This window comes from Drosophila montana, unplaced genomic scaffold (genome assembly GCF_035044405.1).
Source record: "Drosophila montana isolate Dmon_TW-CO22-7 unplaced genomic scaffold, ASM3504440v1 contig_2438_1, whole genome shotgun sequence".
NCBI lineage: Eukaryota > Metazoa > Arthropoda > Insecta > Diptera > Drosophilidae > Drosophila > Drosophila montana.
Window position 1 is genome coordinate 1 of NW_026997315.1, and position 69,124 is coordinate 69,124.

At 40.2% G+C, this 69,124-nt stretch overlaps 9 protein-coding genes and 1 pseudogene across 16 annotated transcripts in view; 2 read left to right on the top strand and 8 right to left on the bottom strand.

Moving 5' to 3' along the window:
* Positions 1–114: 114 nt before the first annotated feature.
* Positions 115–6,603, bottom strand: pAbp (poly(A) binding protein). 2 transcript variants are annotated; one of them, XM_064681763.1, is made up of 6 exons: positions 6,427–6,603; positions 4,999–5,183; positions 2,506–2,978; positions 1,403–2,447; positions 1,033–1,341; positions 115–955 (listed from the first exon to the last, which is right to left on the bottom strand). In XM_064681763.1, exons 2-5 carry the CDS (start codon positions 5,162–5,164, stop codon positions 1,088–1,090), a joined length of 1,938 nt encoding a protein of 645 aa, XP_064537833.1. In that variant the 5' UTR covers positions 5,165–5,183; positions 6,427–6,603; the 3' UTR covers positions 115–955; positions 1,033–1,087. The 2 variants fall into 2 exon arrangements, with proteins under 2 accessions (XP_064537833.1, XP_064537832.1); XM_064681762.1 differs by lacking the exon at positions 6,427–6,603 and adding an exon at positions 5,749–5,925.
* Positions 6,604–6,938: 335 nt separating this feature from the next.
* On the bottom strand, positions 6,939–12,609 carry Pcl (polycomb protein Pcl). Of its 2 annotated transcripts, none has more exons than XM_064681755.1 (6): positions 12,448–12,609; positions 10,655–12,181; positions 10,418–10,590; positions 8,901–9,540; positions 8,279–8,830; positions 6,939–8,208 (listed from the first exon to the last, which is right to left on the bottom strand). In XM_064681755.1, exons 2-6 carry the CDS (start codon positions 12,137–12,139, stop codon positions 7,780–7,782), a joined length of 3,279 nt encoding a protein of 1,092 aa, XP_064537825.1. In that variant the 5' UTR covers positions 12,140–12,181; positions 12,448–12,609; the 3' UTR covers positions 6,939–7,779. The 2 variants fall into 2 exon arrangements, with proteins under 2 accessions (XP_064537825.1, XP_064537824.1); XM_064681754.1 differs by having other exon boundaries at positions 8,279–8,833.
* A 307-nt stretch (positions 12,610–12,916) lies between these two features.
* Hsf (Heat shock factor) lies at positions 12,917–17,648 on the top strand. Of its 6 annotated transcripts, none has more exons than XM_064681757.1 (9): positions 12,917–13,132; positions 13,260–13,493; positions 14,562–14,670; positions 14,736–15,877; positions 15,941–16,269; positions 16,354–16,459; positions 16,584–16,652; positions 16,775–16,850; positions 16,907–17,648. In XM_064681757.1, exons 2-9 carry the CDS (start codon positions 13,278–13,280, stop codon positions 17,065–17,067), a joined length of 2,208 nt encoding a protein of 735 aa, XP_064537827.1. In that variant the 5' UTR covers positions 12,917–13,132; positions 13,260–13,277; the 3' UTR covers positions 17,068–17,648. The 6 variants fall into 6 exon arrangements, with proteins under 6 accessions (XP_064537827.1, XP_064537826.1, XP_064537829.1 ...); XM_064681756.1 differs by having other exon boundaries at positions 12,918–13,132; positions 16,584–16,661; XM_064681758.1 differs by having other exon boundaries at positions 12,921–13,132; positions 15,941–16,257; positions 16,584–16,661.
* Positions 17,649–17,917: 269 nt separating this feature from the next.
* On the bottom strand, positions 17,918–19,885 carry Dlip3 (Dorsal interacting protein 3). The gene is made up of 3 exons (XM_064681765.1): positions 19,580–19,885; positions 19,229–19,354; positions 17,918–19,031 (listed from the first exon to the last, which is right to left on the bottom strand). Exons 1-3 carry the CDS (start codon positions 19,623–19,625, stop codon positions 18,163–18,165), a joined length of 1,041 nt encoding a protein of 346 aa, XP_064537835.1. The 5' UTR covers positions 19,626–19,885; the 3' UTR covers positions 17,918–18,162.
* A 196-nt stretch (positions 19,886–20,081) lies between these two features.
* Positions 20,082–25,113, bottom strand: LOC135428010 (probable cytochrome P450 4p2; annotated as a pseudogene).
* A 387-nt stretch (positions 25,114–25,500) lies between these two features.
* Positions 25,501–28,513, top strand: LOC135428087 (glycerol kinase 3). Its single transcript, XM_064681890.1, has 5 exons — positions 25,501–25,848; positions 25,973–26,101; positions 26,187–26,531; positions 26,588–27,608; positions 27,768–28,513. The coding sequence occupies exons 1-5, from the start codon at positions 25,771–25,773 to the stop codon at positions 27,983–27,985; spliced, it is 1,791 nt and encodes a 596-aa protein (XP_064537960.1). The 5' UTR covers positions 25,501–25,770; the 3' UTR covers positions 27,986–28,513.
* A 15,548-nt stretch (positions 28,514–44,061) lies between these two features.
* Positions 44,062–48,658, bottom strand: otk (off-track). Its single transcript, XM_064681970.1, has 4 exons — positions 47,747–48,658; positions 45,350–46,785; positions 44,646–44,982; positions 44,062–44,548 (listed from the first exon to the last, which is right to left on the bottom strand). The coding sequence occupies exons 1-4, from the start codon at positions 48,407–48,409 to the stop codon at positions 44,456–44,458; spliced, it is 2,529 nt and encodes an 842-aa protein (XP_064538040.1). The 5' UTR covers positions 48,410–48,658; the 3' UTR covers positions 44,062–44,455.
* A 4,510-nt stretch (positions 48,659–53,168) lies between these two features.
* On the bottom strand, positions 53,169–55,530 carry LOC135428181 (putative helicase mov-10-B.1). Its single transcript, XM_064682013.1, has 2 exons — positions 54,691–55,530; positions 53,169–54,629 (listed from the first exon to the last, which is right to left on the bottom strand). The coding sequence occupies exons 1-2, from the start codon at positions 55,424–55,426 to the stop codon at positions 53,290–53,292; spliced, it is 2,076 nt and encodes a 691-aa protein (XP_064538083.1). The 5' UTR covers positions 55,427–55,530; the 3' UTR covers positions 53,169–53,289.
* Positions 55,531–61,509: 5,979 nt separating this feature from the next.
* On the bottom strand, positions 61,510–63,348 carry LOC135428176 (putative helicase MOV-10). Its single transcript, XM_064682007.1, has 2 exons — positions 63,028–63,348; positions 61,510–62,969 (listed from the first exon to the last, which is right to left on the bottom strand). Exons 1-2 carry the CDS (start codon positions 63,248–63,250, stop codon positions 61,510–61,512), a joined length of 1,683 nt encoding a protein of 560 aa, XP_064538077.1. The 5' UTR covers positions 63,251–63,348.
* A 5,282-nt stretch (positions 63,349–68,630) lies between these two features.
* LOC135428011 (tyrosine-protein kinase-like otk) overlaps positions 68,631–69,124 on the bottom strand; it is an 8,935-nt gene continuing 8,441 nt past the window's right edge. The window contains exons 2-3 of the mRNA XM_064681798.1: positions 68,953–69,087; positions 68,631–68,878 (exon numbers count right to left, since the gene is read on the bottom strand). Coding sequence (XP_064537868.1) covers positions 68,631–68,878; positions 68,953–69,087 — 383 coding nt within the window. The remainder of the gene's footprint in view (positions 68,879–68,952; positions 69,088–69,124) is intronic.

A 69,124-nucleotide genomic window follows, 5' to 3' on the forward strand; every position in this document is an offset into this window, starting at 1 on the left:
AAATTGTATTTTTCTCAACACATTGATTTTTGTTGGTTTTCAAAGTAGCAAAAACTTGACTCTCATATTCTTGCGGTTGGTTGTTGGTATATTTCTTCTGCTCTATATCTCTCGTTTACTTTTACATTTTTTCGTTTTTATTTATTTTAACATTTTTGCAATTTTTTTGTATTCTTTTTTTCTTCTTTTTTAAAAGTAGCTTTTTCTTTTGAAATGACAGAAAAAATATTACATTGACTTTCATGTTTGTTGGATGTTGTTTGAAAGATGTGTAGTATAATAGCGTACGAAAGTATTTAAATTTGTTTTTGTTGTGTTGATGTAACAAGAAACTTGCCGACAGGCTTAACAATTTCAATTATTTGCCATTTGCATTTATAATTATTATTTATTCTGCATTTTTTTTACGCATACAAAATAAACATTTCAGTTCAAGCAAAAAAAAAAAATAAATATATATATATATATTTTATATATATATATATATACAGAGAAAAATATGTATATAAAATGTTTCTAAGCGTACATATTTTTCGTTTTTCGTTTTGCGTTTTGTTTTTTTTTTCTCTTTTCATTTTAGTTTGAAAATCCAAAAGAATGAAAAATATATATATATAAAAAACATCTGCGCCTGATGCATTTTGTTTCCTTTGTTGTAAGCAGGTAGCTAATTTCCTCTGCGTTGTGGTCTTGCGTAAATGCGTTCGAAATTAAATGATTGAAATTGTTTTTATGTTGTTGCCCTAACGGAAAAGAGTAAATAGTCGGCTATTTTGGAGTTTTCCTCTCATCTTCTTAAGCCATCAAGTTTGTTGTTCATCCTATTCTTGTTATATTTGTTGTGTCATTCGCTGCGTTTTTTCTTTGCTTGAGCATCAATGCGAATTCTTGTGTTCCTTTTAGTGTTTTCTTTTTTTTTGAATTTTTAAAATTGAAAGTGAATGTGGGAAAAAAACTAGAATATAAAATATATATAAATATAATATAAAACAAACTATAAGCAGATGGTTCACTGTATAATGTAATACGTACATTTTTGGGTGTCGAGTGATTTGTAAAAAATTTTAATCCGCTTTGTTGTTCGAGCTTAGTTTGCGGGCTCAGTGACGCGATGCACCTGGAGCACAGCGACTGCCTCCTCTACCTTGGCCTTGAGTGCCTCCTGATCTTCCAGCATGTGCAAAAGCTCTGAGTTCTCAATCTCCAGCAACATGCCAGTGATTTTTCCAGCCAGTGCAGCATGCATGCGCTCAATCATTGGATACAGACGCTCGCCCAAGATCTGTTTCGCCTCCTGTGGCTTGGCATTAGCCAGCAACGAGGCAATAAGCTTCTCTTGGTCTACAAAGTTAAATTATAGGCGTGAATTAAGATTGGGGATAAGTTTGATTTGTATACTTACTTTTTCCCTGCAGCTGCTGTGGCATCGGCTGGGCCTGCTGCATCTGTTGTACTGGCGGGTTACGCATGTTGGCGGTGTACTTGTAGCTTGCAGCACGTTGCTGAGCACCGCCGGCAATTTGAGCGCCAGCGATTTGCATGTTGGGTGCGGCCACCGATTGCTGGCCTGTGATAGCGCGTGCGCCAGAGCTGCGCATATTGTTGGCTGCAGCGGCGGCAGCAGCTGCAGCGTGGGTGCCCTGCACCTGCTGGGGCTGTGCACCGCGCGCTCCGGCTCCAGACTGACGGAACTGAGTTGGCACAACACCGGCTGCACCCTGGAAGCCACCAGCAGCGGCGGAGGCAGCAGCTGAAGCGGCACCGGCCTGTACACTCTGCACCGCTGTAGCGGGGCGCATCTGTTTTGCCCAGTGTGGCGTGCTGCGCATCTGTGTGGTCATTTGTGGGCCAAAGAAACGTTGGCTGGGTGCCATTGTGGGCACGAAGAAACCGCTAGCGGTATTAGGTTGGAATAACTGTCCCAACTGCTGCATACGCATGCCGGTCATGTGACGCATATACTGTGATGCAAGGTGCGCCTTGCGCTCCTCCTTACGCTGGGCCAGTGCTACATACAACGGCTTGCTGCCCACCACACGGCCGTTTAGTTCAGTCACGGCGCAAGTGGCCTCATTGGGTGAAATGAAGCAAACAAATCCAAAACCCTTGGAGCGTCCCTCCTCGTCGGTCATTACCTTAGCCGAGGTGATTGTTCCATATAGCGAGAACTCTTTACGCAGGCGCTCGTCGTCAATGGAATCGTCCAGATTCTTGACATACAAATTCACACCGAACACGGACTCGTGACGTTTCTTCTTGAGCTCCTCAAATTTGCGCTTCAACTCCTGTTGGCGCTCGGCCTTCTTTTGAGCACGGGCAACATAAAGAGATTTGCCCTCGCCCATATCTTTGCCATTGAGCGCTTGCACGGCGGCCTCAGCAGCCTCTGTTGTTTCGTAGGCAACAAAGCCGAAGCCCTTGCTCTTGCCATCTTCCTTGGACATCACCTATAAAGTAAAATGGGAATAAAATAACATATTATTTGTAGGCATTCCGGTAACTTACTTTGTAGCTGGTAATCTTGCCGTATGGCTCAAAGAATTCCTTCAGCTTCTCATCATCAAACTCCTCGGTAAAGTTTTTAACGTAGACATTTGTGAAGAGCTTGGCCTTCTCGCCGAGCTCCTTCTCGCGCTCCTTGCGAGGAATGAATTTGCCGACGTAGACCTTCTTGCCGTTAAGCAACATGCCGTTGACCTTATCAATGGACGTATTCGCTGCCTCCTCTGTTTCGAAATGGACAAATCCGTAGCCCTTGGAGTTGCCCTTTTCATCGGTAGCAACTTTACAGCTCAAAATGTTTCCAAACGCGGAGAAAGTGTCATAAATGGCCTTGTTATCAATGGCCTTATCCAGGTTCTTGATAAACACATTGCCAACTCCGGAGCGGCGCAGTGATGGATCGCGTTGCGACCACATAATGCGTATGGGCTTGTTGCGAATTAAATCAAAATTCATTGTATCCAAAGCACGCTCAGCTGATAAGGGAGAAATACAGACAAACATTTCAAAATACTAATTTATAATTTGTTAACAAAGAAGCAAAAAGCCCACTTTTGTTTAAATGCGAATTGCAGCAAGTGTTTTGCTTTGATTTTAATCCAAAATAAATGGCATATTTTTTTACAATATAATACTAGGTAAAAACCATCTAATATACATATTTGTATATTTTGTAACTTTTCTACTTCTGCGCTGGCTATTTATCGCCAAATATTTTTGATCAACCAATGGGTAGAAGTTACCTAAAGTTAGTTTGGAATTTATAATTATAAACTATTTCTATTTTGCAATCTGTAACGCTTCAATTTTTGTAAATGATAACTGTAGACTCATTGACATGGTAAGTTGCGGTGCTTAATCTGGCAACTTTGAATCTTAGTCAGCTCAAAATAAAAGACTTTTGACCAACCAATGGGTAGAAGTTGCCGCATTTAACTTGTTCTCAAAAATTTACTAAATTGTAACGCTTCTACTTCTGTAAATAAGAATCGGTTCCTCATCTACACGGTAAGTCACGTATTATTCTTGCAACTTTGAATCTTAGTCAGCTCAAAATATAAGACTTTTGACCAACCAATGGGTAGAAGTTGCGAACTTTTACTTATTCTTAACAATGTCTTAATTGTAACGCTTCTACTTCTGTAAATGATTACTGTTAACTCATTGACATGGTAAGTTACGCTATTTAATCTGGCAACTTTGAATCTTAGTCGGCTCAAAATGGTTGTAAATTTTTGACCAACCAATGGGTAGAAGTTGCCACATTTAACTTATTCCCGAAAATTTTCTAAATTGTAACGCTTCTACTTCTGTAAATAAGAATCGGTTCCTCATTTACACGGTAAGTCACGTATTATTCTTGCAACTTTGAATCTTAGTCAGCACAAAATATAAGACTTTTGACCAACCAATGGGTAGAAGTTGCTTGTATCACATTAACCTAAAAAAAAAAAAAAATAAAAAAAAAAAACTTCCAAAAACGTATCCAAATCATAACAGACGAGTTCAGTAAACTCAGCGGAATGTGACGATACAGTGACTACGCTTTCACACACCACGGACAGTGGTGCTTGCCTTAATTCAATAAAACCCAAAATGTAAACGACCTTTCGGTAGTAAACAACAACAAAAGCTGAGTGAAGCGCAGTTTGTAGTTGCTGCGGTGAAAGTTTAAGTTTGTTTTCGTTTAAAAACAAAAGAGAGAAACATCGTTTAAAGTCGTGTCGGATCTGCTGGACTTAGGTATGCCAAGAATTTACACGTGTTAATGAATGAGCGGCACATGAATGCACAGACATTATGGCGACTGGCCTTGCATTTTACATAAAAAGTGAAAGCAAAACAAAGTCATTTTACTCTTTGCTGACAGAGTGGAAGACGAAAATTTGCCAACGCGACACTCTAAAATAGATGTAAAAACGTGCAAATATTTGCTAATCGAATATAACCTATAAATAGAGAGAGAGAAAATCTCCAGCGAGTTTAATTATTAAAGGCGCGAGCGTAAACAATAAACACATGTTTATGACACATACACGCATACTCTCCCATATACAGCTGCGTTCACGACTGTGAGCGGCACTTGGATACAATGGTTGCAGGCAAAACTGACGCCATTGCGAGTCGTTGGGAGAGAGAGGCGCGGCGTGTGCGATAAGCCATTGTTGAAATTAAATATTATAGCATCACAATTGCACTTTGTATAGAAACTTCCAGTTGTCTGATGATGACTAGCAACAGCCAGCTGTTTTTCCTTCTCCTTTTAGTTCTCTCTTTCACTTTCAGAAACATAAACTGGAATATCAATGCTCACAAACACACACGCACGAAAGCCAGCGAGTGCTCCAATCGTGTCTGTGTGCGTGCAAAAAATTGCACACGTGTTTTCTTTACTTGTGTCACTGTGGGAGCTCCCAGTTGGCAATGTATGTATGAATGTATTGGTGTACCACATTGTAAATCTTACAATTACATTATTATGGAACTATTACTCACCATCGGCTGGCTGCTGGAAATTGACATAGGCATAGCCCAATGAGCGACGGGTAACAACGTCGCGGCAGACACGAATGGACAGAACTGGGCCAGCAGTGGAGAACTTCTCAAATAGTCCCGCTTCGTTAATGTCCTGGTGTAAATCACCCACGTATAAAGAAGCCATTTTTGGTGATTAGGTCCTCCTGTGAACAATAAACGTATATTTCGATATGCAAAGCTTCGCCGTCTCTTTGACAGGCAAACAAAAAAATTGCAAAACAAATTGACAAAAAAAAGAAGCGGCGTGGTTTTTGCTTTCAGAATGTTTGCTGCATGTGTGCGTGTCTCTGTGGCAATACTGACGCATGTGACAGTTGAACGGCGGTCGATTGGTCGACATGGCAACACTGCGCGGCATAGGCATGTGCTTTGTTGTTGCTGTGTTTCCTTCTTTCACACACCAATACGAACAGCCAGAACGCATGTTGGAAAATTTCCACATGCGCGCACACATACACATGTAAACGTTTGGCCCGTACTATAATCATTAATTTACTCTAATTTGTATACTAAATCCTTAGTAATATAAGTACAGAATTCAACTTGAAAGCCAATGGGCTGGGTCTTTGTTCGTTTTCTTTTCAATTTACTGCGCTCTTTTTGAACGACAGCAGCTTACGTCGCCATCTTGCGTGGCACACGAATCACATTTCACAAGAAAATTTCGACTTTGCTTTGAATTGTTTTTGTATTTGCAACCGTACTTACGTTTTTAGCACTTGCTCGAATTTTTTGCTACTTTTTACAATTTTTTTGGTTGCTTTTTATATTTTTAATTTTTTTTTTTATTTTTTTAAGGTTTTTTTCTTCACAAAAAATATGTGATAAGTCGTGTGCTAAGCGAAACCACGACCGCTCACTTAAACGGACTCTACTCGACTCGCCGATTATTACACTCGCCTACTTGACGAGGGAAGAAAATAACTCGCTACATTTTGCTCTCGCTAATGTAACATGAGTTTTGCTCGCTAGTTCTTGTCCTTATCTAACACTGTTTTAATGTTTCCCAACACTACTTTTACGACATTTACGTCAAACTTGCCTATATCCATGTTACCCGCAATAAACAATTTTAAAATATGGAAGATATAACAATTTTTTTTTTTTTAATTCTGAAGTCTTTAAAGTTTGCAGCCCACCGAACATTTTTGCCAAATGTAAATTTATGTTACCATTAATGTACAATTCTGCAGCATTTAATTTTTAAGTATTAAATTAAAATATATATATACACCTTAGAATAATTGACAGACTACAACTCCAAAGTCTTTTTAGGCCCCCTCTTCAAACTCTAACCATAGATGTTTCTGGAAGATTACATGGAATTTTCCAGAAACTTCTAAATGTCAGTGTGTGCATTTCTGGTTTTCCCCTGATTGAACTTACCGATGTCGGTGGGGCGCTGCAAGACTTTCGCAACGCGACGTACTTTATGCGCTGATTCACAAGTACACAACGTTTGTTGTTTAAATGCACTCGATTAGTTAATAAAATTTTTTTGGTTTTTTGTATTTTATACGAAATAAACAACACTCAAACAATCCAAACAAATGACTGCATCTAACCAATTGTTTAATATTTTTTTGAGTTTTTTTTCGGCTAATAAACCTATTTTTTAATTTCTTAGTGTGTCTCCTAATGAGGTGGCAGGAAGACTGACAACGAGCTAAATAAAAATGTCAACATTTTTCAATGCCTGCATCGCCTACTTGATGTTATCAAACTTTTGGAAAGGCATTTGCACAGTCGGTATTCGTTGAGCTTTCGGGTGAGTCATTTTCGTATGTATTGGGTTTATTTACTTATTGAAAATTGATACAGCCGTTTCTTGCTTTTATTCCATTTCCTGCTAAGAGTATACTAAGATATAAACACAATTGCAAGTTATATCAATGCACTTATGTATAAACATTTATTTAAAAGTTTATTGTACACATATAGAATAATGCTTAAATGTTTTTGTTTACTTTTGTAATGCAATTGCGAATGCTAATGCATGAGATTTTGTTTGCGTTCAACTCAATTTTGATTTCGTGTGGATTTTCATAATACTAATATTTAATTGTATTTATCCATTATTGAATTATGTCTAATCTATGGGTAAATTTAATTAGCCCTAATTTGTATTTTTCTTCTGTTTTACCTCGATTTTTTAATGTGTAGTATACCTCAAATATATTTTGTATGCATAACATGATTTGTAATTTGTATGTTTAATTTTATGTATTTAGCTCAAGTACAGTACATATATTTTTCAAAAATATATATAGTTATATGTATGTATGTAGTAATAGCTATAAAGTAGTTGGAACTGAAACTTCATTCTATACAGCAAACTGCTTTCAATTCTGGCGATTAAATGTATTTATTGATATACTTCAATACGTTTCCCCATATTCAGCAATAATTTTAAACAATAGCTTCAGTTTAATGTTGTAATACTTTTAAGTGCCAAATTGATATACAAAGAAAATAATGTTTCATTTACATTTTCCCTATTTCAACAAGAAACTGCCATTGCACAATTAAAACCTGTATTCAGTTGCGTACTTTTTTTTAATGCCAAAAACATTTCGTACTAAACATTTTTCCTATTTTGGCAGTGGCGTTTTTAAAGATTAACAAAACAATAATTGGGCTCAAAAACCTGGCAGCAAACTTTCGGCTTAAACAATAAATGAGAAATTACCATAAAATGAAAGTAATAAGTAATCAGTAGACGCATCAAGTGCCAAATTCTCAGTTGCCGCTGGGAGTTCCGCTTGTGACAGCAACAGCAGCATCGCTACCCCACTCCACCAAATACTGCACCTGTCCATTGCCCATGCGCCGTTTGGCGCGTATGGCAAAGGACTCGCCGGCATCGATGCGATTCATGGCGCCACCAAAGTATCTGTTCACCGATTGCTTTAAGTCAAGCATTGAATTTCCATTGGCGGGCGCGCCGCCGCTGCTGGCGCTGCTGCTGCCATTGGTTACCGTGGAGCTTGTGGAGTTGCGCCGACTGTTCGTTGGCGTGCCGCAGCGCGACTTTTGAGGTCGCTGGCGCAGCAAACGGCCATGGGTCGGCTTCTCTGGCGGCAGCAGCGGTGCCGGCGGCTGCAAATCTTTGGCATAAATGGGAAAGTAGTGGCTGGGTATAGGATTGATTGTTGTAGTGTTGATCACCTGTTTAAATAAACACATGGATTGAAATATCAATAATCTATAATCAAAAATTGAGCAACTGCAAACTTACCTCAATGGCCGTGGTCAGGCGTCGAGTGCGTCTTCTGCGCACCTCCTGATTGGGCCCAATGGTAATATCTTTGGCACTCAGTCTTCGCTTTATGGTGCGCACCATGCGCGGCTGTTGCGCGGCCGCCGTTGCCTTGGCTAGCTCAATGCTGCTCAACTGCTTTACGCTCTTAAGTTTAAAAATGCTGTTGATGATGCCGGCAACTCCAGCTGCGCCGGCGCCAACGCTTCCATTGCGCTGTTGTGCTGATTTCTTGGGTGTGGCCATCAAGAAGGGATTGTTGCGACCAAGAAAATTGGCCGGCGGCGGTATAATGAGATCCAGCGAGCTGGTGCCACGGCTGCTGCTCGAATTCTCATCTGAAGAGAGATCACAGTTGCGGCTGTTGTCGTAGCGTTTCGACAAACGGAATGCCTTGCGTTTGCGGCTATTGCTGTTGCCGTTGACGGTTGCATCGAGCTGAGGGGGAACGGGTGCCAACAGTTTGCCAGGTTCACCATCGTTGGCATTGTCATCGGCCAAATCGGGCGTGCCTTTCTGGGCATTGATTATCTGCTGGCATATTTGAAAAATAAATTAGTAACTTTTCTAAAAACAAAAATGTCTTTGTTTTAAATTCTACCTGTTGCTCTTCGTTTGTTATCGCAGGCTGCTGCTTGTTTTGTTGTTTGGCCTTCTCCATAATCTGCTTGATGGGTATTTCATCTTCGCTGGTATCGACTTCACCCTCTGCTTCGGCCGCCTCCTCGTCGTCCTCATCCGTATGAAACTCGTACACATCCTTGGAAGCCACAGTTTTGGTCGCGTCCTCTTGCAGTGCCTTCGGCTCCAGCTCCTGTTCTTCTTCTGGCATCAGCAGCAATTTAAACTTGTTCACTAACAGCTCATCGCAGAGCACCTCTTCCGGCTGCAGGAACACACGCGGTGTCAGTGGTGGTCCACTGTGACGCAGCGCGTAGTAAGCGGGCGCACGCTTAAATTCCCGTCCACAGACAAAACGATCCGAATACTCTTTCAGCGTTTGCTTTATACGCTCCATTAGTGCCGTCTCCGGCAACTGGCGCCACTCCTCGCAAATGGGCAGCTGATGCCGCTGCTCCAGTATAAACGGCCAAATATCCTTCAGCAAATGATGATACTTCTGATGCTGATGCTTGCGTAAATTGTAAAGCGTTATGTGCAGCATGTCCACCCAATCAATTTGCAGGCGACGCACAAACTCAACACCATCGTTGCACACAGTGCAGCAGAACACAAAGAAGCTGTGGCGATGAAATTCGTATAAATTGGGTTAGTTCTTTTCATGATATTAGCTTCGATATGAATTCAAAATGAATTTTAGTCAGAGAAATGTTGTATGTGCACAGGTACATGGATTAGAATCTGTAAGAGGCAAAATTCTGAACTTTGAACTTTTCTCACCTCTCCGCAATTCAGGCTCTCTTTCTTCTATCTGGTCACGCCCCTATCTTCGTCAACAAAGTTGCGGTCGTGCTCGCAAGAGCCGGGTCGGATTCCCAATAAAGAGCCCAGGGCCTATTCTGTGAGATTCTGTGGGTCTTCGCGAAATCCATGATACCTTCCAATTTTTAGAAGAAATCGGGAAATCTCTGTTCCTCTAGCATAAGACACCGAAAAGCTAAAATTGCTGATCCTCAGTTACCCTACATAACTTGAATTTTCCGAAGATATGACTAAAGACCAACCAGTAATCTATAAAACAGGGCACCAAACAGTCAAATATTACTCCACAAAATGTGACTCGTTCCTGACACAAAAAGCGGGCTCTGCTTGGAGAAAGACAAATCAACTATGCACATTCACTATGAACGTCTAGCCTTGATATCGGAGAAAGCATCTCGGCATTGCCACCTAGGCTCAGATCATGACTTCTTAAGCAACTGTACTGCTCCCTTTCATAGCGTAGGTCGAGCAACTATTGTTCACTTATTAAGCCCACTATCTTTAGTGAAATCACTTTACGTACAATATCATATTTACGTTTTAAAAACTCTTTTGATTGATTGTTGAATGTGTAATGAATATTTTGGAAAGAATACCGAGAAATATAATATATCATTCTTGATTTGTTATTTGGACTAACAAAAGGTTTGGATGCATATGGTTTGAAACACTTACATGTCGCCGCGCAACAGCTTGCGCTTGAAGTTCTGCATGCATTGGGTGTGAAACCAGTTCCTGCACTTACAGCATTGGAGCATGTTGTGATCGAATTTGCCAGGTTTGCCGCAATAGCAATAAATTTGCTCTTCATTCACGCGATGCTTTTCATCCCAGCTGAGCTTGTCCGCCTTTTAAACAATAGACAATAAATAATAATTATATGTAGCTTCTGTATAACATGAATGCACCTACATGATAGGGTAGCTGACGGCAAATGCCTGGCGGTTTGTTGGCCTCAAGTGCTGGCTGCATTTTCATGGGCTTTGCGCAACGCTTGCAGCACCAAATACCGCTGGCAATTTCTGTGGTGCAGCCACGATGATAGCCACGGCCGCATCGCTCGCAAATTTCAACAATATCCTCGTGTTGTGCACGCTTACATGCCACGCACATGGGTCCGCTTTGGCTGGCGGCGGCACCCGTACTCGGCTCGTTGCCCAATTTGCGTAGCTTCTCCAGCTCGCACCATTGCTCCGACTTGTCGTCGAAACGCACGAGATACTGTTCTTCGGAGTGTGCGATTATGGTGCCCAAATAGAAGCGTCCATCGTTACATTTAATAAACACGTCCTCTTGCAGCGCGTAGCTAATCGGAGCAGGACTGGGTGCTGCCGGCGGTGGTGTGGGAGGTGTGAGTGGTGCTGCGGCAGCCACTGAAACTTCTGCTGCTTCCTCAATGCTCTGCGTGACTGTGGTGAAGCTCTGCTTCAGTTGTGTCGTTGGCAAGAGCACGCAGCTACTGTTGCTGCCCGGCGACTTAAGAGGCGAGCTCAAAGTTTCTGGCGTTGTGGGCGGCGTATGCGGCGTTGTTGTTGTGGAGTCCGGCTCGTCTATTACTATAACAGCGGCAGTAGCGGCACTGCTGCTGCTGCGGCCATTCGAGCAGCTGCTGCTGCTACTGCAACTGCTGTCAGCTGTGCTGCTATCGATAAGTGGCAGCAGCGCCTTATGCTGTATAGCGGGTATGATGGGCGAGGGCTGGCAAAGATTTGGTTCTGTATAGTGATTGTTGATGCATATGTTAATGCGATCCAGCACCACCGTAGAAGAGGGTGCGCCGTTGCTCGGCACACTGCCAAGCGCAACGTTATTGCTGTTGCTGCTCACCGGCACCAGCGGCGGTGGCTGCAGTTTAGGCAGATTTGGCGTTGCTGCATAGTAGGCACCAACTGGCGCATATAGTTCTGTTGCAGGGGTTACGGCTGTCGTTGATGTGGGCGTGGCATACAGCTGATTTAACTGGTCAGCCGTTTTATTTAAACTATACACACTGGGTGCTGTGCTTATAATGCGTATATTGTTTATGTTATTGGCCTTAAAGGGACTTGACTGCGGCGGTTGCGTTTGCTGGTGCTGCTGCTGTGTATAGTTGTTGGTTATTTGAATGCTGCTGGGATGCGTTGCCGCTGCTGCTGTAGTGGTTGTGTTTGCATAATAACGCTTGGGGCCACCTATTGTTGGCGTTAGCCCACCGCCAGCATTTGTCGCGAGAGTCGGTGGAGGAGGCGGCAGTATTTGATAGGTTAGCCATTGCTGTGGATTTGTCGTCGCGGCAGCTGGTTGTGTTAAATAACTGTATGTTGTTGGAGCTGCGACAGCGCCAGCAAATTGCGGCGCAACATTTGGAGGCGCGTTGCTGTGGTCGTGAGGTTGCAAGTGAAAATGGTTGTTCATCATTTGAATTAATTTATTGTGCAGTTGCTTTGTGCGCAGTCTTTTCTGTATAATCCAAAGGAAACAAAAAAACAATCAGTGGTTAATTCAAGATTTTTACGTTTTTGCCTGTCCGGCAACAACAAACTGGCGCCTTTTTCGAGCAATTTGTTGCTGCTCACACTTACACGCGCACTCACATATACATAACAAACAGAAAAAGAGAGCACTGAAAACCGTTTGCGGGCCCTTTTGTATTCTACTTCTTACCTACATTTTTTCTCACGCAGTCGTGCACGACTAGCCGCAATTTTAAACCTGCATATACATACCTTTTTAATGTGTTTCAACACATGTATTAAATTAGTATAGCATTAAATTATATTCGTTATTTAGATTTAAGTAATTTTGTGCACATTTTAGCAATAAATCAAGCAAAATACACTAAAACAATCACTTGATTCGGCAATTAAAAGTGTCAGCCATTTTTCAGCATATGCACAGTGTTAAAGAATGACCTGTGTTAACTGAACAGTGTTGGACAGCGTACATCAATATAGGCCCTTTGAATTTTTCGCTTAAGCGAATTAAAATAAATAATACAATTAACATACATAACTCAGACAAATGATTACACAAAACAAAGATCTTTTGTTGCTTGCCAAATTGGTTTTAAATTCAAATGCAAGTATTATTGTATCGCGGTAGAATATACCAGCGAGTACTCGATACTTTGAAAACTATATAAATAGCTGCAGCGTTGTCTCCGATAGGTTTTTGCTAGTCAGCATCGAGACCGATAGCGATAGACAGTGCGGACGAAGAAGAAAAAGTATTTTATTCGTGAAATTCAACAATTACGCTGTGCATTAAATTCATAAAAAAAATATATAAAATATAGAGTTGTGCAAAGTTATTGTAAGATTCAAGAAGAACAAAGTGTAAATCAAGTGAATAACATTCTCTTTTTGATTTTAAAACAATTTTTAATCAAGAAAAAAAAGCTGTAGTGTTGCGGTAGGTACCAGACACACATACACATACATGTTGAAATATATGGTGACGACTGGATGTGGACTGTGCCCATTGTGAAAATTTATATTCATTGATACAAGTTTTCTTTCTTCTAACGATTTGTACGCAGTTTTTATCGTCGCTATATATGTCCAAAACGCGTGCAAGTTTTAAATCCGTGCAACTAAAGCACGAATCAACTGAAGAAGAGGAGGACGACGAGGATCAGCAGCAGCAGCGACCACGTCGCAACATGCATACAGTTGGTGAAACGGGCAGCGGCAGCGGAGTGCCTGCCTTTTTGGCGAAACTTTGGAGACTCGTTGACGATCCTGATACAAATAATTTAATTTGTTGGAGCAAGGTAAGCCGCCATATTGTTTATTTACATATTTTTTTCTCTTGGCATGGCAACAACAACAAAACACAGGTGTTTTAAATGCACTACGACTCGACTTTCACTACGTCATCGTTTGTCTGCACATTCGTTGATGCGTTTTTGTTGTTGTTGTTGTTCCTGCAGTGCTTAGTCGCACGTATGCAAGAGGACTGCTCTCTATTTTGTTTTCGTTATTGTCGATTTGCCTTGGCTGTGCGTGCGTACGTGCGTGCCCTCCATCCAATGCATCTCTGAAAATTTTCCATTTGCCAGCCCTCTCCGACCGTCTGCTTGTCAGTCTGTCTGCCACTATTCAATTCAATTTTGTTTTCCTGCCCTGTGCGTTGCTTATTCTGTTTTGGGCTTGCTTTCGCGAAGTGTATGCATAGATAAGCAAGCTTTTTGGTGATTGCCACTTCCATATTTCACACGCTCTTTCCATGTGTGGCTTTAAAATTAGATAATTCTGACCCGATATTCAAATACTTCAATTCCGGCGCTCTTATCACATTGCCGTAATGTCGAATTTTAATGCTTGAATTGTGGGGAAATACAAATAGTGGTTAACCCTTTATCTTAAATCAAAGTATTAGAAATGGCTAGCTAGCCATAAAGCATAATTTTGTAAAACAATTAATTGGATTTATCGCAGCTGGAAGTGATGTAAATATACACATACTCCAGTTAACTGCAGGATACATGCTGAACAGCTGTTTTTATTTTCCCATTATTAGGCATAGTAGGTTTTTGTATGATTACGAGTCGGTATTTCCCGGGCTTGCCAAGGCTAAGAGTTTTTCTTTAAATTTGACTTGTTTTCATTTATTTGTGGACAGTGGGAAAATTAAAATGTACCAATTCTAAATTGAGCCCAGATGGGCTTTGTAAATGAGTAAGAAGTTGATCGCAATCAACAGTATTTCGCTGCACGGTCGGGAATCCTCTTGTAATCTCTGTGTTTGGTAGCATAAGTGATACTGTATTCTTTAACTGTGTTCTTGTCCAAACTTCTGATGTACTTATGTATATCTTTTATTTATTTTCTCCTTTTAGGATGGGCGCAGTTTTATTATACAAAATCAGGCGCAATTCGCGCGTGAGCTCTTGCCACTGAACTACAAGCATAACAACATGGCCAGCTTTATACGTCAGTTGAATATGTGTAAGTAGACATACGAGTTGTAATTTACTTAGTAAGTCTAACTATAAGCTCGCTTTGCATTTTAGATGGGTTTCATAAGATCACTTCTATTGAGAATGGGGGGCTACGATTTGATCGCGATGAAATTGAGTTTTCACACCCGTGCTTTAAGCGAAATTATCCCTATCTACTTGATCACATCAAGCGCAAAATATCTAATACAAAGAACGTGGATGAGAAGAGCGCGCTAAAGCAGGAGACTGTATCCAAGGTGCTTAGTGATGTCAAGGCTATGCGCGGCCGTCAAGACAATTTAGACTCGCGCTTTTCGGTGATGAAGCAGGAAAACGAGGCTCTGTGGCGTGAAATAGCCTCACTGCGCCAGAAACACGCCAAACAGCAACAGATAGTCAACAAGTTGATACAATTTTTAATCTCGATAGTGCAGCCATCGCGTAACATGTCAGGCGTCAAACGTCACATGCAACTGATGATCAACGATACACCGGAGAATGCCCGCAAGCGTAATGCTAGTGAATCGGAAAGCGAAGGCGGCCCTGTCATACATGAGCTAAGCGAGGAGCTTCTTGACGAGGTAATGAACCCAAGTAGCCCATATGCTAAGCGTTATGATGCAGAGAGCGTCTCACCGCTGGCTATGGAGCGACCACGCTCCAATTCAAGCATCACGAGTTCTCAAAATTACGACTATTCGAATCAGAGCGCCGAGGATTTTATTAATGCTCAGCTATTGAATAGCGGAGATGCTGCAACAAACGTTGCCCGCTCGCCTGGTGGCCAGCAAGTGCTATACACGGTCACAGAAGCACCCGATTCGCATGTACAGGAGCAACAATTGCAGCTCAGTCCCAACAGTCTTTACAACAGCGATGAGCAGCTGAATGTGCTCACCACCCCTATGGTGCGCGAGCAGGAGGCACGCAAGCGTCAACTGCTTAAGGAGAAAAACAAACAGCGCCGCGATACAGAAATCCTTGGGCAGGTCGATTTGGATATGTCCCCGAAGGCTTCGCGCACACGTTCACAGTCCAAAGAACAGCCACAGGTCAATGTCATGCCACATCCAGTACTAGTAAAGACGGAGCCGGAGCTAAGCAGTGTGGCTGGAGGTAGCATGCCAACCTTGTTGGAGCAGCCTGAGTCAAACGACGGGGATCTGTACAATGTCAATTTTATAAGCAACGATATGCCAACGAATATTTTTGAAGTAAGCCACAATATACAAGAAAAATACAAAAATGTGTTTAACGGTAATTGTTGTGCCTTACAGGATGACTCATTGATGTCTAGCTCTGGCATGGAGGAGCAAGCCGCCAAGATGGATCAGCAGCAGCAGTTCGGACGCACCACTGTGAACAGCGGAAAGTTTGCAAATGCGCCGATCACCTTCGATTTGGCCAATAGCAACAATGAGAATCCGTTGGTAACCGACGCGAATTTGGCATCTACTTCAAAAGCGGCTGCTGGGGTGAAGGATATCAATGATGAACAACAACAACAGAAACAGCAGCAGCAACAACAACAGCAGCAGCAGCAACCACCGATGACCGTGGCCAAGTACACAGGAGATAATGGACCCGATTCACGGTTGAGTGGCGTGTCAGTAACTGAGCCCAAACCGCTTGGTTGCGAATTGGTAGCCAATACTAACAAATACCCTTCCAATTGTTGTTGTTGTTGCAGTGATGAGGTTACCGGTCACTTGGATAATATGCAAGATGAGCTAGACACACTCAAGGATCTGCTGCGCGGCGAGGGAGTTTCCATTGATCAGAACATGCTTATGGGCGTAAGTAGCAAGCCAATTAAAGTGGCTATATTTACTAATACCTTGTTGTTATAATGTCCGTGCGTCCGTTTAAGAAAATTCATAACATATTTATACGTATATTCTATTCTATGTGCACGTGCAGGCTGCGCCAAAAGGCGTTGCTGCCAGGATGCCCGTTTTGCAGCTGACCGACGAGGAACTACTACAGAAGGTCAGCGCGGTGCGTCTATATATGTAGTTTTGAATGCCCGTGCTTTGAATTAAATGATATACAAAAAAAAACTCGTAAAGGCACATGTTTTACTAAATTGTATTTAATATTTCTGATTGCAGCTCTTTAATGATTCTGACGTGTTGGATAATTATGGCCTGTCCTTTTTGAATGATAGCATGGGCGGCGATAAGAAAGGTGTGTAAGCAGTCCGCTTTGTATAAAATCTCGTTATATTTATGTACAATTTGCAGCGAGCAGCGGCTCCGAGCTAATGGCCTATCAGCCCAATATGTATGATCTCTCTGACATTTTGGACACAGACGATAATAACAAGCCAGGCCAAGATGCAGCCAACGGTCGTCAAATGCAGGCCCAGAGCTCCGTGCTGAATACGCCGCGGCATGATATGTAGATAACCGTAGATAATACATAATAGTTATAGCAGCAGCTCAAACACAAAAGGGGCGAACAAAGTTTATAACAATATTTTAATAACACACATACAGTTATACATATATATGATTTAATGTATAGATCAGAGACAGTCGTTTAATATTTGTTTCATATAACACCCATCATACTGTTGAGCTTTTTCTAATAGTTTTTAATTGTTTTTCTCTTTGAAAAGAAACTAACACAACTATTTATTAATCCTATTGATGTATGCCTTACGCACTATATATAAAATATATAGAACATTTAATATTTTCTGTATACAGTTTTATTTTTATTTTTCGTAAAATTTAAAAAATTATAGCTGTAATACAATATCGAAAGACTATTAATGCAGTGTATGTAGATTTTATATGAAATGAACAATTGATTTCAATTTGATCGAATTGGTACACGAAATATTTGGGGATATGCATGTAATAGCAGTTATAACGAACGTAGTTAATAGGTTTAAAAGAAAACGTTAGTAATTAAAACGTTTCGACAACAAGATATATACTATAGATACCTTAAATACAACTATTACTTATACGCAATAAATATTCATTTCGTAAGCGTTTGGGCTGCAAACAATAAAAAAACGACTTTTATTTTGTTCACCTGGAATGTTAAGGGATAAAAATAATGTATTAGTATGCAATGGTATTTGAACGTTGACATTCTAGTTTGGTTTTTGGTTACACGTCTATATTTATGATCTTTTTGATGCCAAGCTCATTTTAATCAGAATGAAGCATCGACTCTGATGGTTTATTAATCTCAAACAGTCTTTGTAGAGTAAATGTATATCTTATAAAAAAAAAATGCAGTTTTGCTTGTAATGATTTCTGAATGTGTGTATAATTTATTTTATTTTGTTGATACAACTGAATAGATATGGACACATACAACAGTACTGTAATAAAAAAACTAAATTATGTAGAAAGCTTAATCTAAATAGCGTCTTAGAAAATGCTACATATTTTGCATAGAATGTAAAAATAATACATTTAATGTGACTTAGAATTGTTCGTATGCGTAAATACCCAGAGAAACAGACAGGATTTAAATAAGATTAGGCCTCGTCCTTGTACTTAGCATCCTTCAGAATGTTGGCGAATTCGAATTTGACGCGTTCGCGCTCCGATCTGGGCATGCTTCGCAGTGTGTCCACTAGCGATAGACAGTATAGCTCAATCGGATCATTAATGGGCGCCAATCTGGGTAGAGGAGCAGCCATAGCCTTTCGTTTCGCCGCATTAGCCATGATGCCTGGTGCACTGCGTCGCGAGAGCGCTGCTTTATAAATGGGCTCGATGGTCACCTCGCCGTTGGAGAGCGCAGTGTTGTTTCTGTATTGCTGTTCGGTTTTAAGGTCCTGATTGTGGTATTGCGGTTGCGCCTTTATTTCCTGATGTGCCAGCTCATCGCCGTTGCCCATTACCACCATGGGCATAAGGAGCGGTGAGGAGGCCGGTGAGCTAACCTGCGTATTGTTGTGGTTGCTGCTGCTGCCGTTGCCATTGACAGCGGATGACTGTTGCAGGGTGACATCGGGCTTGGGCTCCATGACCATCAGCTCAGGCACGATTTCATTATCACTATGGCCACCCACATGCGTCGACCCGTCCTCACTATTTTCATCATCCAGCTCAATAATATCATAGTTATCCGTTAGATTGACGCGCAAATGCTCCGGATCTGGGTATAGAAAACTGTTGCTGTCGTTGTCGCTGCTGCCACCGTTATTTGTATTATTGTTCTGGACTATGTAGGATTGTGCCTTTCTCACATTGTACGTTTGTGCGGTGTTTTGTAAAAATGATAAATCCTCGGTGAAGCGTCGCTTGCGCACATTCGGATTTACCTGTCCTGTTTCCAGTGCCTTAATCTCTTGCAGATAATTGTACCGTATGTTCTTCCATTTTGTTTGCAGAAATCGTGCTATAAACGTGAAAGAGGGGATGATTAATATGCAACATTTCAGACCTATAGCTAGGGATGTTGCTATTCCGAATATATATTGTGTTGAAGTCTCGAACGATATAATAATTACATATTGTATCGAGTATATTAATTGTTTTTTTTTTATGCTAGGTCAACATCCTCGAGCTGTGATAATTGTTTAGTTCTCGACTTACATGACGCCCCAAGTTCGTTCGCGATGCGATCCCATATGTCCACTCTAACGGGATTACGGCGATAGTGCGGATGGCTAACATCGTAGATGGCAGGATTAGCGCGCACCAATTTTATTAGGCGATCGTCTATGGGTTTGGAAAAATCGTTAAAATCTGTGTCGCAGTACATTTTACTTTCTACGTTCTTCGCAGCAGAAGCAACAACAACAACAACAGCAACAGCGGTAACAGCAGCAGCAACCCTTAGCCCGTCTTCTCTAATAGGGGAAGACTGAAGTGTGTGCTGTTGCTGGGGGTTGATTCTGCACATTTCAATTGTGTATTGTGGTTACCGAAAAAGGACTCTCTTACCGAACTCGGGTCCTGTAGTCTCACGTTCTGCATAATATCGCTGCATGTTTTTCGTGCGCCTTTTTGTTGCTATTTTGGCAGTTTGAGTAGCCACGAGAGATATCAATTTGTATTTGTTTACGTTTGAAGCAGCAGCAGTTTGGCCTATGCTGAATTAAGCTGTTAATAACAGCGCACGTTCTTTGCATTGATTAATACTCTAAATTGCGCAGTGATATCAATGGCTGCATTTATTTTAATGTAGTAATTGTAAAATCACCGTTGCGTGCGCGATGTCTTCTGTTTCTCTGTTTTTCCAGTTTTGTTTTACGCGCTCTGCGCACGCTCACTAGAGCACGGTGCTGCCAACTTTTTATGGCTTCCCAAGCTGCCAACATAATTTTAAATGTGCAGTATTTAAATACTTTTCTTGGTATATTTTGATTGGCGATGTATTATATGTGTGATTATTAAGTTAACGATAAAAACACATAATATTGGATGATTTTTTAAACTCTCAAGTTTTTCTAATTTATTTTCGCAACACTAGCTTAACCTTAATATTATTTTTAACACATAGGGTAATGCCACTATGAAGAATGAGTTCCTTTGGATCAGTAATAGGCAAAATCTTAAATCGCTTCAAAATAAAAATCAGCAATGTTTTTATTTCCATCATTGCGTACTTTTGACCTAAAATGGCAGGTTATAGAAAATCAAAAAAGTTCAATAAACTTCAAAAACTTTACAAAATGGTCTTACCAACACAATTTCGCTGACCCGCACTAAATGGTATATATGCATAAGTATGCCTATTTACGGAGTTCTCTGGCAGGAAACGATCGGGATCAAACTCTTCTGGTGAATCCCAGTATTTGGGATTGCGATGTATGTCAAAAATATGCATGGATATTTGTGTCCGGGCAGGCAAGATGAGCCCGTTCGGCAGTTCCGTTTCGTTTAATGTCTGACGAGTCATAATGGGAACAGGAGGGAACATGCGTATTGTTTCCTTTATGAACCGATCTAAATACTTCAGATTGGATATCTGATTAATGTCTAAATCGCTTGGATTATCTATATGCTCCGATATCTCTTTATAGCATAGTTCCTGCATGTCCTCGTACAAGGACAAATACAAAAGGGTGAAGATCAGGCTCATAGATGTTGTATCGAAGCCTCCAAACATAAGAGTGTCGACTTCCTCGCAGATGCCATCATGATCAATAAGACCGTCCTTCTCAGCGCATATAAGAGTGTCAAGCATTGCAAAGCGTCGTTTCTTGTTGATGTATCTAGATGAAGGAAAGGATATATGTTGCTTGTTGATAGTTTATAGGTTTTAGGTTAACGCACATGTCATCGTCTGCCAATTGATTCTTACGTCTTTCGTCTAGCTCCTCCTTTAAGAGAACTCGACGTTTGGCAATAATATCGCTAGAGAATTCATGAACCACCTTCAGAGATGGCGCATCCTCGCTGGCAGCCAGAAGTTTGTACATAGTATTATTATAGTACAGTGGATTGCTAATACGTTTTACAAAACATTTCTCAATCATTTTTATGTTCTCGCGATAACGATCACCTTCCTCTGTCAGATCATCCAGATTTATTCCCATTGCGGTTTCTGTAGATCAGTAAATTTAATTATTTTAGAATAACTGTAATAGAGTCGAACTCACCACAAATGCTATTGAGAGTAAATCTGGGAATATGGTCACTTATTGAGATAACACTCTCCTCTTGATTCTCGAATCTCCTCACAAATTTATGACTTTCCGCTCTTAGTTTAAAGAATTATATGTTCAATTTCTGCTGGTGGGATGTAAACCAATATACACTTACTTAAAGATTTCCATAAATTGGCCCAATATATTGAAATGGAATGTAGGGGTTATCATCTTACGTCGGGTGTGCCACTTTTTACCTAAAAATAAATAAATACGGACTTCAAGATAACGCACAGTATGGATTAAAATATCGGACTGGGTCACCTGTGGAGGTCAGCAGTCCAGTGCGCAGGGCTGGTTGCATGAAGTCGTATATTGCGCCCTTGGTTATAAGATTCGAATTATTTAATACAAATTCAGCGTTGACAGGATCGATGATGCTATATATGGGTGCGCCCAAGGAATATATCAAATAGCTGTTACCCATCTCCCTAGCTAACCTGCGGGAATACTGAAAAACACCCGCTGTAGAAAATCAAAAAATTTAGTTGACCACGAAAATATTCTATGTACACATTTTGCGCACCATCGTCTTTTCCGTATAAATCAAAACAGTTTGCAAAGATTGTACGACCCTTGGGTATAGACACAATGCTCTCCAGTGATCGGCCATCCTTGGCACGCACTCGTCGCGCGAAGAAGGCTAGGATGTAATACTCCTCATTGATCTTATGTAGCCAGTACAGCAGAACGCACGCGGTGATGATCAAAATACAACCACAGACCATATTAAAACATTAACAGAGCGAACTAAACTCGTCTGACTTCAGAGCGCGACTAGTGTACAAGCCGTCAAATTGTTTATTATTATACCACAAAAAATACTGTTGTTGTTTGCGCCCTAACATATAAGAGCGCGTCCGCTCTAATATTTTTATCAATTAAGTCTTATATTGATTAATTCTGCACGATAAGCATTACAAGGCATTTTTTTTAGCATAGGTATCAATAAGTGTGTATTTTATACAGTTAAAGAAAGTATGAAATATATTTAAAATAATTACTGATGTCCGAATGGATCCGCCCTAAACTAAATAAACAAAATATGCGCTTTTAAAATTTTCTGCATTCTTTAAATAAAAAATTAATGTATTTTTTAGTATATATCAACAACAACAAGTCTACGTATATAACTTAAACAAAATATAATCCAAAATACAAATAGGGGATTTAACGGTAAGACATTGTTTTTTGTAGCATACATGTGTATTAAAAGGTGTCTATACATTCCTAGCTTTCATAAAAATGCAGGTCATCCTTTATTGAAGCTTTCTTCAAGTTTTCGACCTGCATTAATGTATAAAAATAACGGGTTTTTATTGTACATATGTTCTGAAGGTGCTTGCCTGTGTGATCGTTCTCTTCGAAGAAAAGTACCCGGCCACACTTATTGTTTGTTTACATTCTGTTGTGATTCTACAGTCGAGAGTTTTCTAAATTTTCTGTTGAACATTTTAATAATTAAATAATTATTATTAGAAATAAGTTAAAAATGATTTTGTTTTTGTATAAAGATTGAAAAGGAACTAAAAATGACATTATAAATAGAAACTACACATTTTGCAAGCAAACTTTTAGTATTATTAGGCTTATAAAATAAGGTATTCCCTATTTCATTAATAATTTTTTTCTTCGCGCCCTTTTTACTTTTGCGCCAAATTTAACAATTTGAAGCAAATCCGTGCCATTGCGCAAATATGGTTGTTCCATCAACTAAAGCAGATTTAAAGAAATCAAGGTGATGAGCAGAAAACGAACTATTATTTAAAAAAAATCCATAGCGAATAGTTCTTATTCTTTATTTGATTTTTTATAGTTCATTTTCGCAGAACTAGCGTCACCTTATTATTATTTTTTACACATAGAGTTATTCCATTGAAAAGAACAAGTTCCTTTGGATGAGTAATGGGCAAAATCTTGAACAGCTTTAAAATAAAGATCAGCAGCGTTTTTGTTTCCATCATAGCGTACTTTTGACCTAAAATTGCAGATCATCAAAAGTCAATTAAGCAGTTCCAATAGACTGCTTATTCAAAAAGTTGACTTAACTTTCTTACCAATACAATTTCGCTGACCCGCACTAAATGGTATATATGCGTAGGTATGCCTATTCACGGAGTTCTCTGGCAGGAAGCGATCAGGATCAAACTCTTCTGGGGAATCCCAGTATTTGGGATTGCGATGTATGTCAAAAATGTGCATTATGATTTGTGTACGGGCGGGCAAGACGAGACCGTTCGGGAATTCAGTTTCGTTTAATGTCTGACGACCAATAAAGGGAACAGGAGGGAACATGCGTATTGTTTCCTTTATGAAGCGATCTAAATACTTCAGATTCGACAACTGGTTAATGTCCAAATTGCTTGGATCATCTATGTGCTCCAATATCTCTTGATAGCAAAGTTCTTGCTTGTCTTCGTACAATGATAAGTTCAAAAGGGCGAAAATCAAGCTTATCGATGTTGTATCGAAGCCCCCAAACATAAGTGTATCGACCTCCTCGCAGATCCCATCATGATCAATCAGACCACCCTTCTCAGCGCATATAAGCGTGTCCAGCATGGCAAAGCGCCGTTTCTTGTTGATGTATCTAGATAAAGAAAGGAGTATATGTCATTTTATTGTACTTGTTTATTTACTTTTCGCGCCAATATTCTCATTTCCTTAATCAATTCCCATTTTTCACTCGTGCAATATCTAATTCTTACCGTACTATCAAAAATTTTTAAAAATCAGTTAAAGGCCAATGGGATAAAACCTTCACCTTCAGAAATGGCTCATCCTCGCTGGCAGCAAGAAGCTAATACATTGTATTATTATGGAGCATTGGATTACATTAACGTTTTACAAAACATTTCTCAATCATTTTTATGCTCTCACGATAACGATCGCCTTTCTCTGTCAGCTCATCCAGATTTATTCCCATTGCGGTCTCTGTACTTCATTTAGATTAATTGTATTTTTTAGATTAATTTTAGTTGAGTTTGACTTACCACAAATGTTATTGAGCGTAAATCTGGGTATAAGTTCGCTTATTGAGATTACACGTTCCGGTTGACTCTCGATTTGCTTAAGAAACTTTTGGCTCTCCGCTCTTAGTTAAGGAGTTATACATTCAATTTCAGCTATTGGGATATATATTTATATAAACTCACTTGAAGATTTCCACAAATTGACCCAGTATATTGAAATGGAATGTAGGGGTTAGCATTTTACGTCGCATATGCCACTTTTTACCTAAAAAAAAAATAAATAAGAACTTCGTGATAACACATTTTCGATTAAAATCCCCGACTGGATTACCTGTGGAAGTCAGCATTCCAAATCGCAGTGCTGGCTGTATGAACTCATATAATGCGCCCTTGGTTATAAGACTCGTATTATTTAATACAAATTCAACGTTAACAGGATCTATGATGCTATATATGGGTGCGCCCAAGGAATATATCAAATAGCTGTTGCCCATCTCCCTAGCCAAATTGCGGTGATACTGAAAAATACCCACTATAGCACAAAATTTAGTTGATCACACTACAACCTTCTTCAATGTACACATGCTGCTCACCGCCGTCCTTTCCGTATAAATCAAAACAGTTTCCAAAGATTGTGCGGCCCTTGGGTATAGGCGCAATGCTCTCCACGGATCGACCATCCTTGGCTCGCACTCGTCGCGCGAAGAAGGCAAGGATGTAGTACTCCTCATTGATCTTATACAACCATTGTAGCAAAACGCACACAGTGATCATAACAATACAGCCACAGACCATTTTAAATCATTTAAACAGCGAACTAATCTCGTCAGCTTCTAGAGAGCGACTAGCGTACAAGCGTTAAATTGTTTATAAAACAGAAAACAAAAGATGCGGTAGTAGTTTGTTTTGTTTGTTGTTTTTAATGTATGGGGGCAACTCCACTCTTATATTTTCAATAATCAAGTCTTATATGCAAGAATTCTGCATGTTGAGCATTACCAAGCATTTTTATTCCCTATGACCATTAAAATGGGTATGAGATTTTCATATCAGTGTAAGGTAATGCTACTTGTAAAGTACATATATATATTCATAATCATCACAAATCTCCCAATCGGTTTGTAATACATTTAATAAACAAATCATGTTTTTTTTATATTTGTACAGTATTTAGTATTTTTCAAGTGTTATTTGTAATTTTATGGTTGACAGTAGGTTTTAGTATTTCACTGCTACCTGCCTCTGGTCACACTGAAGTACCGCTGCTTAAATAACAATCAATGTGTTGTTTAAAAATCTCGCTTGATTTCGTGAAATTATGCATCATATTTAATTGTGCACACAAAACATATTTATTTTTGGGCGGCTGGTCGTCGGTATCAGCAAGGTGAAGGCGTGGTGACGGCAATACATCAATACGAAAACGAGCGGCTTTGTGTGCGACGTAAATTGCGCGCGTCCCGCTTAGAAGAAACGGCACGTGCTTGTTTGCAACAAATAGCAGCGAAATATGAACGAAGGGCGCTATGGGAGATTTGGAGCACTCATTGGCGTTGCACACGTGAGCAGCACCCACTGCCGCTTTCTGGTAAGAGTCCAAAAGCCAAAAACCAAACGCACAGCAATACTTTTCGAGTTACCAAACACACACACACACACACACACACACACAAACGCACTCACACACGCTGACTCAATATCTATTTCCATAGATTTATTCAACGAAGAATGCCGAAGTGCTGGCCTATCATGAACTGAAACTGCGACAGATAGTGCACAATGCCGGCTGGCTGGAATACGATCCCGCAGAGATATGGAAACATATGCAGGAGTGCATTGAGGTGCGTAACGCAAAAGTTTTCGATTATATCATCTGAATATAACCCCCTTCGTTGCCCCATTATTTACGGACGTGTGTGTGTGTAGACTGCATATAAAAATCTAGTGATACTAGAAATCAGTCCGCATGACATCATTGCGGTGGGCATTGCCAATCAGCGCGGTACCACTGTGCTCTGGAACAAGCAGACGGGTCAAGCATTGCACAATGCCATCGGTTGGTCCGATTGTCGGAGCACCACGCTGCTCAAATCCCTGCTCCACAATGTTAAGCGAAATGTGAATTATTTGCGCTATCGCAGTGGTCTACCGCTAAGTAGCTGCTTTAGCGCTCTGAAGATCAAGTGGCTGCTGGAGCATGTGCCAGCGGTAGGCAAGGCCATTGAGCAGGAGCAATGCCTGTTTGGTACGCTGGATTCCTGGCTGATATGGGTAAGTCAACAGTAAGAAAACAAATAAATTGTTATAAAAATGTTATGCTCTTATAGAACCTAACTGGTGGCGTCGATGTAGGCGTGCATTCTACGGACGTGACCAATGCCCACTATACGTCGTTAATGAATGTCGCCTCACAACAGTGGGACATAAAGCTGTGCAAATTCTTTAAACTTCCCATGGGAATACTGCCACGTATTCGTTCAAATTCAGAGATCTTCGGGTACATTGTAGAGGGTCCCTTGATGGGCGTGCCCATTGCAGGCGTAATGGGCGAGCAGCCGGCTGCTTTACTGGGTCAGCTGTGCGTCAAAGCGGGTCAGAATGTTTGCACACTTGATGACAGCTGCTTTGTGCTCTTGAACACAGGGCAACAAATGATCGAGTCGGAGAATGGTCTGATAACGGGCATAGCGCACAAGTTGGGACCCACAGCAGTTACGCATTTTACGCTCGAGGGAGCCATTTCCAATGCCGGTTCCACGATAAATTGGCTGCGCCAAGGACTGCGCATCAATACCGAAATTAATTCCAATGATAATGTTGTCGAATCACTGAACACATTTTTGGGTGAGAGCTCAATGATCTCATCTTCGTGCTCCTCAAGCATGCTTAATGCAGAGTGCGGACTGGCAGCCAAGCGCTCGGAGATAACTTTTGTGCCTGCCTTCCATGGCTTATATGCGCCCTACTGGCGCTATGATGCAAGAGGCATTTTACTGGGTCTGACAAGTCAAACTACAGCGGAAAACATTACACAGGCTGCTTATGAGGCAACTGGTTTCCAGATCTACGAAGTCCTTCAAGCATTTAAGCGAGATACGCCCAACTGGGATCCGTCTTGCATGCAGCACGTTCTGACATTTGGCGGCGAGTATGCGGAGGACAGCCATCTGGTTCAGTTTATTGCGGACATTATTGGCTGGATGCTGGAACGGCCACAGACAACATCACCCGCTGGCATGGGTGCCATGATATCCGCTGGCGTAACAATGCGTGTGGTTTCATTACCTTATGCGACCCGAATGTACGCGCCGCCCACTGACGTGTTCTCACCCACAACTACACAAAATCGTAAGTTACTAAAAATAACATTTGCTTAAAAGTTCAATTATTCATGGCAACTTATATTTGTTTAGTTGCTATCGACAACTTTGCCTTTTAATCGATTCAATTATTGAGCAAAATGTCATCCTAGCTGTTTTAGCATTTTAATTACCTTATTATTTGTAGGTCGTGAACTGCTTTATCGTCGTTGGGACTATGCGGTAAAGAAGTGTCTTCATTGGAATAATTATGAGACTTACGAAGCGGATGTGGAGCTGTTTGCTCAACGTGAGCGTGATCCCAATTTACCCATTCGCCGTTCCATACCGGGCAGTGTGTTTCTGACCACATCCTTTGCACTGCTGTTGTTGGCCAGTTTTTTCAAAAACAATCGCTTAACTTAGGTGTAGCGTAATTAGCATGCTTTTAGGCGCTGTCGCCAGGATTTTGCGCCCTATTTTCTGAAATCTAGTCTCAACAAATATGTATGTAGGTTCAAGTGCGCATCCAAAATTTATTGTTGAATTTAGGCAGTAATTTGTAATTAAGTTTTCATATTTTCTTCTTCATAGTATATTTTCTTCTATTTATTTGAATAATGTGTAGATCAAAAGTCTTGTGATTAGTATATACAAGATATATACATAACTATCTATATTTATATATGCATGTGTGAATACGTATGTATATATATTTATATATATTATATTCTCATTGCGTAAAGCTACTTAACTTAAATTATAAATCTATAATTTCGCTCAATTTAGTTGATAATTTTAGGTTTCTATTTATTGAAATGATTTATATTTTAAACAAAAGACACTTGTTAAAGCTGTGGATAAACAAATACAATAAGCAAAAGTAGGGTTCGCTTCCACTGTTATTCGAGATATAACACCACAACCAAAGCATTAAAAGTTTGTAAATGAGAAGCTTCTTAAGTTATTGATGGCGTGCTCCAGATGCAGTTTATCTGGGGGGAGGCTACAGTTCTGGGTTTGCGTTAATCAACATCATGAATAATTTAAACTGAGAAACTGCCACTGGGCATGTGGCACATTGGAGCTGCATGGCGCGACGGAGCGCACGCCACTTCATTGGGCCAACAGCAGCCGTTGAAGCTGGAGTAGCTGCGAGTACAAGTGGACAGTGTTTGCTTACCCAACTCTGCGCGAGTATGCAACTGCTGCTGTTGTTGAAATTCATTTGCCAGTTAATTAGCTGGCTGGAGCCAGGCACCAGGTACCAGCAGGCACCTGCACCTAGATGCATTCAACGCCTGTCATTGGCTGCATGAAACGTACTGGCTTCAGCCATTGAATGCAACTTAAGTTATTGCGCTTATTGTTGACACGCGAATTGTTGCCAAGACAGCTCCGGGGAACAGTAGGTGGAGCAGCAGCTGTGCTCATGCATACCGCCCTACAGGCAATGAGCACTTGAACGCACGCGCCAGCACCCAATCCCCAAACTCAACCCGACCCCAACTGGAGCAATGGCTACTCAAACCACTGACTTACAAGCTGTTGTCTTTGCAGCACGTCATCGTCCAGCCACAGAGTCGGAGCCGTAGCCAGAGCCGGAGTCAGAGTCGAGGCACTCTTTCAAATGAGTTTTTATGCGAGCGCGTTTGCCAGCTGCGCTACAGAGAAATGCACGGGTCGTTGATATAGCAATTAATTAATTGAAAAATGAAAATTGTTTCGTTTTCACAGCAACTATTTTATTGTTATATATTTATTCTAGTAATAATTGTTAAAATTTTAAAAGTATTCATAAGTATTCAGAATAGTTTTGATTTCGGGCTACAAGCCGAGCCACCGATAATTTTTATTTGTTATTGGGTTCTAGCCCTAAAGCGAAAAATCCTAACGATAAATGTCCTTTGCCTTGGTAAGCATTGTATAGTTGACCTCTATAGATGGCTTATCGTGACTCTCTAGGTTGTAGCGCATACAATAAGTCGGCTATGGTCGTTTAAATCTCAGCTACACATTCCAGAGACGTTTGCAAATTGGTTTGCATTTGAAGACAAAACGACAGCGGAGTCGACGAAGCGCAGTAAAATGGGAAATTTGTGCAAACATTGAGACATCCCCTTGCCCCAAAAACACCTTGAATGTGCTGGAAGGGCGAGAGAGAGAGAGAGAGAGTAAGAGAGAGAGAGGGGGGGTGGGGTGGTGGTAAGAATGTGAGGGCGTAGCGCAAGACGCAGGCAAATAAACTTTGCACGTAGTCAATTTAAATAAATTAACACGCTGTTTTCTGTGTGTGTGTGTGCTTGGGAAGGGGTAGGAGAGAGAGCGTAATGTGACTTATCGGGCACGAATGAAACACCATGGTACATATATATTGTGATCGTACGCCAAATGCGTCCCACTGTGCTGCAATATGCCAAAAATTTGACATGGCCACGTAGCGACGAGAATCGGAGTTGGCATCGCCCATTCCAAGGCGGTATCAATGTACAAATGCCCGGGTGGGTTCTGTGTGAGTGTGGTTTCGAGGGCTTAGCTTTGAGGATTGCCAGTGGCAATGCGGTGCCCTGCAATATGCAACACACCAAGGGGGGTGCGGTTGCGCCGGCTACACACGCATAAATCTTCAAGTTTATGGCATCAATAAATGTCGGAGCGAAATAATGATTTCGTCAAGTTGCCATTGTGCAATGCTATCGGGGTAACCCTCCCCTTTTTGCCCCCTTTTCCAACACAACTTTGTTGTGCTGCATTCAAACTGACACGGGGGGTGGCTCTCTGTTTGTTAGCTACTGGGGAAATGTGTGTGTAAGAAGTATAGGGTATTTATAGCATACTCAGTTGTGGGAATAGCCATTACTCTATTTTTCTTCATAATCTTCATAGTTTAGATACACTTTGACAGTAGTTCCTAGAAAAAAATGAGTGGAATCAAGTTTTTCGATTTAATGTTAATATTTCAATTGCTGTAATCCTAATGTTAAATGACATTTGCAGGTTTCGATTTCAGCAATATGAATTCAGTTATCCGAAATGTTAAATAATATTTCTATTTTGCGATTTCAGCAATCTGAAATGTTAAGTTAATTTGTATATTTCGATTGATTATATCCGAAATGTTGAATAAAACTTCAACATTTTGATTTCAGAACTTCGAAATGTTAAAAAATATTTGTATATGGAATGAGTAATAAAATGTATCCTATAAAATTTCTCTAATTAGAAATGCTAAATACAATTTCTTTTAATTCAACATATATGTAAACCAACCATATGTAAATTACTTTACATTCTTGCTCTTAAGTGAATGGAAACCCAGACCTGATACACCCGTCTCAGTGCCTTAGAAAAGTGCTATCAAAATTGTGGGCGATTACACGCCCACTGAAAAGAAAGGCTTCGCACATTGGGCGTACAATTTATTTATTGAGCGAAATTTACTTGGAATTTTATGACAAGCTCATCTGCATATGCGCCCAATGCCAGGAGCAGCAGGAAGACGAGCTGAATCATTTGCTAGGGGTTGGTGTGGGGGCTGAGCGGGAGTCGGGCGGCGGGTGGCGGGCGGCGTCAATGGCTGACAGCAGCAAAGCACTCGCGCTGGGCTTATCAATTGCCCCGGGCAAAAGTTTTACGCAGTTTTTACGAGCCGCCCTCGCATGGCAGCGCGCCATAAAAATGTCGTAAATTCGCAGAGCGAAAGTTTTTCGAAGCATGAAAGCCCGACGACTCAACTTGGTCTCAGTTTGGCTCAACGGCTCGACTCATAAAGCTGGCGGCATCGTAAAAACCTTAATTAATTTTCTAATCAACATTTTTCCTGCATGTAAATCGGCTGCTTATGACTCTCTCTGTGTGTGTGTGTAGCATAATTTTAGGCCCTGTATTTAGCTGTTGCTGTACTTAACTATGCTTTCGCCTTCAACTCCATTAGTTCCCAGTTGCCTAAGCCGTTGCTATATGTCAAAATAACGGCTATGCTCGTAAAGTTGAAGGTGATGGAGGGAATAAGCTCCAACCGCGCTGGAGCTCCAGCTGGCATTGGCGCCATCGATTTACATGCCCAAGGTTGCCCCTAAATGTCGAATGTGGGCGATTATAAAGATTTTTTCTATACAATTGGTTTGATATTTGTGCTACTTGCTTCCCGTAGCGACTGTAAAACATCAGAGACATTTGCCAAATATGTATTTAAAACACGAAAGAATGGTTATCCGAATATAAAATTCCCTTTCCCAAAAGGTTCTGTGAAAAACAAAAACACTATTTGCGATCTATTATTCCTATAGAGCTATATGATATTGTAGTCTGATATTGATATCATTTATCTTACATGTATATCAAGAGTATAATGAAGGGTATAACTGCCTAGACAAGATATTTTAATAATACCTTACACATTCTGATGCCTTACACATTTCCTAACCAAATTATAATACTCTATGCAAGGGCATTCAAAAAGAGTTCGTGCACAATTCAATTTAAAGTATTGATGGTTAAGAAAGAAACCTATTGGCAGTAATTTAAAATCACAAAAAAACTCAAACTATTATATTAAAACCGTAGATTAAAAACTTTCTCTTTACAACTTCAAAAATAAATTCAGTTTAATTTTAAAAGTTATTTAACTAGTGTTACTTAGCTTAAAGAAGCATTTTACAGTGCAGATGCTTTTCTTAATAGTTTAAAGACAAAGACATTATTCATAAAAGAGAAGGAATAAAATAGAGCATGGAATAAAATAGAGTGTTACACGTGCCTTATTGCAATTGCGATCCCTGTAAGAAGACTAATCAAATCCAAAACTAATCGTTTATTTAAATTTCGAGAACTTAATAAAATACATCACTTATCATTATTTATCAATATCGAGAAGATCTTTTCTTTTTAATAAAGAAAAATTTGTTAAATAAGAAAATTTAGGCTAAAAGGGTTTTGCAATAGATTTTATTGGTAGCAATGTGCCAGGCGCTGCAAGTTGCAACTGCTTTTGCTTCATGCCATTCACAGAGGCATTCTTTTTTTTAAAAAAAAACCATGCACGGACATAATTGCATAGTTTTAATTGTTCATTTGTTTCGCTGATGAGGTTTTTAATATATTCAACAAAAATATTACGCATACGCCTCGTTATGCCGTAGAGAATTGCGTCTAGGGCCAATTAACAGACAATATTCATTTTGTGCAGCACTGCAAATTAATTTAAATATTTAAAGACTTTAATTATTTTTAACTACCCAGCCCAAACCCCAAAGCAGCCACGCAGTCAACACAGCAGTCGGGTATGGAGCAGGCAGCCGGGACATGTGTGCCTCATGGGCCACACGGGCCAGATGGGCCACATGGCAACATGGCAACATGCGACAACAGTCAAACAGCCAAGCGTAAACTTAACTGACAAGTGGAGACTTAACTTCCATAACAAATTGCATTCCAATTGCACGACGAGCAGTCGCCGTGCCGTCGCAGTCCTGACAGCAGCGTCCTGTCCTGCCACACTGAAGTCACAGCCATGAGGCATACCATAAACACACACACACACACACACACATGCGCGCTTAACCACACGTAGAACGCCATTGCTGTTAATTTAAATTGCTTTAAAAAGCTTCAGAGATGCAGAAATAAATGCAAATGCAAACTCGGAAGTTCAGTTGATTGAGCTTAAGATATCCTTCAAGTATTTACCAACACTGAATATTTCTATTATGTAAAGAAATATTTAACTAACAAGAAAGTTTATTATTGCTAAATAGATTATCCCAATGTAAATTACAACCTTGTTCAACTCACAATTAGCTTGTATTTATAACTTTTATTAATTTAAGTTAATTATAGCATTATATTTTATTTATTTACAATCAGCTTTCTTATACAACAATTAATTTGTTTTACATAAAAAATTGAAATTCAAGTAATAGTAAGTATTAATAAACTACTTTTAGGAACGTTAACATGTTCTTTTAACAAGCTGTTAGCAGACAGTGGGCTAACATTTACTCCGTCAAGCAGCAATCAGAAGGATGCCTTAGTTTGGCATATCCTCTTCGCTTGGAGTACAGGGTATAAGAATAGCGACTACAGCTGAAATTGTAACAGGAGCAGCTCCTGCAGCGCTCTTGAGTCGCACACACGGCCAGGCCATGCACGAAGTAATCCTAAAGGGTGTGAAAATATGAATGCATCCAAGAGTATCCACCATTGTAGACGGGGAACGCTGAAGACGCGAAGCTGTTGTGCCACATAGCGCACAGCAAAAAAATAAAAAAGGAGAAGAAAATAAACGAGCACACACTGAAAAGAAAAACAAAATTATGTATTATGCAACTTTGCAAGTCGCGACAGACCGGCACACAGGGCGCACGCTGCCTCCTTGGCGGGAGGAGCGGGTGCGGCAGCCACATTTGCTCCTCAGTTGCCAGCTCAGTTGCAGTTTTTCGTTGGCCATGCAAATGCCATGAAACTTTGTAACCCCTTCTACACAAAGCAGCAACTCATCCTTACCGCGGTTAGACGCGCCACTTACTCACAAGAGCCTGCCAGCTCCCAGTTTCCTTCGTCCTCGTCCTCGTCTCAGACTCGGTTGGGTTTCTGTTGGCGTTGCATAAATAACTTAAATGATTTTGGCAGCTGCATTTGGCTTTCAATTAAACCAAAACTTGCTGTCTTCATATAATTGCTATGCAAACAGAAAACAATTAGAGAAACACCATTTCGACCGAAATCTTAACACGCTAATTAACTAATCAAGCAGTTATATAGCTCCCACGCTTTCAAGGAGTGCATATATATATAACGTGGTTGAAAGTGTGCAAATAGAAGGGTTTCGGAGTCTTGGCGCATCGAAAGATACATCTCCTAGAATGAGGTAGCTGAAATAGCTATAGTTTTGACGATCTTTTCTCTGTTTATCCCAATCGGTTGAGCAGTTCTCAACTGGTAATCCTTCACAGATAAAAAAGGGGTAATCATCGAAGAATAGACTATGTTTTATAATTCTTAAATGGTTCTAGCTACGAACTGGATCGAGGGCTTGCAAGTCTGAGTCGTTAGCAAAGTCTATTGATGATGGAGCCGGGAGGTTCTTAATTTAGCTATACAAACAAATCGATATGGCAGATGTTCTATAAAGTATAAAAGTATTTTCTATACGAGTATAAAAAATTATTATTCTGCCTAGTAAAATTATATAGAGGCCACTAACTGCGATTCAATAAGTAAAGTTCATAGTTTAAGGCCAATTTCTATGCTATTTATAATTCCACTATTGTACCTCTACTGACTAAGAATCAGATAAAAATGGCCTTTTATTTTTATACCTCTTTTTTTTCAATTTATCTCTACCAAGAAAGAGTATTGAAATAGTCTGTAATAATTGTGGCTTGCTTCCAGGCTCCGGCGAACGCGACAGGCGTCATAAATTTTATTGATCAAATTGTAAGCGAAAACTTTTTGACAATTTTCAAGTGGGCGTGGCACAATCCTTTGCCCCTACAGCGCAATCCAATTCATGGACGCAACTTTATTAAAATTCAAGGCGACAACTGCGCCGCACAGTCGCAGTAAAAAGAAAACTGCCAAAGAAATAATATAACAAAATAATATTGCTAAGAGGCTCCCGAGAATTTTAAGCTCTGTGTCGAAGCGGCATAAAGAAGAAAACACACATGTGGCACTGTTGCCGGGGGCAGAATCGATTTCATATTGAAGCGAAGCAGCTTCGAGCAGACCGCAGGCAAATGAAGATTCGGAGCAAGTGGAGGAGGAGCAGCTGCCTCGTCGCACTGCGGTTCAATTCAATGATTTGTGGCCTGCGGGCTGCGTCTTAATTTATCAACATTTTGCCGAGCTCACTGAGCAAGACAATCTCTGCTATTAATGTGGGCGGTGGGGCGGTGGTTCAATCCTCGTAACGAAGTAAGCGGCATTGCTGTCTGAAAGTTTTTCTTTTTTTCTTTTTTTTAAATAGTTTTGAGTTTTGGCAGCGCGAGCTGTGCAAAAGTTTTTGGCCAAAATAATTTGTATGCTGCTGCAAACTAACATGAAAAGTTTGCTTAAATTTTCTATTTTTCCTCAGCTTTTTCTTTATTTTTATTTTTTATTTTATAAAATAGTCGGTCTTCTTACTTAGTCTGGCTGCTGCGGGTGTTAACTTGTTACGGCACAAATTACGCTTCGACAGTGGCTTTCTTGTCCAGTGCCTTGGTTCTTGGGAGTGGCAGCACACGTGACCTGTGACCCGGTTGCCCTTTGACTGGACACTCGCCTTTATTCCATGGCGCCTTCGCATCGGTGACTTTTGTGTGATGGATTGTCCACCAACTATGTAGATAGTTTCACTCTGGTTACATCAAACGTATATTTCTTTCTTTTCCTTTCTTTTTTTTTGGGCAATTGCCATTGAAAGCGAAAGCACAAAGATGTTGGCTCAACTCGTTGTCCTTTGGTCCTTTGTGTCCTGGCATTGCTGCTGCCTGCCTGTTGGAATGTGAATTGTGTTGACATAGCGCTAAATTTTTCAGTTACTTTTCTGTTTGCTCTTTTGCCTTAAACTCTTTGTGTGTTAAAGTTTTCCTGGCGCACATTTATTTGAGGTAAGGACTCAGCCACTGTTAAAGGGCACGCCATTGTGTCAAAGGGTGTCAGACTGGAAGAAAAGAATTTGTGCAAAATCAACATTATAAATAACGAACGGAACTACGCTTGTCTCTGAATAAACGAATCAACAACTATAATTTGACTGAAAACGCGATTGTAAATCAGTCGAATTAAATAGTTTTTAAGTTGCGTTCTTTTATTTGACAGCCACAAAACTAGAGTGAAGGATATTTCTTTAACTTTTGAGTACTTAATCAAGAATAAATGCAGGAAGGAAATTTATAAATTTCTGGCCCAAATGTTTGTCACCGATTTATCGAAATAAATTATTATTCGTTTCCAAGGCTGCAAATTTTTAACTTTATTGTATTTTTATTCCAAAAGGAATTTGGTAAATAATCAATATTTGTATCGATTTTTTTTAATTGCAAAATTGTAAAAAGGATATGTTGTCATGGAATATCTCTTTTATAAAAACAGCCTGTGCTTAAGTTTTGCATATATTTTGTTAGTTCTAAAGTAAACGAAATTAGAGGAAGTTGCATTTGACTTACAGTTGATCTGTGTTAACTTAAATTTATAAAATTCAGATGACAAATTAACTTTAAGCATGAAAAACGTATCAAGTTGACATTGTTTATTTAAAAAAAATCTATTATATCTAATATATTTATTTGATTAATTAACTATGAGATCGAGTTCTATTATGTGGTATTCCTCCTAGTTTTATAAATACTATGAACAATTCGATCTGCCATGTATTTTTTTTATTTACCCTATGCTAATTTACAGGCCAAATCACCTTTCTATGCGCTTCTCAATAAATTCACTGATTAGATTCATGCCCTAGGCACTCCATTATCAGCCATGGACCTGCCATGCATTTACCCTATGCTTATTCACAATCGAATGCTCCTTTCTACGTGCTTCTCAATAAATGCACCCATGGATCTCAAAACAAAAGCTCTTGTTCTGCGATGTCACTTAGCATACTTCAATTTAGGTTTTCACGTGCTGCTCATTTCACAGTTTACAGTTGGCAAACATCCTTACCCAGCCCAGCCAATTTGTTTGTCTCAGTGTTCTGCCTATTGCACCTAAATGGGATGCTGGAAAAGTTGTTAGACTCTTTACCGTCTCGCATCACAAAGCAGCCTCATTTACCGCTAATTTCACGATGCTCCTCCAATCTCTTGGCATAACAAGCCGGCTAATGCCGCACTTACCATTATTGCCACCAAGGAGCTTATGCAGGCATTTGGTCCAAAACTTTAAAGCGCTTCCACAAATAAATACTAGTAAGCCAAGCAGCGACTCAATAAACGCCCTGAGATAAAACAAAAAAAAAAACAATGGCAAACATCACCTGAGCACAGTTCCTAAGCGCTCTAAACTCCCTGAACTTAGCGTAAACTGGAGCCCAAACCCTTTTGTCAGAGAGCATCAAAAGCAAATCCCCAAATGAACCAAACGGCGCCAACTCCATTGAAGCGTTCAGTTTTTGGAACTCCAAAATCAACTGCATACGTTTAGGAGGCACGCTCTGGTACATAAAGCCCGCCAGGCTTTTTATGGCCAACACGAAAGCTAAACTTTTGCCATGGGAGTCGTTCCTTCAAGTCTCTGGCGTGGCTCGTAAAATTTTATGCGTTTTTTGCGACCGAACGTTTTGGCGTTGAAAATGAAAATTGTTACTACACGATGGCAAAAACATGACCAGAACCCGAACCAGAACCAGAACCAGACCAGGAGCCAGAAACAGAGCCAGAAACAGAACCAAGCCATTCAAGTCAACTCGAGTGGCGACGAGGACAACAACAACGACCAGGACGACGAGGGCGACGAGGACGATGACGATGATGTCGCCTGCCAGACGTGGCACCCATTGAGGGTTGCTGCTGCTGTTGTTGTTGTTGTTCATACCCAGTACCCATTGAAAATGTGTAGAAAGGGCATATTGTTTTTGTGCGCATGAATGTAATTGGTAGATGGAAGCATCTCTAAGCCCTTAAATGATATCTATTCTTGATCTGAAACACTGCAAGGACTGTAGAAATCTATTCGGCTATACCATAGGAAATAGTTCGAAAGTTATTAGTATTTAGTTTCTCGAATTTATATTTTTAGTATTCCACTAATTTAATAATTCCCTAATCCCCCACAAATTAAAAAAAAAATTGCTTACCAGTTGGTGCCAGATTTTGTCCTGCAAATTTCATTCAGATCGGACCATAAAGACCGAGGCTATTCAGTTATACATTTCCCATTGTGCGTCTGAGGTTTTGTGTTTGTATGTTTGCTCTGCGCAATTTTCAGGGTATCTCTTAGTAGAGCTCACTCGACTAATGTCGAGCACATTTTGTTGCTGTTGCTTTTGTTGTTGCTGATGTTTTGTGTTCGCTTTTTATGACTTTGGGGGTATTTATTTCACTTGAAACGGTACGTAGAACACAGTCGCCTTGCTTTCTGGCTGATGTTTCATTTCTGCTCGCTGCTCTTCTCTCTTCTCTCTCTCTCGCTCTCCCTCACTCGCTCTCTCTCGCTCTCCCTTACTCGCTCTCTCTCACTCTGTTGCCCGTGCGTTAATGAGTCAACACAAAGGCTCAGCTGTTTGGTTAATGCATGTCCTGCCCATCCCGTTGCCACCTTGTTTTTATTTTATATCCCTTTGCCAACACTCGGGGTGGCTTGTTGCCAAGCGTTTTGTTTCAATGTCGCCTTTGTCTGAGCTCAAGTCTTGGCTGTTTGTCTATATAACCGCCGGTTAAATCTCAGCTCAGCTTTAAGACATGGATCGCTCCAAGCGCTCACCTGCCTGCTCCTGCTCCTGCCCCCGCCCCAAACTCATTTTAGACATTTCATAATTTCCACTGTTCCAGACATTAGCCACGCCAACTGAAACTGTCAGGCGCTTTTGGCAGTTAACCCTCATTTAACGCTAATTAGTTTCCAGCTCCTATTTTGTGTATTTCAATGACCTTTTCGCCTTAGCAGCACTTCCACCAATAAGTTGTCATAATATCTCAGGCTGTGCAAAAGGGCATCAGTGCATTGAGACAGCTGATAATGGGCTAATGTGACTGTGAAGCCAATCTATAGGGATGCTAAAGTTAAGGATTTAAATATGAAAGTAATATCTTTGCAGAATATCATGTGAGCTGGAATTCCATGCTCTATAATACAAGACATAAGCCTATCTATAAATAAGCTCTTGCTTGCATTACTTACATTAATTATAATAATATCATTGATAATGCGATTGAAACTAATCAAATTGTCAGGGGTTTAGTACAAAGCTAAAACCTCTGCCACACCTTTTTGTTAGAACCTTGGCTATACACTTTTTTTCTAATCTCAAATGTGACAATTAAGTTTGTTAGAATTATGTTATATGTTGATATTTATGTTAATTAGAATTTCGTTTATTTTTTGAATATAAAACAATCTTGATAATCATCCCTCACGCTGATTAAGGTTGCTAAGCTACAGTAATAACATATTAGTTGTAAATAAAAGAATATTAATCCAAAAAAATATAAAAATTATAATAATTAAGTGTCATTTAAAAAAGGCTGAAATAATATTTTCAGCAATTCAAATAAAGCGATTATTATATTTTCTTATCAATTTCGTTTCAGGCTTCAATTCTGGCTTTAATTATTATATTTTTGGCTTCCTTTAATTTGGGAATTTGGCATTCAAATTGGTATATATATATATTTTGCTCTGTATACTTTTTAAATTGTTCCCAAGCATTTGCCAACAATTTAAGAGCAGGTTTCTTCTTGTATATTCGACAATTTCTTCCATTGTCACTTCGCTCGACTGAAATGAACAGAAAAGTGTGAGGCCCTGTTGGAAATTAAGCAAACATAATCTTCTAATAATAATCATAAAGTGGCATCAACGTCAACGAATCGCCAGGCTGGCCCAAAACGTGACTCTGATTGCCATTGGGGTGGTTACATTTGGGCCACGCCCCGCTTGCCTCGCACAGCCCTCGTAAGGGCGAGCGAAGAAATATGAAATGTTCTGCACATTTTTTTTTTTTATGGCACAGGTTTGACTTACGCAAGTTGAAACTAATTTAATTAAATTTATACGCTCGAGAAAAGCTTTGCAGCCGCGGCGCGTGGCGCAGCCGTGGGGGCTGCGGAGCGATGGGCGTGGCTGGCTTGTTGCACACTGATTTACTGAAAGTCTGCAGTAGAATATTTTTAACAGCTGAATAAAATAATTAAATTAGTCACACGCAACGTGTGGGATTTTGTCAAGTTTTGATAAAGGCAGACAACGTTGAGTTTGACTCCAAATTGGGTTGGGGTTGGTTTCCCATCTTGTTATGAGTTGCCGCTGCCGCTGAACATGTTGCACATGCAACGTCAATTTTGTATCTCTGTTCGCGGCTCCAGCTGAACTTACCCCTTTCATAAATGCAGCTGCTGCTCATTTCGCTTGGCCTAAAAACACAATTCGAAAACTTTGTCAAAACTCTGCCACACTAATTGCGCTGCAAATGAAAATGCTATAAAAACCGGGCCAAGCAATCAAATGTGCAGCCCTAACCCCAGCCCCCCCTTCCGCCGCCAACTGACAGGAATATGATTATGCGGCGGGAGGAGTCGGTAACAAATGAGTCTGCGATGTGCTTCAATTATGTGCCAGGAAGTTGGCAGGCGGCTGCAAAACTTTTGCCTTCTGATGAATGCGAAAATATGTTTTCGGCGACTACATAATGAGGCTCTGCCCCTCTGCCCCTGTGCCCCTGTGCCCCTCTGCCGCCTCCTGCTCCTTGGTGGAAGCTGCTAGTTGAAGTTGCCTGCGGCCCATCAATCTGGGGCTTTGTTTTTTTTTGTTTTAGTTTGTTTTGGCAACGAGTTGAGTTTGCAGTCAATTGCCGAGTCACTTAGAGCTCGCATACAAAATGCCTTAATTTTGCGCGTAATTTATTTGCCAAACATTTACTTTTAGCTTGCATAAATTTACTCGTCGTATGCGTAATGTGTAATTTATGTCTGAACAGGTAAAAGGCATAATAAAGTGCCATAGGTCAGCTGGGGGACACATACATTTCGTGTTTGTGTCCGCGTGTGTGTGTGTGTGCGGCACACGCGGCGTATGAGTAATGCACATTTTACGCTTCAATTGGCAAAGCCATTTGCACTCGCGCTCATACATAATATTAATAAATTGAATGGCATTTTTGTATGTGAGTATGTGTGTGATATGTAAATGTACAAAAAATACTGTTAAGCTTAGGCTTTTGTTGTTGCAGCTGCCGCTAACATGGCCAAATACATGGGAGGCAACAACAAAAATATTGCGCATACGCCACATGCGCCAAGGCTTCATGTATTTTTCAACAATTTCATTTTTGAACATCAGCCATGCAAAACACAGAATACGAACGTTGACGTTGACGTTGAATTTCAGCTGCATTTTGCATTGATTTATTCATGGCCGCAACCAGGCGGGATGCAGGCTGCGGCAACATAAGCTAAATGTGTTTGGTTTTCCTCTATGCAGCTGGTCAGCCATCTTTGTTTTGTCTGTACCGTTATTTATTGGTATTTTTATTCTACTAATTTCTCATAACTGTCGGCTGGCAATCAAATTAAGGTCCTTGTTAAGCCAAGTGCACGTCTAAGATTTTCAAGATACCCTAATATAAATAAAGGCGGCTGTGAACATGTTGAACTTTCGGTCAAACATACACACAGGTCTCTACAGAATTGGTTAAAAATTTAGTATTTGCAAATACCTAAGTTTAATAAAGTTCCAAAGCGTCTTTATATATAGAACCAGCTGATACTAACTTCTAGTCAAGTATTCAAGCCCAGAAATATTAAAATATTAAATTTCTGTAAGTTTAAGATATTCAATAAATTTTGATAATATATAGATTTAATATATTATTAATTTAAATTAAATTAATAATTAAATTTATATTTATTCTTTTAACTTCTCAAATTACTTTATTTAAGCCAACTTCGTTGATATCGGATTATATCGAAGATTTGCCTCAGAAGCATTAATTAGGTCCATATTTTTGTTAGCATATTTTTCATGACAGAAATTCTGAAAGACTGAAAAATCTCATAAGAAATGCAAATATTTAATTAAAATTTTGAACTAAAAATATCATTTAAAGTCTCTTATTTTTTCGATGCATAATAAAATTAAAACAAATTTTATATTTTTTTTTGTATATTAACTTCCTTGTATTTAAATGTTAAGAGTATTATCGATTCGTTTTATTCAAAGGGGTATGCTTCCTTTTTTTTGGCACATTTCCTGGGAACTGTTCAATCAGCCTTTGCGCTTAGGCATTTGAAATTCATGGCAGAAAATTTGTACGTGCCAGGAAATGCTAAACAGCCTATTCCTTGGGCCCAAAGCTTTCCACAGCTGCCCACAATTGGCAAGCAGAAAAAACGCCAGCTCATTGTATATGGTGTTGTTTTTGTTGATTCAAATGCAAATATCGCTCGGCTGGCTGCTAAGGTTTTTCGCACGGCAAACTTTTGCGCAACGTAGGCGCCGGAGCCTAGGCAACTTCCGGCCAACTTTAAGCCCCAATAAGCTTAGGCAACTTTACGGTTTATTGCCATGTTGTTTTGCCAGGCGGCCTGTAACCGAAATCGAAACCGAAACCGAATTCTCAATCCGACATTCAATAGATGCTCATTTTTCAAATCAAGTGAAGTGTGAACGAACGGGCTGCCAAATCGCGGCAGTGCTCGAAGGGCCGTCAACAAATTTGCCACGCCAAATGAAATGTCTATAAAAAGTAGTTACATAGCTTAACAAGGGGCCGGCAGCCCCAATTCAGGACACGACGCCCCAGTCTTAGCTCGAGTGGGTTGTAGCAGGTTATTTTGCATACCCTGTAATATGCAAAGATTTGAAAAAGTTAAAAGAGAGAGAAGAGAGCATCAGCAGATACATCAAGTAACATAAACTTATCTGAAACTACATCTGGATAATCTCAGGAACTATATGAGCAATAAATTTACTAGACTTTTTAAATTATAATCTAACAAATTAAATATTTAAAGAAGAATAATAACAACATAAGGATTATTTAACAAAAAATCTGAAAATATATAAAAATTAAAAAAAAGTAAAGTAAAGGCAAAAAAAAAAACTAAAAATTAAAGTTTTGCCCTTACCAAATCCACATTGTGAAACATATTGAATATTAAATAATCTCTTGGGTTATAGTTCAAATATATTTCAAATTGCTTTTAACTCCAACTTTATAGAGATTTATCTTGCGAATCTTGCTGTTCGATCTATTGACCATTTCTTCCTTCTAGAAAAGATATTGCAAAATATTTGCAGAGTATCTTCGAGTCGACTACCACTGGCTAAGAAATTCCTGTGCTATTTGCATTTCGGCTTTGGTCTTATATTATTTTTTGTAAGCCTTGTCGCTTTTTGGGTTAAGCACTTAAAATGATTTCGAGTTTGGGCTTTGCTTATTTTCTTTATTTGCGTTTATTATTTCATTTAAATGTTTTGTAAACATGCATCAAAGCTTAAAATGCTAGTTATAAATTTTTTACGGCTTACATGCTTATATGCCTATTTTAATGTATTTAATGTAATATGTATGTTTGTATAGAAAATTGATGTATATAATATGTTTAAAAGTTGTCACGCTAAATTGAAGTTTGGCTTAAATGTTAATTTCAAAATGAAAATACACGCTGTGATTAAATTGTTGTGTATTTTCTGTAATTTGCACAAATATTTTATGTATATTTTGCGTATTGCTTAAAATTTTTAGGTAATAAAATCAACTTAAGCCTAGCATAATCCTATATTCATTGGGTTAGTTTTGAAATATTTCTTGGAATACCTCAAATTGCCAAGACTACGGCTATAAATGCTTCAACTGGTTTAAATGCAAATGTTTGTGGCAGTTTTTATTTACATTTTTGCTGCATATTTTATGCAGCACCACGTATGTATGTAAATACTTTAGAGAAGATATCAATGCTTATGGTTTATACAATTAAAATACGTACATTAATTTTAAGTTACGATTATTACTACGCATGTTGAACATGCGCCTAGCATTTGAAAATAACTCAGTTCAATGCACGACTTATCCTCGAAAATGTATCAAACTTAACTTAAGCCGGTTTTTATGTATGTGTGTATGTATGCATATAAATGTATGCATATACTAAGAGAATACTACAAATTATATTTGGCGTAGTTAGCAAACTGTTTCTTGCTTCAACGTTTACCAACACTAAGTCAGTCATCGGTCTGGCAACGCCGGCGCGCCTACTTCTCAGCAGCTTGCATGGCCTTGCTAAGCGCAGCGCCCAACTGACTGAAAGATGGACGTTCCTTGGGATTGGCCAACCAGCAGGAGAGCTGTGGGGTATGCAGAAGAAGAAGCAATTAATAGATAGGACAACAAATTAATTAGCTGTCAATAGTTGAGAAATGCGCCCGCCTGCTTTGTACGTACCAAAATCTCCTTGAGGCAGTCTGGCGTACCCTCGGCCACGGACCATTCCAGTGTATTGGCCAGTGCACGTTGTACCACCTGCTCGTTGGTTAGATCCTCGTGCGGCAGCCTTGTGGCCTGATTGAAGAGCTCCCACACAACCACACCAAAGGCAAAAATGTCGCTCTTGGTGGTATACTCATCCTCCTGTATGCACTCCGGTGCCAACCAGCGCACTGGCAGCAGCGTGTTGCGATGCTTGTGATATTCGCGACTGTACTTGTCCTTGCACAGGGCCGGATAGGCGACTTTAACAATAAATTCACTGGAGATGACGCAGTTGCGAGTGGCCAGGTCTCTGTTGGAGGGTACACAATAAATTTGAAAAATAACCGATTAATGACTATCACTAAGTTATATCTTAACGATTGATATATTGAATATATTGAGTTCCCATCAGTGGACAATAAGTTAAATTCAAGTTGAGAAATTGACTACATCTCGTAGAAAATCCGGCAAGGTTAGTATATCTATTTAACGGCCTACACAAGCCGTTTTCTTTTGCATGGTGGCAACACTGCAATTGCATACTAAATTTAGCAGCTAGTTTATCTGGCTGTTAAATCATTAGTACAAAATATATACTGTAGTTCTGTTTTCTTTTAAACTCCTGCCTAAAGATCCTAACGTAACTAACTAAAATATTTTTTTTTGGTTGGTCTTACCTGTGGGTGAAGCGAGCGCGATAGATTGCATCCATGCCGCGGGCTATTTGGTAAGCTACGGCCAGCATCTGGCTGGTGGTTAGTGGCGGCGGCGAGGATGTGGCTGTGGCCGTGTTAACTTTTCCGGCGGTGGCCAATAAGAACTGTTTGAGGTCACCCCAGTCTGTGTACTCGAGCACCATGTAATGTGGATCCTTTTCGCGGCACAGGCCAAACAGACGGACGACACCCTTGTGCGAGATGGCGCGCAGCAAGTCCAGCTGGCGACGGAATTCCTGGCAGGCCTGTTCGTCCTTGACCTTGTTGAGCGCCTTGACCAGCACCAGTTGATCGGCGGCAGACTCGGCTGGCTCGTGTTCCTGTTGTTCCTCCTCCTTAATTTCCTCAATGTCATCCATGGAGGTCTTCGAGCGTCGCTTCTCATTCAGAGTACTCAAGGTGGTGCTGCCGCTGCCGCTGCCGCTGGCCCCGCTGCCATTCTCGCTGTTGCTATGCTGCTTGTCCGCGTCTGCATCCTTGTCGCCTGGCGAAGCGGCTGCCACCAGAGACGCCTTCAGTTTGCCCACAAACACATCGCCAAATTCGCCGCGTCCAATTTGAATTAGTTCGCTGAGACCGGAGCGTGGCAGCGCCAGTTGCTCGTAAATGTGGGCGGATTTCTTGGAAGCCTTAGACTGCTGACTGCAAGCGGTATCATCGGATTTCTGTGCATCTCCATTGGCGGCACGGGACTTGCTGTGGCCGTTGCGTTGCTGCTTGGACAGGCAGGGTTCCTGTTCGTTGCTTTTGCCCGGCTCCGCCTGATCGCCGCCAGCCTCCTTGATGCTCAGCTCATTGAGCCGCGCCTTGCGTGCCTGCCGCCGATAGCGGCACCACAGCATCAGACCCACCACGAGCACTATGTAGGCCAGGGCAACGGTCATCGTGATGAGTACGGCGCGCGTCACAAGGAAACCATCGCCGGCCGATTCTTCCGTAATGAAGCCATCGCCGCTGGCGCGCACCAGCAGACGCACCTCCTCCCGCTTGAGGCCTGCACTGTTGCCAATGGTGCAGCCATATTTGCCCTCATCCTCCGCCTGCACATTGTGTATGGCGAGTGTGCCGTTCTCCAGGAAACTGAAACGCTGGCGATCCGTGTTGTTCTCGCTCAGATACTGTAAATCCTTGTCCCATTGTATGGTCGGCTTGGGATCTCCAATGGCCTGGCAGTGTATGACAGCCACGCCCTGCTCGGCCGTTTCGATGGGTCCCACGGGCGCCACACTGAACCTGGGAGCGACCACCACATTTATGGAGACAGTGGCATTAATCTGGCCCTGACTATTGCTGGCCAGGCACGTATAGTTGCCGCGATGCTCGGCGCTAACATTCCTGAATATTAAAGTGCCATTGATGTCGTCCACGTGTTCGGGCAGAGAGCCATTCGCCGCATCCTGTGCAGATAAACAGAAGGTACATGGACTATTACAAACCAATTTCCAAACCCAGCTCGACGCGTTTTCATCTAAAATGCAAAAACCTTGACAGGAGCAGGTGGGTCTGTTGACCGAGGGGTGCGTTTGTTTTAGACGAGACGCAAATGAAAAAGCTTTGATATTTTTTGTTTTTCACTGGACAATTTTTCCGGCAAATGGACAAACAGTTGTCAAAATTGGTTGCTCCTCGCACAACAGCTGCAAACAACGCCAAAGCGAAGAGGGAAGGGGGAATTGAAAGAGGCTTGCCGAGGGTTGGGTTAGCTGCCAGTTAGCCAGCTAGACTCAATAGAAGTTTTGCATATGAAATGTTTGTTGATAGAAACGTTTGCACAGCGTCGCGCTGCGTTTTTTTCAATTGTGATCCCAATCGAGGGCCGAGCGAAAAGATTTAAACTGGAATAGTTCAGTGAAGTGGAAGCGACTTGTGACTTGTCATGCGAAAAAGTATTATTTCATTAGCAATGAAATCTTAATTATGCTTTTAAATATTAAGGAACATTTTAGAAAAATTATCAGTAATTATGCACAATTCGATTCACTCGAATTTATATTCAAATTTACCTAAATATTGTTAGCGGATATTTGGCTGAGCTTCGTCTACGAATATGAAATGTCTACAGATGAAATTAAAAGCCGGGCAACGCCGCATAGCACTTGCTAGTTATATTAGACAACTTTTACAGAATTGATCACCCGAGAGCTATTGCCAGCTACTAATTTGCATATTGGACTTTGGTTTTGCCGTCTCTGTTGTTGTACGCTGCCGGACACGTATAATTCTCAAAGAGTTATAGCAGCAAAGAGGTACTAATGTGCTTGAGCAGGGGCCCTCATTTTATTTTCCTTCGCACGTTGAATACATTAACCTCTGCACTTATTTATCAACCATTTGCATGTCGAACCCTTGACTACTCACCCTCAGCCATTGCACCTGCGGCGTGGGAGTGCCCTGTGCCTTGCAGTGCAGCTTGCCAAGTGAGCCGAGCTCCAGATTCTTAGAGGTTGGCTGCGGCATAAACTTGAGCTGTTCAATGACCTCCAGTGTGCCGGGTGAGGAGTTGACTGCCGCGTGCCCCTCCAGCTGTATTTGGCACATGTACTGGCCCGCATCGCTGGCAATAATGCTGTTGAAGCTCATCGTGCCGTTCTGCTTATGCAGCACCAGGCGTCCGTCTTCGCGCAGCAATGTATCCTTGCCATAGTCGAGCGCCAGGCCAGGAATTAGTGCCTCGCCCAGTTCCACGTGTCGCAAGATTTTGCCATCCTTGCGCCAGCGCATCTGGACGCGTTGATTCTGCAGCTCGGCGGGCAGTTCATAGAGGCAGCTCAGGGCTGCCGAGTCGCCCTCCTTGATAATCAGCTTGGCATTGGGTCCCTGAACAATGCGCAGACCTTCGGGCGACGGGGGCAGCGACAGTGCCTGATCCATGCCGCCAGAGCCGCCGCGCTTGCCGCGACACAAGAAGACCTGCTTGCCCCACGAATCGGGCAACTTCTGGTTCTTCTTTAGCCTGGGCAGGCACTTGGCCACACCGAGCGAACTCGCCTGATGCCGATATACATAGCCCTGCTTGCTCATCACGCGTGCCGCCGCATTGGACGCAATGCAGCGATATAGTCCATCATCGGCGCCGCTCGGCTGACGGACGAGCAGTCGATGCTGCTGCAGCTCCACGTTCTGCCAGGTGCTAAGCTTTGCGCTGTCCCGATACCATTCAATCTGCAGCGGCTCGTCGCCGGAGGCGCCCTCCACATGGCACTTGAGCAGCAGCTCGTTCCGATTGCTGCCCAGCAGCTGCACGCTGGCCGAGTCCAGATCTGCAAAAAAGGAATGCAATCAATAAGTGGGCATAGCCAAGGCATATCAACAAATTTCATTTATGCAGTTAACGCGCTCAAGAGCGAGGGCTGATCCTAAGCTTATGGCATATTTAATATTAATTATTGATACTGATAAAAATGAAGTAAACAGTTTTTTTCCCCCAGATTCATATTGAATTACCCATAATCTCTTTGAAATATAAATAATAATAATTGCTGCGTCCAGTTTTGCACTCGTCATCGAAATATTTTGACTAAATCTTTGTTTGTGTTGTCTCTTAAGAATTACAAATATAATTATAAAGAAACAGAGTAAACAATCAGATAGAGGTTCAGTGAACATACAATAACATTGCTAGAAATTATGTTTCAATCAATTATAATATTAAAATAAATACATTGTATAGTTAGTTTACTTTAATCAATTATCAACGACTCTTTCAGGCCTCGCAACTAAATCGCCCAGCATTCCATAAATATGGTTAATATATATCCGCAAGATACATTCGGTTTTAATGCATTTCTTAGCTCGCTGTTTAGCGTGAAATTCGCTTTTTTGCTTCTTGTCCGCTGCATTAAGTGCATTTTATAGTCAGCCTCAACGGGCAAAACACGATGCGGCAATCTTTGCTTTTATCGCTGCCTGGTAGCCCATTTGAGGCGCAGAGGAAGCATAAATTGAACTGTCAGTCAGTTGCTAGGGTCGGACTCCTCGTACCCTCACTTTGGATTTATGTAAATACTTCGCAGCTCTGCATATGTGTGCAAGCAGAAGGTGCTATAGACGGGAGTGACCGACCAGGCGATGCCCTGTAACTAGGCCCCACACTAGGCGTAGACTTGAATATGGCTTCCAAAAGTGTGGATATATATCAAAGCCCCAGGCTATATCTCCGATAATATTTCGACTTGAATGTGGGAAAGTTGTACAAACCTTCGTATTCGTATTAAATTTGATATCTATGGCAGCATTTAGTTTCGTGTCATGATCAAATATTCTCAACTTATGTTCGATTCTTATCGATTTCGTAAAAACAAATTGAGCTATAAGAGGGTTGAATGACATCTGCTGCCTGCTATACTCATTTTTACAGGGTATAAAAAAGAGGAAACTTCTTTTTTTTCGCCTGGCCGTCTGGGCCAAACAGCGTGCTGGGGTACGAAATGTGAACGAAGAGCGAACGGTACTTGGCAACAATTGCAGCATGAGAAAACATTTTGTGGCAAACGCATAAAAAGAAGAATGTGCAATGCCCGGCTCCAGGTTGAAATAATATTTTAGGGCGCGCTACTGGGCGTGGCAATGCTGGCATAGAATTGCCATAGCATTTGGCTTAAGGCACGTATTTAATAATCCAGCCCCATGCTAGGTGTAATATCCACATACAGTAAATATGTGCACATAGCGAAAAGATCCAGTTGCATTTAGCAGGCTTCGAATAGTTAATTAAATATAGAACTGTAATATCAGATTTCCAAACGATTGAGTTCCTCGCAGAGCAAAGTATCTACGAGATATTATTGAGTAAATAGAATTATATATCTGCATGCAACATAATGGGAAAAACTTTCGTATCTTTTCTGATTGAAACTACTAATGTTAAAGGGTGTATAAAATTTATGTTGTATTTTACAGATACTTTTTAATATATTAAGTATTTTTCTCTGTGAATAAGAGTATATTATTAGTTCAGCACTTAAAATATGCCAAAGTATCTATGAGATAGTTGTGTATCTGTTGCACCTATCTAAGCTAAATATTAGATACAAATAATCAAATTTCATAGAAACTTAAATTATGATGCAAATAATTTGGCGCATCTGCTCTGAAAACTACAATTGAGCCAAGTCCGCATTTCCCTGGATTGAATGCTCATTTTCTCCTGTCGGATGCGCGCTGTAATAAGTAGTCTCCAAATGTAAAAGCACAGCTGTGCACTTCATCTTCATAGGTTCTTGTTTGGCTTTCCATTAGATACTTTTTGCATGTGTGATGTCTAAGTGCCAATTAGTTCACTCTGCTGCCATTTTTGGCCGTAACATTGTACGTAAAGTTATTGCCGCTGGGCAACGTGGCCAAGCCAAAGTATCTGTCAGTATGTTGTCGCCAGCCGACGTGCCACTACACACACAAACACACACACACACACACACACACACACAGACACAAAGCGAAAACAAATACAAAAACAAATACATCTCAAACTTTTGACACTTCCTCGACGGAGCTGTGGAACCCGAGACGGCACAGCAATGTTTATTGAGTTGTTGCTGTCGCTGCAAGTTGTTGTTCTTGTTTGTTTTTTCTATGCCACCAAATAAGTATCTACAAATATTTAGAGGCATTTCTCGCGCTGCCTGCCGCTCTGCTGAGACAAACAAAGTCAAAGCCTAAACAAGATTTATGTGCATATGTAAATTTTCTAACGCGCCCTCCAAACCGCAGGCAACACGGAAATAGGCCCAAACCCAGTTCCAGAACCCGGCTGTGCTCGCTGGAACTGGCAAACATTCAGATAGGCAAAGCAAAATATCCATAAAACATATATCAACCATTTGGCTGGGCGGCACCGGAGGTGGCGGGCAGGTTCATTTTGTTCTTGAGCATAACAAATATTTGTATAGATAAAAATGTATACTTTATAAAAATTATGACGGAGTCATAAGTAAGAGATAGGATTCAAAACGCAAATATGGAAATACACAAAACATGACAAAAGAAATTTTAATTTAATTATATATCCACAAGCAAATAGTTATAAGTTTTTTTGCATAAAGTATTGCAGCATTTTTAATAAACCTAAAATTTTATTTATTTATTATTATTATTATTAGGATTAACTATAAAATTTTTATAATTTAAATAATACTATATCTAATTACCACAAAAAAGAGCGCTAGCGTCCAGGCCTAAAATTTAGAATTTTTTTAAGCTTAATAATTGTCAGAAAATCCATGTTTCCGGCTAAGCCGCACTTTAAACAAGGCCTGGAGCAATAAGAGCTCTGGCTCTGGGAAATAAGAGGAAGTTCCAACTGTAAATCAAACTAGACTAATGGATACCAAGTCGCTAATTAAGAATCGTCTCATTGGGTTGATGAATGCTACGTCAGCAGCAACAACCCGATGGGCGCATCTGTTAGCACCTACACCGAACGCAGAGTGGGAGGAGCTGCCACTGCTGGGGAAGGCGACCATCAGTCACAGGTTGCATGCAACGGTGAATGGGGGAGCTGGCAGACAACCGAGGCGGTGAGGTTGTTAACAGAAAAGCAACGGTTGCAACGACTCCCAAGTAAACTAATTTGTTTAAACTTTGCTGAAGGAGCTGGCGTGCTATTCGCCAATTACCTTGATTTTTGTTCCAAAGTAACCAGCGGTTGCTAGCTCCGACGGAGGTGCGATTCTACTACGTTTTTTTTAACAGTGCACAATTCGCAAGACGTTCTGGAAGACACATTCTAACCATCCAGGTGGAATGGACGAATGTCCGATAGTTGAATAATAATCGATAATAATAATAATAACCTACCAGCAAGAATTCTGATAAGCAATTTAATTGTATTCACAATTCAAAACAACGTTTAGCCTTAAAATCTAATTCATAAGCCTGTTTCTTGGCAAAGCAAATAAAACATATCAAAAATAAGCCTGGCTTTCCTTATCTCTAAATTTGAGTTCTGGTTCGAATTTTCTTATTTTAAAAATAAATATTGCCAAAAAGCTTTCTACTTGCCAAATATTCTACTGGCCAAATATACTTAGCAAATTTTGGGGTCTAGTTTTAAAACTGTACACAACAACATGTTTAGTGTTCGATTTGTAAATAAGTACTGCATATATATGTATGTACATAAATATGTATAAGCATGTACATGTACACATGCATATGCATACATACATATGTATGTACATATGTACATACAGGAATAATGAGTGTCAGAACTTTTTTGGGTTCTTTCTTAGAATGAAATTCGCCGAGCAAAATAGCCGGCGCCAATGATAAAGATCAATTCGGAGCATGACATTTGCAGTACACACACACGAACGCATATACTGTACATACACACATATATGTATGGGTAGTGCCTGTACAGTGTGCACACCATTTACATAGTGTCATCTACAAATGAAGATAGAGCACATGTTTGTGCACACACATACATATGTATATATGTATGTACATACGTTTGTTTGAAAATGTAAACCCTTATTTGCAAGCATCGTTTGATTTAGGCTTAAGCTAGTTCGGTTAATAGGAAAAACATTTAAAAATTACAGGTTCGAGCCAGTTCGGTTCAAACCAGTTAACTGGAAAAGTTGTTTTCCTTCGTTTTTATAGTTATTTGTGGCAAAAAGAATAGCACCGCACAAAACAACACCGGGACTAGCTACACACTTTTGTAAAGTTGACGAAGAATCATTTTCCATGGATAAATGCTACTGCTAGCTTCCCCTCATCTAGCAGCTTTCTTAGCCATAAAAAAAACTCTCAAAATGAAACTGCATTCGATGGGTTGTGATATAAAACAAAATTTATTTTAATTTTAGACATTTATTTGTTTGAATTTGTTTATGAAAAGGAAAATAAACCATTGTATTTATGTATTCAAAAGTCTACAAGACACATAGAAAACGTTAATCATCTTCTTCAGATGAGCTGCAACTGTCTTCACTTTCATCATCCTTCAGATTCATCTTGCTTATAAGCCCCTCAAGGCTGTCATCCTTAAATTTCTCCACATTTTCCAAAAAGTTGTGGTTTGCCTTACACTGATCGATGATGAACTTAAAGTGGTAATTTTTTTCCAGACTTATCGGATTACCAATTAGTATCATCAGCACCTTAGCACGGGAGAGCAGCACGTTGATGCGACGTGGATCGGACAGGAAGCTTGTGCTCTTGAAGGAACTCACAAGCGATGCAATGATAATCGGTTTTTCACGTCCCTGGTAGCTCTCCACAGTGCCAACTTCAACATTCGGATGCCCTCTTAAACGAAGCATACGCTTCAGAAGATTGCGTTGGGCCAAATATGGAGTCACGACGCCAATATCCCCTTGATCGACCCTTACGTCACCAAGTCCCTCCTTGAGCAAGCTCATCACATACCAGCAGACCACCATTGCCTCCAGTTTATTGAAGCTGCTGGTTGAATTAGTTTCGCTCTCCATGGCGCCCTTTGTAGCTTGAAATAAAATGGGAAACTTTCCATTTGGCAGCAAGCTCCACTTGGCGGCTTGGTTAACCTGTGACAGTGGGGCCACTGCCAATAGCTCATTATTGTAATATAGCTTGTTGTAGATACCAACAATCTCGGGATGCGCTCGGAAGTTGCGTCGCAATCGTGACTGCAATGTGCAGTCATATGCACCACTGTCATCCTCTTCGTAAATGTTATGTTTCATTAGACGCTCAAAAAGCGAATGATCCAATCCTAATGTCACAGCGCGACCGCTCTTTACGTGCGGACCCAACTGCTTGTGATCCCCGGAGAGTATGATGTGGCATTCGCGACTTTTAATGCCCGCAATGGCCATAGCTGTCTCTGGCTCTGAGGCTGAGGCGGCCTCGTCAATGAAAATGTGTGTAAATGTATGTGGACTCTGGCCAGCTCGCATGCTGGCTGTGCACAGCGTAGCCACGACGATTCCACAATCCTCCAATTCGATTTGCTTTATGTATTTGCTGGTCTTTTTCTTGTTTGCCCGAAACAGCTCGTAGTTGGAGTACCTCAGCACCAGCCGATTCATGGATTTAGCGCTCTTCCTAAATCTTGTGTACGAAACCAAGCGCAGCAGCACATACTTATGGTGGGCAAGTTCCTGAAATCGTTTATCTTTTTCAATATACTCGATTAACTTAAAGGCAATCGTGTCGCATGCTGAATTCGAGGCTATTGTTACAAGGATACGACTTTTCTTCTGAAGGTACAATTGTAGGATGGCTTCCACAATCGTTGTGGTCTTGCCGGTGCCTGAAATTGATTTCTGATTGATTAATCATTTCACCTGGCGGACCTGTGCTCAGTCACTCACCTGGGGGCCCAAACAGAACGTAGGGTGCCTGCGGATTGGGCCCTGCGACAATCTGCTGTACTGCTTTCAACTGTTCTGGATTTGATGCTATGTTATTGTTGAGCAAGGGGAAGCTTTTCAGTTGGCTTGGACATTTCGGGATAGTCGAAAGTGGAAACAGATAGCGACGCGTCTCTGGGGATGTCGACAACAGGTTTAGTGCTCGATACATTAGACGAAACGGGATTCGCGGAGAACGAAAGATCACATCGAACTTGTGGTTCTTAAAGTTTTCTGGTGAAATGACGCTGTGGCGCCTGCGAAATACAACGCATTCTTTCGTCGCTTTGGAAACTATATAAGCCAAACCGCTTATACTCGTTAGTTTCACAATTCGTTCCCTTGGCGTTAGCGAAGCTTGCAGAGTACCGCTGGGCAGCAGCAAAACTTCGTCTACATAGGGTATCAATATTGACTGACTATTCTTTTTAGGCAGCGGAATGCTACAGTTGCCGTTTTTAGTCTCTTTGATCGAAACGTCGAACTGCATGAGCTCTGCGAATGTCAACATTCTGGATATATCCTCAATGCTGATCAGCGTCGTGAGCACGGAACAGACATTTTCGATGCTTAATTGACGAGACACCAAGTAAGACGCAAATGTAGCATCGTTTTCTCCAAGAATTTCGTCGGAAAATTTAAGCTCCAAGGCACGCAACATCTTCTCGATAGGTGCGTAATTACTTGGCACGTTCATTTTCTTGATGGTAAAGTCAATTTAATCGTTTACAAAACAGATTTAACTATAATTATTAATAATTTGCAGCGCGACTAAGCACAGACACTCTATCACACTCAGCTTGCGATCGCAATTGAAATTGAACGGGAATCACAAAATTCAACTTAAGCAAAAATTTTACAGATACATACACGCCCGTGCATATAAATATATATGTACATGTATGCGTCAGTTGAGATTGAAGAGAGACAAAATGCGCTCTCGCCGCGTAGCGAACGATATTTGAGCGTAGCGCGTCATACCCTACAAAGAGTTTTCGTTGGATCGTATACATGCAATATTTCAAGCAGCTGAAAACGTACAGCAATAGCAACAACACGTAACGCATTTATATAAAAAGATCCATTGCTTCTGTGTATTGTGTAAAATTATTTCAAGATAAAGCATTTTCTTTTTGGATCTTATTTGCATTGCCAGAAAGTTATAATGGCTCGATTTGTTTCTAAGTAACTAAAGAGTATTGTTTAGAGCACTAACTATACAACATGCAGATGGGACAGCTGAAACAGAAAGACCGCTTTTGCTCGGGTACAGTAATCGCTGACTCGCTCACTTGCTCAGAGAGTTAGAGAGTCATATGCTTTGTTGTATGGTAAGTGCAAAAGCAATAGACACACATACATACATATACAAATATACATACATATGTATATTGTTTTTCTTTGGTGCTTGAGTCAATATGAGTTGCATTACAATCGCGCCTTATAAGTGAATTTGTAAAATTATTATGTACCAAATTTAAAAGATAAATATAAATCTGTAATCTTTAGTAGTTATATTTATGTAATATGTATGTATTTTTCGCTAGTCCAGAGTACATACATTAAAGATCAGTTAATTATACATATGTAGATAAGAAGTAGCCAAATGAATATTTATATTATTTACATATTTCATAGATTATTTGATTTCAATGTCCACTTTCGTTTCTCTGCACTTCTGGGTGGTATTCAAAATAATCTTTTCGCAGTCAGCTAAAGATTTGTACAAACGAAATGATTCAGCGATGTATGTATGTATTTGATTTAAAATGGTGTTTGTGTATGGAGGACCATTCAGACCTTTTCTAAGAATAATAAATAATGTAGGACTGCAGTTCTTTATCAATCAAGTTATCTTTAAGAGTACAGTAGACGTAAGTTATTTACGGTTAATAAAAGAGTAGATTAGTATATATGTATATAACGTATGTGCTTAGCTTTTGGAAATTGACACAACCTGTGTGGTTTCTAAACGTAATTGATTTATTTTATGCATATGTGAATATATGTACATATAATGAGATATTTATATTTATAATTCACTATATAAGGACTTTTTTCTGATATTAGGGATATTACATTATTAAACACAAAGCGCAAAAACAATATACACAAAATAAATTTCAATTAAATAAAGTAAGAGTATCTGAGTTTCGGTGCACTATTAATATAAAGTAAAATGCCTTACAATACAAACATACATACAATACAAACAAAAAAAAACAACAATACATACACATTTGTATGCCGGTGTATATGTATGCGTGTGCCATGATAATATTAAAGCACAATGGAAAGAAAATTAAATAGATTGCACATTTAGCTTTTAAGCATGACGTCACAAGTAAAGACTGCTTTTGACGTATGTACATTAGAAGTGAACATAAATATATTATAACTTTAATTTAAATATTCGCTACGATACATTTTCATCATTTTTACTGTAGTTGGAATAAAACCGCTTATACTCGTTAGTTTCACAATTCGTTCCCTTGGCGTTAGCGAAGCTTGCAGAGTACCGCTGGGCAGCAGCAAAACTTCGTCTACATAGGGTATCAATATTGACTGACTATTCTTTTTAGGCAGCGGAATGCTACAGTTGCCGTTTTTAGTCTCTTTGATCGAAACGTCGAACTGCATGAGCTCTGCGAATGTCAACATTCTGGATATATCCTCAATGCTGATCAGCGTCGTGAGCACGGAACAGACATTTTCGATGCTTAATTGACGAGACACCAAGTAAGACGCAAATGTAGCATCGTTTTCTCCAAGAATTTCGTCGGAAAATTTAAGCTCCAAGGCACGCAACATCTTCTCGATAGGTGCGTAATTACTTGGCACGTTCATTTTCTTGATGGTAAAGTCAATTTAATCGTTTACAAAACAGATTTAACTATAATTATTAATAATTTGCAGCGCGACTAAGCACAGACACTCTATCACACTCAGCTTGCGATCGCAATTGAAATTGAACGGGAATCACAAAATTCAACTTAAGCAAAAATTTTACAGATACATACACGCCCGTGCATATAAATATATATGTACATGTATGCGTCAGTTGAGATTGAAGAGAGACAAAATGCGCTCTCGCCGCGTAGCGAACGATATTTGAGCGTAGCGCGTCATACCCTACAAAGAGTTTTCGTTGGATCGTATACATGCAATATTTCAAGCAGCTGAAAACGTACAGCAATAGCAACAACACGTAACGCATTTATATAAAAAGATCCATTGCTTCTGTGTATTGTGTAAAATTATTTCAAGATAAAGCATTTTCTTTTTGGATCTTATTTGCATTGCCAGAAAGTTATAATGGCTCGATTTGTTTCTAAGTAACTAAAGAGTATTGTTTAGAGCACTAACTATACAACATGCAGATGGGACAGCTGAAACAGAAAGACCGCTTTTGCTCGGGTACAGTAATCGCTGACTCGCTCACTTGCTCAGAGAGTTAGAGAGTCATATGCTTTGTTGTATGGTAAGTGCAAAAGCAATAGACACACATACATACATATACAAATATACATACATATGTATATTGTTTTTCTTTGGTGCTTGAGTCAATATGAGTTGCATTACAATCGCGCCTTATAAGTGAATTTGTAAAATTATTATGTACCAAATTTAAAAGATAAATATAAATCTGTAATCTTTAGTAGTTATATTTATGTAATATGTATGTATTTTTCGCTAGTCCAGAGTACATACATTAAAGATCAGTTAATTATACATATGTAGATAAGAAGTAGCCAAATGAATATTTATATTATTTACATATTTCATAGATTATTTGATTTCAATGTCCACTTTCGTTTCTCTGCACTTCTGGGTGGTATTCAAAATAATCTTTTCGCAGTCAGCTAAAGATTTGTACAAACGAAATGATTCAGCGATGTATGTATGTATTTGATTTAAAATGGTGTTTGTGTATGGAGGACCATTCAGACCTTTTCTAAGAATAATAAATAATGTAGGACTGCAGTTCTTTATCAATCAAGTTATCTTTAAGAGTACAGTAGACGTAAGTTATTTACGGTTAATAAAAGAGTAGATTAGTATATATGTATATAACGTATGTGCTTAGCTTTTGGAAATTGACACAACCTGTGTGGTTTCTAAACGTAATTGATTTATTTTATGCATATGTGAATATATGTACATATAATGAGATATTTATATTTATAATTCACTATATAAGGACTTTTTTCTGATATTAGGGATATTACATTATTAAACACAAAGCGCAAAAACAATATACACAAAATAAATTTCAATTAAATAAAGTAAGAGTATCTGAGTTTCGGTGCACTATTAATATAAAGTAAAATGCCTTACAATACAAACATACATACAATACAAACAAAAAAAAACAACAATACATACACATTTGTATGCCGGTGTATATGTATGCGTGTGCCATGATAATATTAAAGCACAATGGAAAGAAAATTAAATAGATTGCACATTTAGCTTTTAAGCATGACGTCACAAGTAAAGACTGCTTTTGACGTATGTACATTAGAAGTGAACATAAATATATTATAACTTTAATTTAAATATTCGCTACGATACATTTTCATCATTTTTACTGTAGTTGGAATAAAAAGGTTATACGAAACATGGATGACAGATATTGGAAAATGAGCTTAAAGTCCCTCGAATTAAGAACCACAACCAAATTCAATGTTTTCGGCTATTTTAGTCCCGTGGTGCAAGTTTTAAGCGAAATACATATGTATAAAATTCTTGCAATTTTTGACCATTTTTTTTATATCCAGAGGGGTGGGCTTTGCAAAAGTGTACAGCAGATATTAAATTCATATCCATTAGGGTATTTAAAATGAGTTAGCAATCGGACAAAATGGCTGATTATGTACACATACTTATGTTTAATTGTACCCAAATAAAACTGAAATTTGTATTAGAATTATCTAGTCAGTAATTAAAAATGTCTCACTAGATTGATGTAGGCACCGATAGGCACATCTGTTAACACCTATGTATTTCCAACGCGCTGGATGTACAGTGTGAAGCGCCGCAGAGGGAGGCAGCCATCAGTCAAACGTTGCATGCAACGATGAATGAGGGATATTGTAGGCAGGGCGGAGAGGTAAACATACATATAAGCAACGGTTCCAATTGCTTCAAAACAAAAACAGTTTCTTGAACCATGCCAGCGGAACTGGCAACTAGAAGATGGGCGAGCACGAGCCACAGCGATGTAAACAATCTGGACTCGGCCCGGCTACCATAAAAAATGAAAAATAGGTGAAGCCAACTCCCTTCGGGTAAACAATATGAAACTAAATGTCGAAAGGCAGGCAGCGAAAATATAGATAGAGAAATTGACAGTCGACTGTCCGGCAACTGGAAAACGGGGTGTGGCTGCAATTCACCGTTATCGCTGACGCCCAAAGCCGTTTGTTTTTCTTTTTATACCCTGAACCCAATGAAAATGGGTATAATGCATTTGTGCAAATTTACGTAACCGCCAGAAGAAAGCGTCTTCCCCCCCATCAAATATATATGTATTTTTTTGGGTTAGCCCGCCAACTCTTAGCCATCTTGCCATGCAGCTCCTTCTAATGATCGGGCAGTATTTGTTTCCGAAAAACGTTTAGTTTACGCAATGGCTATGAGTTCGCTCGGTTGAAGGTGCTTGCGAGTTCGACCCCAACAGAGGCAACTGAACCATTTTTTAAAATTGTTACTACTTACTTGCTACTTCTTACCCATTAAAAGGTAAAGCAAATGTGTAAAGTGCATCTGGTGTTCAGGGTATTCCCTAGTTAGGTACTCCCGACCAGAGCCATCTTACTTGTTTAAAATGCATTAAAAGACCATGGTCTTGGTCTTCGCATAGGTCTTGCCAAACCCCCAAGCCTCGTATGTGTGCTGACTGCGGCTTATTTTGTCGAATGCATGTGGGATCCGGTAGCTTCTGATAAGATAAGGCCCACTGCACTGCCTGCATTTTACGACCGTTTTTTTCTTAATATTATTATTTTGTTTTTTGTATTTTTATTGATTCCGTTGAAAATTTAATTAATTGATAATCGAAAATTGATTAGTTCGCGGGAAGACAATTAGCTCCATTGAGCTGAAGTGAAAATATTTTATAGCTATCATAAATCGAGTCAGCTTTTATGCCTTTCGATGAGAGTAAAAGAAGGAAACCATAGAAATGGTGTCCAAAGTGGCCAACATTAGTTGTAGCCCTCCATTTGTACTCAGTTAGTCCACTTAAGCAGTTTATTTTGACCTATTTTTATGCTTCTGTTGTATTTAAATTAAAGCTCTGTTCTGGTATGGCTGCATTGCGACATATATTTATATTAGCATTAACTTTTTCCATTCCCATTTATTCCCGAGGAGTGAAGCCTAAAGCTGAGAAATTAACTTTCGTTCATTCAACCTTTGAAACGCATTTACTATTGCGAAATCTGTGAAACTCGTATTGTTTCGAAAGATTTTACAAAATAAGATTGAGGCCGATCGGGTGGAGTTTCCCATAACCTCCATCACATGTAGTTACTACCGTAAAAAATTCAGCTTCCAAGCTCGTACGGTTTGGACTGTACGTTAACAATCAATCAGTTAGGATTCGGACAGACAGATTCGGACTTAACTTGACTAGGAAATTTGGAGAGTCAAATATCTATTTTGAAACCACCAAAATTGACTCCTTATGATCACAATATCGATAGAATTTACTTGTCAACAAAATATTTAAAATACGCTTAAATTAAAGTGATTAACTAAGTTTCTGCCAGAGGCTTAACCTGTTGACGCTTCACAAATATTTAGTTCATTCAACTGATTCTGCAGATCTAGAAGAACAACTTCGCCAGCTTCATCTTGATTATCTTGTTGATCATCGATCTCTTCTTCTTGTAACTGGACAGTTGGCAGGTTAGTTTTGCAAAGCTCATTCGATTGGCTCTTCACTGTCTTCTTGCTCTTACTCTTCGCTGTCTTCTTGCTCTTACTCTTCGCTGTCTTCTTCTTGGTCAAAAAGTTTCCTTGTAACTTGCATTGGCCAATGATAAATTCAAAATCCTTATTTTGGCCCAGGCTGATTGGATTTCCTATTAGTATCATCAGAGATTTGGCACGGGAGAGAAACACGTTAATACGTCGAGGATTCGATAAAAAGTATGGATGCTTAAAAGAACTAACTAACGATACAATAATAATGAGCTTCTCGCGACCTTGGTAGCTTTCCACGCTGCCCACCTCCACTTTATGGTGTCCTCTTTGGCGGAGCATAAGTTTTAAAAGCCTGCATTGGCCCAAATATGGAGTTACGACACCAATCTCCTCCTGCTGCACTTTAATATCGCCACCAAGTCCGTCTTCGAGCAGACTCTTCACATACCAGCAGAGCACCTGTGCCTCCAGCTTGTTTAAGCTGCTGTTGGACTGGGCCTCGCGCTCAGTTATCCCATGCGTGACCTGGAACAAGATAGGGAACTTCCTATTGGGCAGCACGCTCCACTTGGCGGCTTGGTTAACCTGCGACGGCGGGGCCATTGGAATTAGCTCACAATTGTAATAGAGCTTATTAAAGATCCCCACGATCTCCGGATGGGATCTGTAGTTCTGTCGCAACCGTGACTGCAGAGTTCGGTCATAGTTTCCACTGGTGTCCACTTCGTACAGCTTGTTAAGTAGCAGGCGCTCCATAAGCGATTGGCCCAACCCAAGCGATTTAGCTCGATCGCACTTAATGACCGCGCCCAATTGCTTGTGATCCCCGGAGAGTATAACATGGCAATCTTTGTCCTTAACGCCCGCAATGCCCATCAGCGCTTCCGCCTCCGATGATGCGGCCGCCTCGTCAATGAAAATGTGCGTAAATGGACAGAAATTAGCGTAATATCTCATGCGGGCAACGCCGCACAATGTGGCCACAATGATTTTATAATTATACAACGACTTAAAATCGTTCCGTTCTGCAGCGATACATTTGAAATATTTCTTTAGGTTCGGATCTATTTTCTTCCTGTCGTATAAAAGCGAATAGAAACGAATAAGCCGCCACGTCGGTAGCGTTTTCTTCTCGTTTGAATATTTAACTAGCTCCTGCAATCTTTCACTGCTGGCAATAACTTCACATATCTTCAAAGCAATTGTGTCACAGGCTGAATTCGAGCCCGCCGTAATAAGAATACGAGTGTACTCCTGAAGGCATACTTGAAGAATGGCCTCGACAATTGTTGTGGTTTTGCCGGTTCCTGTAAATGTTGACTCAGTTACTCTGCCGAGCGAATCAATCAGCGTTCCTTCACTCACCTGGGGGTCCAAACACAATATAGGGCGCCTGTGGATTGGGACCAGCGAAGATCTGCTGAACGGCTTGCAACTGTTCGGCATTTGTTGCAATCGATTCATTAAATAAAGAAAATATTGGCACTTTCTCAGGCACTGTCTCTTCCCAATCCACCTTTTCGGTATTGGGCAGAGGAAAAATATATCGACGCGTTCTATTCTCGAGCAGTTGCAGGGCCAGGCACATTAAGCGAAATGGAATTCGAAGAGGACGAAAGATCACATTGTAAGATTTGGTAAAAAATTCATTTGGGAAATCTTTCCTCAATTTATCTTTTTTGGACTTTTTTTTAGAGCCCTCGACTGTAAAGTACACACATTTGCGCGTTACTTTCGTGATTACGAAACATAGGGGACAATGGTTGCCGAGAAGCAGAGCCAGAGTGCGATTATCCAATAGTTTTAAATTTAAGAAATCCTCTTTGTGGACGAGCACCAGTTGGTCAAAGTCGGGGGTCACTACATCTCCAACGTTAGCTTTCGTATTTGTCAATTCCAAGTAAAGGCTGGACTTAGAAGTTTTAACCATAACATTAAACTGTGTAAGCTGGAGATAAAGCTTCAGCGTGTTTATATCTTCAATGCTTAGCAAAGTGCTGAGCACTGTGCTGATATTTTCGTAATCCAACTGGCGTGAACTCAGATACGAGGATAATAAGTTTTTGCCAAAAATTCGTCAGTAAAGTTTTCCTCAAAAGCTTGCAACATATTTGAGCTGGGCCCGTAATGGGATAGGCCTTTCATTTTTTTTAAAACCACACTATTCCTCTGCTTCAATGAATATAATTGCGAAACTGATGGGTTCCCCGTTTCGCGATCGACGCGCAACTGAAGCTTATCAAGAAATCCTGGAATTCCAATATTGAGCATTTCCGAAAAGTGTGTATCGATGTATCGATAAATACACGCTTTGATATCAATGCTCTCATTCATCAATTGATTTAAATTGTCAAGTGCCAGAGCAGCGAGCAACTGTCCGACAGCTCCAATATTTATTCGATTTGTCTGGTTTGGATGGCATGGATCCCCCTTTTTTTTGCAGTTTTTGCATGTGTAAATATTTAAAAAAAGAATCCCCTAGTTGAATGCCGTTGACAGAAATATTTAAGTGAAAGTGTAATATTATACATTGGTTTGGTGTTTTTTGTTAAGGTTCAGTTTAGAATTGACCACGAACCGGGAAACCCATCAGTTTTGCAATAATATTCTTAAAAGCAAAAATGAAATACATACCTATCCCATTACGAGCCAAGCTCAAAATGGAGAGCAGTGGAAACTATTACCGAATTCTGCAGTTACGGTTGCGACAGACATACAGATCCCATTCGGAGATCGTGGGGATCTTTAATAAGCTCTATTACAATCGTGAGCTAATTCCAATCAGCCTGACCAAAAATATCGATTTTAATTTTCATTATCGATCTGTACCCGTGCAGGGCAATATTTTGTTGTATGATACTACAAAAAATATTAAAAATATTGTCTATCTGCAGCGTGCCGAAGTGATTTTATATACAAACTCTCCTATTTCCGACCGCTTATTCCATTAGCTGCCATATGACATTTTTATAGTGGTATATCAGATATTTAAGGAGGGTAGTGAAGTTCCTATTTGATGGGTTTTTTCCAAACATCTGGACAAACAAATAAGGTTTTCCGATTTGGTATTTTGATTCAGAGTATATTAATCCATTATAGGGTCATAGACGATATAAAATGGTAATATAAAAATATGTAGCTTGCAATGGATGAGTTTCAGTTCCATTCTAAAGCTTTAATTCCCATTAATTTTGTCATTGTTCTGACTTGCAATTTTCACGGCAAATTTATGACCAACTGACCCGCGAGCACCATTTGCTCTAAGCCCTGTGCTCAGTGTACTATCTTTGCTGGCGAATCTTTAATTAAAGTTGACCTCCCTCCGTTCTACTCCATCGTCAAACTGTTTCCAAATTAAAACGTTAAACATTCGATTATCGCACTTTGCCAGAGACCGAAAATGTTTTCAGATCCAACTCAATTGCAGAAACTTTCTGCTAATGATCAACTCATGTAACCACAAGTCGAGGCGAAAGTCGAAGCAGTTAGTCGACTAAAAGATGCCCTGTATATAAATACAATGTTTCATTTCAAAATAAATATTCTTCCTCTAAATAAATTTATTCAATTTATTCAAATTTAATGCTTCATTTTATTTATGTGCTTCTTCTTCTAGGCATTGCAATTCAACCAGTAAGTAAGCGTTGCCACCTAGGCAGGTTTTTAAATGCATTTGTCACGACAATCCTATTGCACGCAGATATATTTTTCAGGGAGTTTTACGATTGGATATGTGCATTGTATGCACAAGTTGAAGATATTATCATTAAATTTCTGAATCGCGTTTTCTTAAAAAGTTCACAAAACAAAAAAATTAACAAAAGAGTATAAACAAGAACATGATACCTTTTATCTCAGCAGCTATGTACAGGGTGTCATTAATAGACCATGGAGCAAGTGAGATAGATATTAAAGATAGAGAGAAAGAGAGATAGAGTGATAGAACGTCAGAGCCGCGCGCCAAAAAGCTGACTACGTTTTCTGTCTGCGCCACTTTAACGTCTTCAAGCTTAGGCTCGTAAAATTTTATGCGTTTTTCCGGCATTCAGCAAATGAAAATTATCCGAAATATAAGAACCCAACTTGCCAACTGCAGTCAACTTGAACTTGTGTAGCGCACAGATACAACAACAACCACAACAACAACAGCAGTGGTGGGTGGGGGGAGAGCGATGCGGGGGTATTGCGGCTCCCAGGGTAGGTTTGTCCTCGTCGCTGCTTCCTACTCGTATTCGCGTTCGCCCCCCTTTGTGTTGTGTCTTTGCATTTTGTTTGGTTTTTATGACTTTGCCCGGTTGTTGGGTTGCCATTGTTTTTGTTGTTGTTGTTGTTGTTGCTGTTGCCATTTCTCATTTTATGTTTATGTTTCGTGTTAATGTTGCATTTCATTTCCATGTACATTTCAGCATGCCCGTTGCCTTGGATTACCGTTTCCCTACCCCGCCTCCGTCCAACTCCGTCGTCATGGCACATACATAACTCAGCTCAGCTGTTGGTCCTTGGGTTATCCTTGTAGCGAGAGTCCAACAACCCCTTTTACAGTGCTTGCAACGTTTCGGGCTGTCTCTTCAATTCTCTGTCCGTCCGTCTGTCGTCCATCTGTCTGACTGGCAGCCAGTTGTCTGGCCCTGGTCTGACTACGGTCTAACTCGGGCCATACTCTCTTTCTCTTTCATTTGATTTTACTCAGCTGCTGTGGTCTTTTTGCCTTTGTCTGGTCGACCCATCAGTTTATACACTGCGCGAAATTCATTCAACGATTATACATTGCCTTCTGCATGGCGTGGCAACTATGCCATTCGATTTCCAATGCATTTAGGTACTCTATTATTTCATTGTTTTTGCTGTGATATAAACAAAAGCCTTTCTGTGGAATTGTAAACGTATCTAATACTTTGCATAGTTTTAGCTAAATACACTTATGAGTCAAGGCGACTTCTACAGATATAGATATACACACAGAATAGATGGAAAGTTGTTATTTGAGGTATTCAAAGAATCTGTGTGCATTGTAGAATGTATTTATTTATTTGTTGACATATGCAAATATTTTAACTCTACAATTATATTCCTTTGTGGCAGCTCTTTTGCAGAGCACAGATTTGGCTCACTCGGAAAATCCAGGTCTTTTATTTACAAATGTAATAACCAATTCTTATTTTTCACATTTGACTAATATGTTTATAGGAATTACAATGAAACATCGCTAAAATCTGTCTGACAAAATATAACAAAACTTTTTCTTTTTGTTTTAAATTAGGAAAATAAAAATAAAATTAATATTTCAGATACCAAGCACAAAGGGTTTTGCCGCATTCGACTTGAATCAATTGATATGCCCCAACAAAATTGTATTCTTTGTTTAATTTGTTTAATGTTGCAGGCAAAATGTCGCTTTTGTTTGCGCCTAATTGAACATTCATTTCTAGCGGAAAGATTGCGACTGCGCTCGCAGATCTGACCCCAGCAACTGCTCCCTGTGAACGAGTCCATGCATATTTCAATAGTTTCTGTCTGCTTGCAGATATTGCAGGAATTGGGAACAACTGAGCCCTTGGCCATGCAATGTCCATGGCTTCTTCACCCAGTGCCAAACAATTTCGCTCCCGTTTCGAAATATTTAGCGACCTTTCAACGGAGCGCGCGCCCAGCCAGCTGCCGCCATTAAAATCAACTTCGAAAAACTACAAATTAATTAGTTAATTAATTAGCTAAAACACTTGAGTGCTGTGCGAGGCGCTATAAATAGTTCGGGATTGCAGCGTCTTTGATGATGCTGCAGCCGCTTTGATCAGCTACCAGGCGGCGGTGCTGACAGCAGCAGCAGCAGCAGCAGCAACTGCAACACATGCAGCACATGCAGCACAGATTGTGCATAAAACTTACACACGCTTTGTTTACATGCACGCGGTGGAGTGGGAGTGCGAGAGAGAGAAAGGGGAGTTGGGGCAACGACTGTATGTTAAATTTATGCATTTTTCTGCTTAAAGGCAATGCAACTAAATGAACATCAATCACGTGACGCCGACGCTGACGAGGGGCAGCAGCAACACAACAAGAACAACTGCAACTGCAACTGCACTTGCCACTTAGATCTTTTTCACTTCATATCTCTTCTCTCTCTCTCTCTCTCTCTCTCTCTCTCTCTTGTTCTGTGTGTCTGTCTTTTTGGCCACGCAACGTTGCATTGCGCTGCACTTCCTGTGCCGGATCAGGCAGGGGGTTCGGATGGAAACAGGAGAGGAGGTGTGCTGTGTTGCAACAGAAGGTTGTTGTGCGTGACGTATGTACATCAAAAGTTTTTGGTTTTTATCTTTCATCAGTCTTGTTCTTGCTTTTGTTATATTGTTGTTGCTTTGGTTGCGTTTTTATGCCTCTTTACCTTCTCCAGTCTGTGGTTTTGGCCAGGCTAAAGAGCTTGCCGGAAAGGGAAGTCAGATGGCCGAGAAAATGTGAGAGATGGGGGAAGTTTTGTTAATTTGATATTAATCAGATAAACCAGCAGTACAGCTAATCAGGGTTGCCAAATGTGGACATAAAATCTAGTTTTGGGGCAAATTAAGTCAATTAACATGTGCTTAACTTTTATTTCAAAAATAATTTTATTATTCATTCATTTTATTATCTGCATTTTTCAGACAACTGTATCTTTTGTTTTAAATCTTTTAGTTGATTAAAAAATATTGTTTTATTTTTTCGGTCCACGGTTTGAACCAAAAAACCCAGTCACCCGGTTCTCAAACCAGGTTTTGGCTTAAGAACGTTTTACAGCCTAGTTTCAAACCCATAAAACTCATCACACAGATGAATTGGAATAAAGAGAGCTTTGCATATAAATTCTCTCAGCAAAGATCGTTTTTTAAGCAAATACAATAACACAAATGTTTTCAATTCTGAAAAGAAGGTTATGTTCTTTTTTTTACAGTTTATGTATATATATATATGTATCTGAGACGTGCGATTGGTTTTTAAAAGGTAGTTAAATATTTCTTGGCACAAGTCTTTGGCATACTCTCTGCCATAATAGTCATAGTCATAAAGGGGTTTGGGTACTTACATATCACGCTCAATTTAGCCGGAGGCGAGGCCTGCCTGGCGCCGCTGGCCACGCTGGCTGCAATACACACATAATCGCCGGCATCCTCGCGTTGCACCGACTCGATATGCAAATTGGAGTCGATTCGCGCGACGCGCCTGTCATACACAATTTGCTGACCTGCAATGGCATTCAGCGTAGAGTGCAGCCTTAGTATAATGTTGATTTGATGCCACCGGGTCCCCAGTACTCACCATTATGCAACCACTCGTAGTGCAAATCGCTGGAGGGTCCTGTGGCCTCGCAGCCAAAGTCAACGGCATCGTTCTCAATGATGGACTGACTCTGCGGCGGTTGAATGAATCGCGACGAGCTGGCCAAGCTGGGTGCTGAAAAAGTTAGTAAAGGTATTAATATTTGAAGAGC

Bases quoted from the DNA above. Each gene is read 5' to 3' on its own strand.
- pAbp (XM_064681763.1), bottom strand. From the start codon at position 5,164: ATGGCTTCTTTATACGTGGGTGATTTACACCAGGACATTAACGAAGCG. The intron at 2,979-4,998 runs GTGAGTAATAGT...CTCCCTTATCAG, and splicing joins TTTCCAGCAGCCAGCCGATG to CTGAGCGTGCTTTGGATACA. The intron at 2,448-2,505 runs GTAAGTTACCGG...TTTACTTTATAG, and splicing joins GCAAGATTACCAGCTACAAA to GTGATGTCCAAGGAAGATGG.
- LOC135428087 (XM_064681890.1), top strand. From the start codon at position 25,771: ATGAACGAAGGGCGCTATGGGAGATTTGGAGCACTCATTGGCGTTGCA. The intron at 26,102-26,186 runs GTGCGTAACGCA...GTGTGTGTGTAG, and splicing joins ATATGCAGGAGTGCATTGAG to ACTGCATATAAAAATCTAGT. The intron at 27,609-27,767 runs GTAAGTTACTAA...TATTATTTGTAG, and splicing joins ACCCACAACTACACAAAATC to GTCGTGAACTGCTTTATCGT.
- Hsf (XM_064681756.1), top strand. From the start codon at position 13,278: ATGTCCAAAACGCGTGCAAGTTTTAAATCCGTGCAACTAAAGCACGAA. The intron at 13,494-14,561 runs GTAAGCCGCCAT...TTCTCCTTTTAG, and splicing joins ATTTAATTTGTTGGAGCAAG to GATGGGCGCAGTTTTATTAT. The intron at 15,878-15,940 runs GTAAGCCACAAT...TGTGCCTTACAG, and splicing joins TGCCAACGAATATTTTTGAA to GATGACTCATTGATGTCTAG.
- LOC135428176 (XM_064682007.1), bottom strand. From the start codon at position 63,250: ATGTGCCTGGCCCTGCAACTGCTCGAGAATAGAACGCGTCGATATATT. The intron at 62,970-63,027 runs GTGAGTGAAGGA...CAACATTTACAG, and splicing joins TATTGTGTTTGGACCCCCAG to GAACCGGCAAAACCACAACA.
- otk (XM_064681970.1), bottom strand. From the start codon at position 48,409: ATGAGCAAGCAGGGCTATGTATATCGGCATCAGGCGAGTTCGCTCGGT. The intron at 44,983-45,349 runs GTAAGACCAACC...ACCCTCCAACAG, and splicing joins CGCGCTCGCTTCACCCACAG to AGACCTGGCCACTCGCAACT. The intron at 44,549-44,645 runs GTACGTACAAAG...CATACCCCACAG, and splicing joins ACTGCCTCAAGGAGATTTTG to CTCTCCTGCTGGTTGGCCAA.
- Pcl (XM_064681754.1), bottom strand. From the start codon at position 12,139: ATGATGAACAACCATTTTCACTTGCAACCTCACGACCACAGCAACGCG. The intron at 10,591-10,654 runs GTAGGTGCATTC...ATTGTTTAAAAG, and splicing joins GCCGTCAGCTACCCTATCAT to GCGGACAAGCTCAGCTGGGA. The intron at 9,541-10,417 runs GTAAGTGTTTCA...TCATCGCCACAG, and splicing joins AAGCTGTTGCGCGGCGACAT to CTTCTTTGTGTTCTGCTGCA.
- LOC135428181 (XM_064682013.1), bottom strand. From the start codon at position 55,426: ATGAACGTGCCAAGTAATTACGCACCTATCGAGAAGATGTTGCGTGCC. The intron at 54,630-54,690 runs GTGAGTGACTGA...AATCAATTTCAG, and splicing joins CGTTCTGTTTGGGCCCCCAG to GCACCGGCAAGACCACAACG.
- Dlip3 (XM_064681765.1), bottom strand. From the start codon at position 19,625: ATGCAGCGATATTATGCAGAACGTGAGACTACAGGACCCGAGTTCG. The intron at 19,355-19,579 runs GTAAGAGAGTCC...CCAAACCCATAG, and splicing joins GACTACAGGACCCGAGTTCG to ACGATCGCCTAATAAAATTG. The intron at 19,032-19,228 runs GTAAGTCGAGAA...TCACGTTTATAG, and splicing joins GAACGAACTTGGGGCGTCAT to CACGATTTCTGCAAACAAAA.